At 56.6% G+C, this 68014-nt stretch overlaps 4 protein-coding genes across 9 annotated transcripts in view; 1 reads left to right on the top strand and 3 right to left on the bottom strand.

The window, feature by feature from the left end:
- Positions 1 to 20531: 20531 nt before the first annotated feature.
- RPS19BP1 (ribosomal protein S19 binding protein 1) lies at positions 20532 to 26529 on the top strand. Of its 3 annotated transcripts, none has more exons than XR_006886126.1 (6): positions 20532 to 20655; positions 20818 to 20946; positions 23005 to 23102; positions 23464 to 23877; positions 25230 to 25293; positions 26201 to 26529. XR_006886126.1 is itself a non-coding variant. In XM_046646083.1 (4 exons), exons 1-4 carry the CDS (start codon positions 20604 to 20606, stop codon positions 23596 to 23598), a joined length of 414 nt encoding a protein of 137 aa, XP_046502039.1. In that variant the 5' UTR covers positions 20532 to 20603; the 3' UTR covers positions 23599 to 23985. The 3 variants fall into 3 exon arrangements, 1 of the variants encoding a protein (XP_046502039.1); XR_006886127.1 differs by having other exon boundaries at positions 26204 to 26529; XM_046646083.1 differs by lacking the exons at positions 25230 to 25293; positions 26201 to 26529 and having other exon boundaries at positions 23464 to 23985.
- A 3225-nt stretch (positions 26530 to 29754) lies between these two features.
- On the bottom strand, positions 29755 to 31558 carry ATF4 (activating transcription factor 4). The gene is made up of 3 exons (XM_046646082.1): positions 31372 to 31558; positions 30667 to 30984; positions 29755 to 30574 (listed from the first exon to the last, which is right to left on the bottom strand). The coding sequence occupies exons 2-3, from the start codon at positions 30890 to 30892 to the stop codon at positions 29796 to 29798; spliced, it is 1005 nt and encodes a 334-aa protein (XP_046502038.1). The 5' UTR covers positions 30893 to 30984; positions 31372 to 31558; the 3' UTR covers positions 29755 to 29795.
- A 5009-nt stretch (positions 31559 to 36567) lies between these two features.
- MIEF1 (mitochondrial elongation factor 1) lies at positions 36568 to 46158 on the bottom strand. 3 transcript variants are annotated; one of them, XM_046646080.1, is made up of 5 exons: positions 46021 to 46156; positions 40861 to 41011; positions 39746 to 39923; positions 39278 to 39540; positions 36568 to 38747 (listed from the first exon to the last, which is right to left on the bottom strand). In XM_046646080.1, exons 2-5 carry the CDS (start codon positions 41002 to 41004, stop codon positions 37941 to 37943), a joined length of 1392 nt encoding a protein of 463 aa, XP_046502036.1. In that variant the 5' UTR covers positions 41005 to 41011; positions 46021 to 46156; the 3' UTR covers positions 36568 to 37940. The 3 variants fall into 3 exon arrangements, with proteins under 3 accessions (XP_046502036.1, XP_046502035.1, XP_046502037.1); XM_046646079.1 differs by lacking the exon at positions 46021 to 46156 and adding an exon at positions 43285 to 44095; XM_046646081.1 differs by lacking the exon at positions 40861 to 41011 and having other exon boundaries at positions 46021 to 46158.
- Positions 46159 to 64404: 18246 nt separating this feature from the next.
- The window catches only part of MGAT3 (beta-1,4-mannosyl-glycoprotein 4-beta-N-acetylglucosaminyltransferase), a 31606-nt gene continuing 27996 nt past the window's right edge, over positions 64405 to 68014 (bottom strand). For both annotated transcript variants that reach the window (XM_046646039.1, XM_046646040.1), the window contains exon 2: positions 64405 to 68014. This exon is cut by the window's right edge and continues 735 nt beyond it. In XM_046646039.1, coding sequence (XP_046501995.1) covers positions 67141 to 68014 — 874 coding nt within the window. In that variant the 3' untranslated portion in view covers positions 64405 to 67140.

Below are 68014 nucleotides of genomic sequence, written 5' to 3' on the forward strand. Positions count from 1 at the left end.
CTTTGCAGAGAACAGTCTAAAAAGAGCCTAGCACCATCCCTGGCACATAGTAGGTGTTCAACCAACATTCATCCCTTCCCCCTTTGAGTCTGTGCAGGGAGACACGGCAAACCTCCCTCACCAGACCGCAGTGCAAGGTCGGGGAAGCACATGAGGCCAGGAGGTGACTCACAGGTGTGGCTTAAGCAGGCCAGAAGGCGTCCACGGGTGGGATGGGTTTATTCAGAGCAGAGGGGCCTCAGATCAGGAGTCTCGGGGAAGACTTCCTCAAAGGCCAGAGGCCTGCTCTGGGCCTCCAAGGCTCCCACAGGATTGAGATAAGAGGAGAGGGGGTGGGTGGAGAAATGGCATCGAGGAGGCGGAAAGGACATATGCAAAGGCATGGAAGTAGAATAAGCTGGCGCGGGCAGGCGCTCCACGCCCTGGCCGGCTGAGTGCCCAGCTGGACAGCCCCAGGCCTGGGAGAGTGAGAGAAATTAGGCAGCAGGGCAGGGAGAAGATGCCAGCCATGGCTCTCTTCCTTTTCATTCTCCTCTGGCAACATTTTCATAAGTTCAAAAGGCTGGGCAAGACCTTGAGAAGCCACCAGATGGTGAGTTCTCAGGACTAGGTCCTTTCAGTTCCAGCTTCCAGAAGTAACTGCCCAGACCCTGCTTGCATACCTGGCGTGACGGAGATCTCATCACCTCTTGGGGCAGCCCCTTTGCTCTCCAGGCATCTCTGCTCATTCAAAGTTCTTTTTTATGTTTAAGGAGAAATTTGCCCCCCCCCCCCCACAATCCTAGTTCCTCCCCTGTCCTGGCAGGACTAACATGCCCTCTCCAGCCTCCTTCAAGCATCCAGAGTGGCAGGAAGTCCTGCTTTATGTCCAACCTAAATGCTTTCTGCTTCAACTGAAGCCTTATTTGTCCAATCCTTCACTCTTCTGCCCACCCCACCCCACCCGTCAGCCTAGGGGTGGGCTCTGCGGACGTGGAGGGTGCAGATAGACTAAAGGTCACCGAAGAAGTGGGGATGAGGGACGACCCTCAACCTGCTGGGGGATGGGATTGCAACTCCAGGTCTCGGCAAGAAGCCAGGCTGCAGCGTCCCTCCCAGAGGCCCTTGCTGGCTGCGGGAGCTTCATTTATTCATTATTGCTATTTATATTGTGCCTGGTATTTGCAGAAGGCTGGAGCAGCCGCACACACTCATTAGGCCCCGCCATGCCCCAGGAGCAGGCCTCTGCCAGGAGGTAGGTGAGCTGGACCCCGGCCTGGAGTCCCCTAGTCCATCCACCTGGCAGCTAGGCCAGGATCCCTGTGCCCTCCCCCAGGGACAAGGCCCAACCAGGCGCCCACTCTCTATCCAGCAGCTGCTGGGCAGAGCAGCCCAGGCTCACCCCGCCATCTCCCAGGAGAACTTGCTAGCAATTGTAGTACCTGGAAGGGTAGGGAGCATCTATCAATGGGGATAAGGAAGCTGGGACTGAAGGAAGCTGGGGTCGGATTCCTGCCCCAGACATGAGAGGAGGTCCCTTACAGACCCGAAGGTCCTAAGAGCGGAGACAAAGCTTCCAGCATCCTCAAAATCCACGCTGATTTATTTCTCCAGCACTTACAGAGCACTTATCTGCGCCAGGCCCTGGTCTCAGCCCTTGATAAATATTAATGCATTTAATCCTTTGCACAATCTTGTAAATCATTGCTACCGTTTTACAGATGAGAAGCCATTGGCACAGAGAAGGTAAGTAACATACTCAAAGTCACACAGCTAATTAATGGCAGAGCTGGTGTTTGAATTCTGGGGACCTGGTTCCAGAGTTTGTGCTCTTAACTAAGATTCTGGACTCTAAGATTCAAAAACACTGAGTCAAGTTTTCCAGGATTGCAAACTGGCAGAGTGACCCCCCTACTAGAGTGGGAAGGGGCCTGGCCTGAGACACCCTCTCACAGGCCTGTATCCCATAGGAGCACATTCCCATGGGGCATGGAGAGCCACCCTCAGCCCCAAGAAGCACACTGAACACCTCAGAACCGAGCCCTGAGCACGGCCACCGTGATAGGAGCTAGGGGCAGGAGAAGCCAATGACAGAGCATGAGCTTCAACATCCCCAAAGATTTTATTAAGCATGTACTGGGTACCAGGCCTGTGCCAGGGCTGGAGAACATTCTGAAATGGAAAAGTCCAGAAATGGTGATGGGTGAAGCAGGCGGGGGATTTGGAGTCAGACGCAGAGGGAGCGTGGGCGCCCTCCCTGCAATGGGGCAGGCCCTCGATGGGTTCAGAGAGGCCAGGGTGGCCCAGAGCCCAGGCTGGAGGGTCGTGAGAGAAGAAGCAGAAGTTTCAGAGAGAAAAGAGCGGAGAATGAAGGGAGAGGAGAGAAAGACTGCGAGATGGAGGAGTCGGGGTCACGGGGAGGGGCTCCCTGGGGAGAGACCGCCAGAGAGGGTGGGGGACTCCGTGGGAGTCTTTGCATGGCTGCCGTGCCAACTTCCCCCCCACCAAGCCCCCAGGAAAGTCAGCGAGACACACAGAGACCCGTGCGAGTGAGTTTTTCCGTGTGGGCTTGTCACGAAAGGAAATGAACTCCCCCTCAGAGCTGACATGGATGAGACCAGCCCTGGCAGGCCAGCCAGTCCATCCCCCAACTGGACTAAGCTGGCGGAAGCAAAGGTCAGAGCTAGAGGGACCCAGGAGGACACTGGCATCCCACCAGGGTGGCTGTGGCCACAGGAACCCACCCAGACAGGAAGGGTGGGGGCGCGACGTCTCACCTGCTAGGGAGCAGGGAGCCCCTCCCGGCGGACAGGTAGCCCTTTGCTCCATTAGTCCACTTAACCCGGCAACAGTCCTAGGTGAGCCGTATCACGAAGCTCGTGTTACAGATGGGAGAAGCAGAATCCAGAGAAATTAAGGAAATTGCCCAGGGTCACACAGCTAATGAGCGGCAGAAACAGGATTCCATGCTAGAGTGAGTGAGCCAGAGAGCCAGAGAGAGCCTCTCCCATGGCCCAGGAAGGAGGCTGGAGATGGCAGAGGGAGACAGAGACAGAGCTCAGGAGCCCCAAGTTCCTGCCGGGGGGGAGGCTCCTGACTCTCAGCTGAAAGAGGCTGTGGATGCCCTAGAAGCTTCCCAGACGGGGCTTGAAGAATCCAGTCTGAGCGCAGCTGAAAAGGCCACTTGATGCCCCAACAGTCTGCAACTGGCAAGGGGGAGAGGGGGCGGTAGTGGGTCTTCCCAGCGTGAATGTCAGGGAAGAGAACCTCCAGGGGCACTGCCCACACCACCCCCCAGCCCCTCTCACATCTGATGGGTGCTTGACCGTTGGTGCCTCATGCCCTTTGCACCTCACAACATCCAGCATGCACGACCCGGCATGCAGTAAGTGCTAGATATTTGCTCAGTGTGTTTCTTGAATGCCAGCCCTCTGAGCAGTCACTTCCAGCTCCATTTTACTGATGAGGAAGTTGAGGTCAGGAGAGGTGATGTGACTTGCCAATGCTCACTCCAGGGGGTGACCTTTATTGACCACCTACTATGTGCCATGTGTCGGATATACAGAGGTGAATGAAACCCAGCCCAGCGGGGAGACAGGCATGTTTAGACAACCCGGGTTTAGCGCAGAGGAAGACAAGTGGGGGCGCCCAAAAGGAAACCGTCTTTTCTGGCGGGGGACAGACAAAGAAGCCTTCACACACACACTGACCTTGTGAAAACTTGGAGGGAAGGTGGGCCGGGGACCAGTGGGAGCTTTCCCGGCAGGGCATTGGAGGAACGGCATCCCGGGTCGGGTGACAGCAGAAGCAAAGGCCTGAGAGTGTGAAAGAGCAAAGCTTGTTGTGGGAACAGTGGAAGTCCCGTGCAGCTGGACCACGGCTTTGAACGCCAGGCCACGGAGGCGGAGGTGGGGAGCGAAGGTCAGGTTTGTTGTAGAGGACCTGTCTGTCTGCCGTGTGAGGGCCAGTGGGAGGGCGAGATGAGGCGGGCGGCCTGGACCAGCCTAGGCTGTATTGCTGGCGGGACAGATGGAGGCAGACTCCAGGGATGTTGAAGAGTCAGAGAAACAGGACTTGGAAACTTAAGGAGGGAGGGGGGGAGGGGAAGAGCAGGGAGGGCCTGGGTTTCTGGTCCTTCCCCGGGCATGGGTGGGGGAGGGTGGTAGTACCTGATGTCTCCCCCAGCAGAGCCCCCAGGGCCCCTCCCAGCCTGGCTCCCAGAACCTCCCCAGCCTGGGAAGGCAGAAGCTGTGATGGGGGAGAGACAGGCACAGTGAGGGAGAGACGTCGGATCAGAGAGAGGGGAAAGTATGAGATAAAGAAGGACATGGGAAGAGAGAGGTGGCGGCAGAGATGAGGAGAGACCAGCTCAGGCGTGATGGAGTCAGAGGGGAGAGGGAAGGGAGGAAGGGAGAGAAACCAACACAGTTGGGGGGCACCCTCTGCCCTCTGCTTTCTTCTCTCTGCCTCTGTCTCTCCATCTCTGGGTGTCTTTGTCCTTTTTCCTGTTCCTTGTGCCCATCTCCCTTCCTCCTTGGTGGTTTCTGTGTCTTCTCCTTTCTCTGACTTTCTCCATCTTTCTTCCTGCATCCCCCTCTGTCTCTCTCCACCTCTACCTCTCTGCGTCCCCGTAGCTCCCAGCTTGGTGTGTGCGGCTCGCTCTCCTGTCTTCCCGCTCCGGTGTGTGAGTCTCTCACGCACGCACGTGCACTCTAGCCTCACTCCTTTCTTCTCTCTGCCGCTCCCGCTGCTCAGAGAAAGAATAATAGAGCGGCCCTCTTCCTTTTATCCTCGGCTGGACAGAGGCTGGCGCCCCGGCAGCCAGGCCTCCAGGAAGCCTCCGTCAATGTCGCCATCAAGGAGAGATGGTTGGGGAGGGGGGTGGGGGGACACTGGACAGGCTGGCCCAGGCCCCTGCCATGTGGCCTTCTGACCCCTGGTGACTCAGGATGGGCATTTTAGGGAGCAGGCTGGCTTTGCCCAGAGGCAAGGTGGGCAGCTCCTCAACTTCCCAGAGTGGATCATGGAGCCCAGTGCCCCAGCCCTGGGGCCAGCTCCCTGCCTGTGCCGACTCCGGGTTTTGGAGAACAACCGCCAGCCTTGCCCTCTGTTTGGCCGTGGTCTTGGGGAGGCGGATTGGGGGGAGAAAAGGCCGTAATCAGACGTCTTCTCCTGGAGAGTACCTTGCAGCCTCAAGCCGAGCTCCAGGATCCCTCCAGGCTGAGTCAGGGGTCCCTCACTCCACTCCTGCCCTGTCTTGATGGTCCACCTGTCTGTCCTGCCCCTGCCACACTGGGAGCCCTGCAGAGGAGAGCAGCACTGGATATTGAGCAGGGGCCAGAGGTTTGCTGAGTGAACGCATGAGTGAGTGAATGATTATCACACAGAAGAGCATGATGGGACAGCTTTGTCTCTTCGCAGCTCCTCCCTGAGCCCTGACTGTGTGCCAGGCACAGTTCTAGGCCCTGGGGTTCCAGCAGTGAACAAAATGGGGTCCTTGTCTTCATGGAGCTTATATTGTAGTGGGTGAGTCAGAAAATATGTAAGATAAATGAGTAAAATATATAGTACATCAGCTGATGATCAGCATGTAGAGAAAAACTAAGCAGGGGAGGCGGTGGAGAGTGAGGGTGGCGGGGTCATTTTCGGTGGTCAGGGATGTGGTCTGATTCAGATCCTACAGATCACCCTGGCCGCTGTGTAGAGAAGTGGCTGGGAGGGGTGCTGTTCCTCAGTCTCCGCCCACTCTAGAGCCAGAGGACTGAGGCTTGCTCTGCAGGCTCCTTGAGCCATGATGCAAATGGCCCTGACAGCTGGGCCCACCTACCCCCTGAGGGCCCAGACACCTCTCCTTCTGGGTGGGCAGAGCCTGGGGCTCCGACTGCCCCACCAGCGTCTCAGCCCCTATCTCAGCCCCTCCCGCCCCGTCTCTCATCTTGCACTCTCTTGCGCCGCCGTCCCCAGGGCGGGCATGTGTTCACACACAGACACAGGTTCCCTTTCGTAAAACCTTTCCAGGAATCCCTTCATGGAGGGCAGAGACACAGACTGCGGCGGGGGTTAGAGAAGCCCACAGGGAGGGAGAAGGCAGGTGCACACCCTCAACAGAGATTTGGGGGGGCTTCCTGCAGAGAGCAGCTTTCAAGATGTGCCTTGAAGGTGGGGTGGCCATCCACGGATTAAGGTGGGGGAACACTTCCACTTGGGGGGTCTGGCCTCCAATGCTGTTTGAATGTTGGTATAAATTATAAATACACAGATGGGGAAGCAGCATGAGCCAAGCCACTGAGGCAGAAAAGCACACACGTGACAGACCTCGGGTGTCCCAGTTACCAGCAAGGCCTCACCACTGTCCACCTGTACCTCCACATCCAGGAATTCCCTCGCCCAGTGCCCTCGACTTGGCCAGATGAGCAGGATCATCTTCATTCCTCTGGCAGATGCAGAAGCAAGGATCAGAGAGGCCAAGAGACTGGCCCAAGGTCACACAGCAGAAAGTGGCAGGACTCAAAAGCCAAGTCTGGGTCCACTCTCTAAATAGCCTGGAGCCTGCGGCCACCCTGCTCCCAATCTGCAGAGGCCTGGGGATCCCTCTGCACCGCAAACCTCCAGAAAAACCTGGAAGAGGGGTTCTTCACTGCTTAACCCAGAGCATTTACTTCCGGGGTACAGAGTTGCCCTCCCCACAAAGGAGAAGAAACACAGAGATACTGACACACACCCCTCGCAGTCGTGTGTGTACACACACACAGACCCACAAACACCACAGACACCCTCACACGTACATCCAAACAGAGATCATTTCTATTAAATACACCCTCACACCAAGACACACATTCACGGATACATTCACACTCCGTCTCAAGTACACACAGACACACACACGATATTATTATTAAGTTCACACAAATACAGGTGCAAGTGCAAATATACGCTTTCCCAAATGCACTCAGGGAGGGAGGAAGACGTATTGAGAGTTAGGGAGATGGAGGGAAAGGAAAGAGAAGGCGGGAAAGGAAAGAGAAGGAAGGCGGAAAAAATCAAAGGGGAGAGGGAGGGGCTGGGCAGGTCAGGGAGGGAGTGAGTTTAGAGCATCTAAGAGGAGAGAGATTTAGGGAGAAAGATAGGAGAGGAGAGGGGAAAGATGGGGAGAAAAAGATAAGGAGATAAGGAGGTAGTGAGGGGACAGAGACTGAGGAAGAGAAGAGGGGAGGGGCAGCCTGTGACTGGAGCCTAACTTTAGCTGCAGAAGCACTGATGACTCACGCGTCGGGGGGAGCGCTGAGTCTGCTCCAGGTTTCTGTTTATATACCTCGATGAGCTAAATATACGGCGAAGGGGTTCTTCTGTTCTGGTCCAGCAGCTCCTCTGCGTTCTTCCCCCCACCCTCGCCTCCCCTCCCCAACACACACACAAACACACACGATGCCCCTGCCTGCCTCTCCCTCTCCCAAGCCCACAGGGCCATGCCTGCGCCCTCCCGCAGCCGACAGCACACGTCTGCCCTTGCCTGCAGCTCTCCCCACTAGGGTATTGGCTGCCAGGAGCTGACCATGGGAGTTGGCTCCAAGCTCAGAAATAACATGGTCCAACCACCCCTTCCTGATGCCAGGTGGTTGGGTGGGGCGAGGGGAAGGTGATGCTTGCCCAAGGTCACACAGCATGCAAGTAGATGAGCCACACCAGAGCCTCCCGTGACTGCCAGGCCAGAAAGGCCCCCAGGAGACGGAGGTGAGGGCCTGGGGCAGTGGGACTAAGTGCCCAGGATAGGCAGGCTGGGGCTGGAGAAGGGACAGTAGAGCCCCGGGTCAGAGAGAGCACTAGTCAAGACCTGCAGAGCAAGGAAGAAATGGAATTTGTGTGTGTGATCTTGGGAACAAAGGAGAGAAAGAATTCCATTGGCAAAATCATCTCTGGACCCACAGGGAGCTCCTTCTACATCATCAGCCTCCCGACCTACCCTGCATGCCGACCTCCTGGGTCGACCACCCAAGCCGCCCGCGGGGCCGCCTCCCGTCTCGCCTGGGACGTGTCGCTGTCCGTGGTGCTGAACCTGCTCAGCGCCTCTCCCCGGCCTGGACAGAGTCCATTCCCACCCAGACCTCTCCCAGCAGGTCAGTAGGGCTGAGGGAAGAGGTGGCAAGAGGAAGGAAGGCGAAAAAGAAGACAAAGGACAGGGAGTGTGAGGGAGGTGGCCCAGCCAGAGATTTTCAGGGAGACAGCGCGATTTCTTCTTTGGCATGGTTTTCAAATAACCACAGTGACCAAGAAGAACGCCACAAGCAAAGATGGCTGACGAATGGAGGAACCGAGGCAGATCCAGATGTCTGAGAGCTGAGTGAGTGTTGACACGCACAAACGAAGCCAGGCTGGAGCGCGGACACGGGGCAGGCTGGGCGTAACGTCCTCGGCAGAGATGAGCCAAAGCACTTCTAGTTTTCCTGTGTTTTTATTACCCATCCTGATGAGAGGTTGTGAGTTTTCACACTGTCACAGAACAAACAGAGCCGTGACTTCCGTTTCCCAGGGTCCGTGGCTGTTTCATGTACTCCTGACAGCTCCATCACATTTCTGACACTTTGGAAAATTTTGTTTTCCTCTGGGAACGTAGAAGGGTGCTAACCCTCCCTTTCCCGTCACATCCCAGGCTCAGGGGCCTCATTCCCTGCGCACACCTGCCCCCCAATGCTCCAGTTACACTGCCCCATCCCTGCACTGTCTCCTGCCTCCAGGCTTTTGCACATGCTAATTCCCTTACCTGGAGTGCCTTCCTTCCCCCTCTTTCTCCTTCTAGGCCCAGCTCCTCTGTCTCCCCCACTGGACACTGCAGGGCAGCGGGTACCACACTCATCTCAGTATCCCCAGCAGCTAGCACAGGGCCTGTCATACCCTTTCACTTAGTTTCTTTTCCTTCTATGTGAGTGAGCTGAGCCAAAGAAATGCTTGGCTAAATATCCTAGGATTGAAGGGGAGAGGTGAAAATTTACTCCTTGAGCAAGGAGGGCATTGCAAATGTTCAAAGGGAGGAGTCTCCAGGTTCTTAGATAAATCTTAAAGACAGTTTAATAGACTCTTGCCTCCAGCTTCATCTCATCTGCAGATGAGAAAACCGAGGCTGAGAAAAGAAGGGCCTTGTGCAAGATTGTCCAGCGAGATCCTGGGCATCCCGAAGCTGCCCGGGACTGTGAGGGGAGTCCTTCTGAGTGAGGGCAGGTGGGGAGGGGGTCTGCTCTTTTTCCTGGGCCCCTGGGTCCGGATTTGGCCACACACACCCTCCTCAGGAGAGAATCTGTGGGCCCTGGCAGAAAGATGGCCACTCCCCACTCCTCCACCACCCCACCTGCCCAAGGATCCCAGCCTTTGAATAATGAGCGATTCCTAATTTAATTCCATCTTTAATTCATTTAGGTCTCCCAGGAGCTTTGAGCTGGAGTCTGAGGAAATGCTCATTCGTTCCCAGAGGGTGGGAGGGTTTCCTTTCCTGGTTCAGAGAAGGGAGACGGAGAGGCCAGGGTCCCATTTTCCTCTGGGACTTTGTGTGCCCCCTACTTTCTCCACAGGGAATCCCTCCATCGGACTTGGGCTGTGGGACAAGCAGGGTGCTGGGTAGAGGGTCGGGAAGGCAGCTGGGAAAGGAAGCAAGGGGCAGAGGGCAAAGCCCCCTGCCTGGCATTTTCAAAGACACAGTGCTCATGGGTGCAGCGAGGAATCGGTTGTGGATTCCGTGTCCTGGAGCATCATAAGCATTGTGATCAGTTCTCAAGGGTCTGGTCTTATAAGGCACTTTATCTAACTCCGACTCAACTTTAACCTCACAGAGTTACCATCTGCGTTTCGCAAAAGAGGAAAGTGAGGCTCAAAGGAGAGAAAGTGACTTGCCCAAGGCCACATGGCAGGTAAGAGGCATAACCAGGACTTGAAGGTGCTCTTTCCGCCTTGAAGCCCTGCCCACAAGCCCCACCTCCCCAGGGGTCTCGGAACACACACACCCCATCTCTGACAAGGAATCCCAGGGGATGTCTTCTCCAAGGATGCTGACCCTCCAGGGATGAGCCTCCTGCAGGTGTTTGGGAAATCTTGTGCATATGTGTAAATTTCATCAACAAATAATAATATTAATAATCTAACAATAGCAAACACTTATACAGTTTTCATTTGTGCTAGACACTATCCTAAGCACTTTCACATATTAACTCAACCTTCACCACAGCCCTATGAGAGGGGTGCTGGCATTATCAGCCCCGTTTTATAGATGAGGAGACTGAAGCACTGGGTGGTAAGTAGCCTAGCTACAGGCCACACAGCGAGGAAGTGGTGGGTTCTCAGGATCCTGCAAAGTAAAGCTTATCATCCTGATTCGAAAGATCAGGAAGCAGGCTCTGAAAGGGTAGGGCCTCCCTCAAGGATGTACAGGAAATGACCGAGCTTGAACACACTCCCGGGTCTGACCCCCAAATCCCAGCCTCTCTATTGCATTCAGTAGATGAGGACCTCAGTTTCCACCTTTGTCAAATGGGTCTGACACCTGTGTCACAGATTAAGTGTGAGAACCAGATGTGAAGTGGGCAAGTACTCCATAAATGGTGGGGCACCAAAAACGTGAGAGCTACATTCATAAAGCACTTAGAGCGTGGTCATTTAGTTCCCACAACAAACTACGGGGCTGATGTTATTGTTAAGCACAATTTATGTTAAGGAAACTAAGGCACAGAGAGTTTAAGTAATTTGCCTGAGGTCACACAGCCCACAAATGGTAGAGCCAGGATTTGAACCTCACAGAGTCTTGCCTTTCACCACTTGCTCTGCTCCCTCCCCCCAGGGAGTAACAGGGAAGGTGGGGAGGGGATAGAGCTGGCAGCCAGGCCTGAGGGGACACAGGAGGAGGTCATCTGGCAGACAAAAGGGAAGGCAGAGGCAGGAGAGGGGGCAATTCTGGGGCCAGACCTGGGGGAGGGACACAGACCAGCCTCCTGCCCCCAGGACCCAGGGGTCTTGTGAGCTGGTCTGTGCTAAAGCTGAAGCAGGGGGCCCCGGGTACAAATGGTTTGTATGGAGGGAGGAGGGTGTTGCCAACCCAGAGGCAGGCAGATGATACAGCAGAAGCCCCGAAGGCCACATGGGCTGCCACTGGACAGGCAAAAGCTGCCCACCCCAACGGGGCCTCCCAGCTACCCCTGCCCCGGGGATGCATCTGAAGTGGGCAAGCCTGGGGGCAGTCCGGAGGCAGGAGGCAGGTCCGGAGGGGCTGACGACTTGGGCTGGGGGTGGAGGGGTGGGGAGAGTCTGAGGGTGATTTGGAAGGTTGAATGGTCAGGACAGGTAACTCCTCTCTTGTGGGGTCAACGAGAAAGGGAGAGTGGCACCTCGGTTTCTGGTTGGGGTGAGACGGGGGGGGGGGGGGGGAGGGGAGGAAGAGCAGATTTGGGGGAGGAGAGCAAGTCCCATTTGGGACAAGTTGAGGCTGAGAGGTCTGTGGGACACGTGGGAGCAGACGGACACACCCAGGAGGCTGTGGAGATGTGACCGTGGGGGCCCAGGGAGAGGGCTGAGCACTCACAGAAGCCATGCAGGCTCGGGCGGCTTAGCCAAGGGCCGCTGGGCTCACCAGCCCTCCTTGTACCCGTTTCTCAAGAGAGGAGTCTCAGGGGACCCTCTGGGGACATCTCCTGCCGGTATCCACCATGTCAGGACCCCAGCAAGGGGAGGCCGCCCCAGGACTGCCTGCTGGAGTGAGGCTGCAAGGTGCACTGTTCACAGACCAGGCTTCGCCTCCCCTCTGGGCAATTGCAGGGCCATAACCTCAAGTGCAGGAGGTCGCAGACACTGGGTGGCCGGGGCTGACTTGACCCCAGCTCCAGGGAGAACTTCCCAAGTCTGCAGGCCAGCCTTCCAGGGAACAGGCAGCCCGCTAAGGAGTGAGCTCCCCGTGACAGGTTACAGCCACACACGAATGAAGGCTGCCTCCTCCCAGCCGACCCTTCCCGCCAGTCCATCTCCCTGTCCTTGCATCTGTGGACACGATCTGCACCCCACCCACCGCTCCCAGTTTTGCCATCTCTCATCCTCACTGTCACTCTACTCCTCTCCTCCTGCCTCAAACCTCACTCACTCTGAATTCCCAAATGGTCCCTGGCACATAGTAGGTGCTCAATACATATTTTTTACCTAAAAAATGGCTTCGCACTCATTTGTTCATTCAACAAACATCAGTCATCCACCCACTATGTGCCAGGCACCATTCAAGGTTCTGGGGCTACAGGCAAGAACAAGATACAAGAAGCCCTGTGGTCCTTACATTGTGATTGGAAAGAAAGACAACGAAAAAGAAGAAGGAAATATATGGTAGTCAGAAAATGTGAAGTGTTATTCTTTTCATTTTGCAGATGAGGAAACTGAGGCACAGGCAGGTAGGTCTCGGCCCCTGGTCTCAGGCGGGATCTGCACCAGGCCGCCTGTCTTCTGTGCTGGAGGCCACCATGTAGACTGGGGTGCGATGGGGATGGCTCAGAAAATGCTCAAGCTGAAAACCCTTCCCGGCCCCCCATGCCCTCAGGCAGGGAGAGGTGGCTGGGGATTGACATGTGCGGTCACCCAGGGCCCCCACCCTCCACCCCTCCGGGCTCAGAAGGGCCTCCTGCTTGGTTTAATGCTCTGCTCTGACCAGCTTAAAGATTTTGGAGCGAGAGGCGGCACATCTTTCCCTTGTGCTGGGCTCTGCACACGCGTAGTCTGTCCTGCCCTCAGGGTAGCGAGGCCTCCAGCAGGGGCCCTCCTCCCTCCCCTCCTCTCTGTCTCCTGCCTGCCCGCCCTCATCACCCCAAGTCAAGGGCCTGTCGCCTATCTCCCCCACCCCAGACTCTCGAGAGTGTTGGGGACAGAGCAATTCTTCTCTGTCTCCAAAGCACGGGGCAGCACGGAGCAGAGACTCCAGGAGCACTGGCTGGGCTGGGCCAGCTGCGGGGGAGGGAGTGAACCGGCCCCTCTTGGGTCTTTGGTGGAGCTGGTGGTACAGTTCCTAACTCTGCTTTGCCATCGGAGATCTGGCATTCCCCTCTGGCTGCATCTGACTCGTGGTCCAGGGCTCCTCACGCGGATGCAGCCTCCCAGGGTGTACCCAGTTAGGAGCTCTTGGGTCCAGGGACGTCTCCACCACCCCCCCAGCCCTGTCCTCTGCACCCTCAGCGCCACCTCTGTGCTCTGAGAGATTCAGACATTTCACGCCTTCTCTTTGCCCGGGTTGGCAAAGGAGGCCCAAAGGGGGCTGGCTCTCCTGGGCTGCCAGCAAGGGCCTGCAGGGCCGGATGAAAGCGACAGCCTCTGACCCTTGTTCCTCTCTAAGTGCCACCTCTGAGCCATCTCAGGACCCTGAGGTTTCCTCCTCTGTGGCTGAGGAAGCTCCAGGGGCATGGCCGAAGGCTCAGCACACCCACAGGCCTCAAGCCCCAGCTCCTGGCCAGGGAGGCAGAGGGGCTGAGGCCCAGGCTTCTTGGTCCTCTGCACTCCTCCTTGTTCTGCCTCTGCGCATGCTCCTTGCGTGACACAGGTCATCCCAGAGCCGCAGCCTGACCCCCTGGGGGCTCCTGGGGGACTGTCAGGAGGGAAAATGAGAGGTGTATTAGTCAGGATATGACTGGCTGTGCTGCTGCGGTAACAGACCCCGAAATCTCAGAGTTTTAACACAATAGTTTATTGCTTGTATGTGTCACATCCAACTGGACAGCCCCCTGTGGTCCACGACACACTGTACCAAGGTCACAGTAGCAAGGAAAACGGGCTGGAGATTGCGGGGGATGCTTTCAAGATGCTTTCCGGGCTGGGCCCAGGGTGGCGTCATCCCCTCCACCACATCCCACGGCCAGAACGTGGCTCCTGCAAAGGAAGCTGCAGCAGAGGTGGGGAGGTGGTGTGAACGCCACGCACTGTCCTGTCGCGGGTCGTCACGGGGCGAATGCACATTCCCAGGCCTCTTCTGGGAACTGAGCCCCCCTCTGGTTCTATAACCAGCGCGTTCAAGAGCAGCCCAGAAAGCCCCACCCTTGTTCCTGCTGAGATGCACTCTCACCAGCTTAGCATTAAGAACTCAAACTCAATCATCAGTCACCCCACCAACCCCAGCCCTCCCTCTCAGCACTTAGCCTCAGGCCACAGTCGTTCAGAAGTTTAGGGGCTGAAAGGTTTGCACAGAGCAGCCTATGCTCATTCTTCCTCTCTCTGTCATAATTGTTAATTTATAATTTATACTCTCAGCTGTTTCTAAAAAGGATTTCTTAAAAAGTAAAATAAAAGATCAGAAATCATTTAGGGAACAGGAGTGAGGTGGATGTTCTAGAAAGTTGAAATGAACATTTATTATAGTTGAATAACATAGTAATGAAATACAATAATGTAACAAATTACATTTATTACTGTAATATAGTAATACTAGTCAATCTGAGCTTCCTAGCAGCAGAGGCAAAAAGGGAAACGTCTTCCTCTATATATTCATCCCTTCCTGCTTCTTTTGCCAGCTCTTTTCCCTTCATAAAGTTTCTTCTCTTTATCCTCCCTTGTTTTCAGATCCACTGGGGGCAGAAAGATCATCCTGCCTCCACTTTTTAGACATCCATATCCCCCTTGCAAGGAAGAACAGCATAAAGTCAAATGGCTTCAGGATTAGTGTAAGGGAACCTTCAGCCTGAAGAATTGAGCCTGCACAAGACTTGAAGGTCCCTCCCGCGCCGTCTTTTGGCTCCTTGTCCAGAGTCAGAGCAGAGGTTAGAACTCGGTGGGGCTAGAGACGTGTTGACCCCATACAGGGAGGGGTTCAAGACATGGCTTCATTAGGCATCCCGGAAATGCATCTGGAGTGCAGACCCCATTCCCTGATGTCCTATATATTAATTCACTGGATCCCCAGGACGACCCTGCAAGAGAGGCCTATGACATTATCCCTGTTTCGAAGATGGGGAAACTGAGGCCAAGAAGGGGAAATGACTTCCACAAGGTTACGCAGCTCCCTTCCCCTGAAGACCCAGCGTTGGGGCAGGAGACCCCCAAGCTGTGGGTGAGATGCCCAGAGCTCTGAGAGGGGGAGGAGGGGAGCTTCCAGGCAGGCCCCAGCTTGGTCTGGGAGGATCAGGAGATGCAGACAGGCTCCCCCTCCCCACCCCCAGACTCCAGTTGCCTTGACAACAGGCCCTCTATTCCAGGCATTTGTTGGAAATTTGCATTTTAATGGAGATGTAATTAGAATTAAAAAGCTGAGGTTGGAAGGGACAGAACCCTCCCCCGCCCCCTGGGAGCCAGAAGCCCCCTCCCCTACCAGAGCCCTCCTGTGACACTTTCTCTACCACCAAACTCCTAGTGTCTGTCCCCACTGCCAAGATGGGGACTCTGAGGCCCTGAGCAAAGAAGGGACTCGTTCAAGGTCTCACAGTGAGGCCAAGTGCCCAGAGTCTGGGCTCCATCCACTCTGCCTAAGGACACCCTAACGCCCTTCCTACCAGGAGGTCTCCGTACAGGGTGGCAGTGGGGAGGGGCGTTGGCTTGCTGAGGGCGCCCAAGTCCTCCCCGAGTCTTCCAAGCTCCCCTCTTTCTCCCTGTAACCTCTGGACATCTCAGTGGCCTTAGGGGCCTGGCGGAGCCGGGGGACCCCTCCCGTCCTGCCCCAGAGGGAACTGAGGCCCTAGAAGGAAGGGATGTGCACACAGCGACTCAGTGGCAGAGCTGGGTCTTTGGCTGGTCAGGGTTGAGTCATTAAAAGGACTCCACCTTTGACGCCCACCCAGAGTCATCGTCCGACCCCAGATCCCCAGGAAGAATTTCCAGCAGCTTCTTCCTGTGTCTTTACTAAGTTCTTAAATCAGTCCTGCCAACAATTTTATCTTTTCAAACTGTTGAAAAGAAGCCACCCTTCTCTGCCTGGCCCTCCCAGATGGTCCTTCCTGAGGCCTATTTGTGGGGACCACCCTTAACCCCGCAAACCCTGGGGTCACAAACACAGGCCGTCAGGGGGCAGCAGAGGCTCACTCTTGCTGAGAGTGTAACACAAATGTGTAAGCACCACCAGGCCCAGACAGAGGCCCTCGTTCACTCAAATCTGCTTTCCTGCATGCAGCCTGTCTCCTAGTGTGTGCCCAGCAGATGTCTGTTGAGTGAATATATGATTAAGGGCCAGGCCAAGTGCTCAGCACATTCCATGCAACCTCTCATTGCACCTTCCAACAGACCTGTGAGGGAGACACTGCCAGCCCCCACTAAACCCTCCACGAAGCTCAGAGAGGTGATATAACCTCCTCAGGTCACACAGCTGGTAAGTGGCAAAGGCTTCATTTAAATGTACACCTGCTGACTCCAGGCTCTTGAGCATCATTCTCTGTGGCCTCAAACTCCCCGTGTGCTGATCACAAGAGCATGGAGCTCCAGCGGCTACATACATGGCAGGTCACGCACACAGATGTGGGCACAGGTCCCACGGGCACACAGCTGGGCCACATGGCAATCATTTATTTACGAACATTCAGTGCTTACTCTGTGCACAGTGTGCTTTTCCAAGTGCTTTGCAGTCAATCCTCACAGCAACCCTAGGAGGTGGGGACTATTATTATAATCAACTCACAGATGAGGAAATCAGGCAAGAGAGGTTACGTGACTTACCCAAGGTCACACAGCTAGTGAATGAAAAAGCCAGAATTTGAACCTGCACAGAACCCATGCTCCCTCTAGACGTTGGGACCCAGGAGCCAGGGGCTCTGGGCACCCCTCCCCCCCCAGCCTTGGGAGGAGGGCTGGACAATATTTCTCAAAGCCCAGTTCACAGAGGAGGAAACAGGCCCAGAGAAGGAAGGCGGCTTGCTTTTGGGCACACAGCTGTGCAAGCCCAGTCTGTCGAACCCAGAGCCTCTGTGTGAGCCCCAGACCCCTGGGGATGCCCCCAGCCTGCCCATCTCCCATCTCCCATCTCCCACCGCCTTACAATCCCCTCCTCCATGCAGGAGGATGCTGGCCCAGGAAACTGAGGAGTGATTGCCTGGTGACAGTGTGGTCAGAAGGAAACAGACACGAAACACAGCATCACCTTTTAGAACAGAAAGCTGGAGAGACCCTGAGCAGGTTGGAGGAGAGGAGATGAGAGGGTGAGAGGAGCCCACTCCCCCATCAATAGTCAATTTAGAACCGGATGGTGCAGAAACGGATTTTCTCTTGAGCTTTCATATAAATGCACTTCAAAGCCACTGATGGCGGAGTCGGAGGTGAGCAGGAGAGAGGGAGAGAGGACTGAGCAGTAATGCAGAGCAGGGCGCAGAGAAGGGAGAGGTGCGGACACACGCAGACTCGCAACCCACAGTCGGAAAAGGCAACTGGAAATTCCATTTGGGTTTTCACTTTGAAGGTGGAGAGAGGCCAGGAGCTTAGGGGGCAGGGGCTGACTGAGGAAGAGATGGAAAGAGAGAGGACAGAAACACAGGAAGACAAGAGTCAGAGGTGGGGATAAGGAGATAAAGAGACCCAGAAAGAAAGGTGGAGAAAAGCAAAAATGACAAGATCCCAGGTGTTCCCCAAACGCACGAGTCAAAAAGGCCACACACACCCCCCCAGGCACACTCACACCCACACTTGCACATACTCGTGCGCATTCTTGCTCAGGACTCCAAGACCTGGCTTCTAGTCCCGACTCTGCTCTTGAAATGCTGTGGGACCTTGCAGAAGACCCTGCCTCCCTCTGAGCCCTGGGTGCCCCTGAGGCCTAGTGAGGTTGAGCTGGGGCCAGGAAGGCCAGGAAGGAGACAGGGATGAGGCATGCGGGCGACCAGGACTAGGACGGCAGAACCCTCACTGTGGTGTGGCTCCTGTATGGCCCAGGGCCCCAGCTAGCAGGCACCGAGGGCCCCCAGGAAGGGCTGCAGGCAGGCAGGGCCCCAGGCTGCACATCCACACGAGGAAACAGCTCAGAGCAGGAAGGCAGCTCTTCCCACGTCTTACAACCAGGACAGGAACCCACCTGTGAGGCTTGCTGACCGCCCTTCCCTAGGGAGAGGGGCAGAGCAGGAGGGCGCTGCCTCCCGGGCCTGAGCCATCGGGGCTCCAGGACAGGCCTGGCACCTCGTTCACCCAGAGTGGCAGTGGCCGTGTCTGTACCACGGGCCCTGAACAGTCGTGGACGCTGACCCACCCAGCCCTTGTGCTGGGTGCTTCTCTGGATCAAGCTCCTGCCGCCTCACAGCCACCTTATCAGGACGTTACTACAAAGCCCCATTTAACAGATGAGGAAACTGAGGCACTCTCTGTTAAGGCATTGGCTAAGGTCATACAGCCACCTGCAGCCTCCCCAGCAGTGAGTGTCCAGCTGTCATTTGCACACCCTTCCGGAAGGAGACCTCATCTCCCCGGGGGCAGCCCTGCCTGGTGCCTCTGCCTCAGTTTCCCCACCCACTCCTCCAGGCCAGGCCCATGAGGGGTGTCTAGCCCGGTCTTCGAAAGTCGCAGGGCAGGGACAGCAGGAAGCTGTGGCCGGCCCGCAGTGCTGGCTGGAAAGGGCCAGCTGAGGTCGAGGGGCAGCCCGACCCCACACTCCTGCCGAGACAGGCCACCCTGGACGGCGGCGCGAGAACCCTGTCCTGCGGCGCCACCTCGTGGCCAAAGAGGCCGCCCGGCCCTTGCAGAGTCCGGCTGAGCGCAGGGCTGAGCTGGGGGCACGGCAGGAAGCCACCGGCCCCAGGAGCCCCTGTTCGCTGGGACACCGGAAAACGATGAGTTCTCCACTCCCGGGCCCCAGTGCTGACCACCCCAGCTCGGGAGGAATGAGGGGGGCGGTAGAGCTTGGTCCTGTGCCCTCCTGAGGGGCAGACTCACACATCTGGCGACCTCCTGGACATCTCTGCCCCACTCTTCACAGGCGTCCCAAACTCAACCGTTCATCCATCTAATTCGTGCATTTATGGAGCCCTTACTATATGCCGAGCCCTCACTGTTCCAGGTGCTACAGATGTAACAATGAACAAAACAAAGATCTCCGCCCTTGTGGAGCTTACAGTGGGACGTGCGGGGACAGACAATAAACAATAAACATAAGAAATAAGAAAACAATCTGGCTATTTTAGAAGCAGGAAAAAAGAGCATGTCTGACAACTCTCCGGGGCCCCCACAGCTCTTGGGGTAAGCTGGAGGAGTCTGACATCAACTAGACCATCCTGCCCTCAGGGATCCTCTGGGTAACTCCTGTCCCAGGGGACATGCCCTCACTATGGGGTCCTCCTGCCTAGGACTCTCCCCTCCCACGTGGTCAGCTCCTCTTCTCCTCCAGAAGCCTCCTGACTCCCACAGCTGGACAGGCCCCACTCAGTGCCACAGCACTGCTCTCCTGGGTGGATGGTGCAGGAGTGCAGCCCACCAACGCTCAGGGCAGGCTGTCCGCCTTGATTCCCGGCTCTGACACCACCTGTGTGACCTGGGCAGGTTCCTCGGCCTCTCTGTGCCTGTTTCCTCATCTGTAAAATGGGGAAAACAGTGGTTCCTGCCTCAGAGTGTGGGGGGGTGGGAGGGGAGAGTAGTTAACAAATGCAAAACATGTAGAACAGTGCCTTCACATAGTGTCTGTTATTATTAGCATCTATTTAAGTGTTTCTCTCCCTCCTGGAGTAGCCGATTGAGGCGAGACAGTGAGGTTCCTCCAGGAAGGACCAGCTGAGTCATCTCCGTGTCACACTCACAGAGTCAGGTATAGAAAAGGCCCCCAGAACCTGTTTGCTCGGTGACTCAGGGCTTCCTCCTCACCCACTGCTCATTTATTGAGCATCTCTGTGCCACGGACGCGGCCAGGAGCTGCAGATGGGGCAGTGTACAGGGCAGTGTTCCTCCCGCTACAAGAAGGGTCATTTCTGGGCCGGAAGCTCTCAAACTTTTTGGTCTAAGAACCTCTTTACACTCTTTAAAAAATTCCGGAGCCCAAAGGGTTTTGTACATGTAAATATTTAATTGATATTTACATTAGAAACTAAAACTGAGAAATTTTTAAAATATTTATTAATGCATTTAAAATAATAACAAACCCATTGCATGTTAACATAACACATTTTTATGAAAATAGTTGTATCTTCCAAAAGAAAAAACAAAATAGTGGGAAACCATTGACATTGTTTTGTATTTTTGCAAATGTCTTTAACGTCTGGCTTAACGGAAAACAGCTGGATCTCATGCCGCACTCGATCTGTTGCTTTGGTTGAAGTATACGAAAAGAGATCAGACTCTACATTTTCCTCGCTCGTAAAAAGTGAGAAAGGTAACACTCGGCCCCTCCCCCGGCCCCGCCCCCGGCCCCGCCCACTACGGAGCGGCCAGTCCCGAGAGGCTGGACCAACCAGGCTGGGCCAGTAGTGGACGGCTTCCGGGAGAAGGCGTGGCCTTGCCCGCTAGCGGTTGGGATTGGACAACAAGTGCGTCCTTCTGTGCGTTTGCCCCGCCTCCAGATCCAGCCCCTTTTTCCTCACATTAGCCGACCGAAAAGCCTAACGCATGCGTCTTGAAGAAGGTGGGCACTTCCGCCCGCCCACTCCGGAACCTTCTGTTCCGGCTAGTGTTTCCGCGGAGACGACGCGGGAGGCCAAGGCGGAAGTAGCTTGGGCGTGTGGGCGGAGCTAAGCGCAGCCATGTCGGCGGCCCTGCTGCGGCGGGGCCTGGAGCTTCTGGGGGCGCCCGAGGGTGAGGAGGCCTGCCGGGGACGCCCAGCGCAGCCGGGAGGGCGGCGGGGATGGGGGCCGGGGCCCCAAGGGTGCGGGACGATCGCGGCCGGCCTCAGCCCGGGTGGGATGGGAGCCCCGAGCGCCCTCCGACCCCGGCCCGGTCCTCTCTCTTCCCCCGCAGCCCCCGGCGCCGCGCCCGGCCAGACCAAGCCCACTGGGCCTCCGGGCAAGCGGTCCCGGAAGGCGAAGGCGACCCAGGCCCAGAAACTGCGGAACTCAGCCAAGGGAAAGGTGCCCAAGTCCGCGCTGGGTGAGCCCGGGGAGGAGCTGGGCGTGCGGCTCCGGGGTGGTGGGCGTCCTGGAGGAGGGGGCGCGGGAGGCCGGGCTGAAGCGGCCCCGGGCATTTCTGGAACGCCTCCGTGCGCCGGGCGCGGAGCGGGGCCTGGGAGAACGGGAGTGGCGGAGACACGCCGACCCTGATCCTCATCTGCCCTCCTGGAGTGGGGAGGAGCGTCGGAGTTTCCACATGAGCGTGTGGTTGCTGAGCGCGACGGGGCCGGGAAGGTAGACCGGTGCTCTGAGACGGCTGAGAGTGAAGGGCCCCATCGGACTTCTCTGAGGGCGCCACGTTGAAGCCCAGACCGCAGGACCTGTAGGGGCGAGCCAGGGGCAGGTACTCCAGAGAGACGACCCATGCAGAGTCGGAAAGAAGTTGTGGCCTTTGGAAATTTGAAAGAGAAGCCGGTACAGGTGACATAGCGAGCAAGGGTCAGAGATGGAGCATTTAACAGACAGTTCACACTCTGCGTGCCCGGGGCTGTTCCAAGCCCTGTACAAATGTTCGCTCATTTAACTCTTCAGAGTATGCCCGCGAGGGCGGTACTGTCATCACCCCCATTTTACAGATGTAGAAACAGGCACCTGCCCCGCCGGTGCAGGTAGAAGCCAGGCAGTGTGTCTCAGAACCCTGCTCTTACCTGCTCCGTGCAGGTGGGAGGTGTGGTGGCCTGGGCGGAGGCCACGGTGCAGAGTTAGCAAGAGAATGTGCCGGGGAAGATGCAGTGAGAGGGAGAGTTGACTGTGAGGATGGAGGAGGAGGGAAATACCAGAATGGAGCCCCTTTTCTAGTAGAGCATCTTGGGGGTGAGGTGCCACTTAAGGAGGGGGGCAGGTGTGGACAGGATGGTGGGGTGTTTTGACATGTGGTAGGAGTTGGTGAGCTCCCAGTATGTCTTTGAGTCCCCAGGGCCAGGGGCATAAAATGCGTTCCAGTATCTGTTAAAAGAACTGTGAATTCTGAGAAGGAAACACAGCCTGAACGAAAGCGTGGAGGCAGGAAAGGGAGACACACGTGAGCATCAGTGATGTTGGTGTGAGGCAGGAGCATAGGATGCCAGACGTCGCCCCCATCCATCCCAGCCCTTGCCCCACCGCCCTGTGATGCTACGTAACTAATGAGTGAGGGAACTTGAGTCTGAGTGGCCAGTCTAGACAACACCTCTGGATGCCACCTTGGTCTGAGCTACATCATCTCTTGCCTGGATTATTGCAAAGCGTCCTACCTGGCCTCCCGTCTCCCACTCCCCCCACCCAGTAATCTCACCCCCACTACAGCAGGCGAAGCAATCTTGTAAAATCATAAGTTGGCCCCGGCTCTCCTCTGCCCTGCGATCTCCAGTGCCTCCCATCGGAGTCAGTGAAACCCCAGTTCCTACAGTGCCTGGTGGTCTGCCCCTGTCAGCTTCAATCCCGACTGCTCTCCCCTCCCCACTCACTTTCTGTTCTTCAAACTTGTTAGTCACACTTCTGCTTCAGGACCTTTGCACTGGCTATTTCCTCTACCTAGAGTGCTCTTCCCCCAGATGTCCGTGTTCTCCCTCGAGTCTGCTCAAACATCGTTTTACTGAGGACTTCTCTGACCCTCCTACTTAGAATTGCAACCGTCTACTGCCGGCGTTCCCCATTTCTGTGTACTGTTCTGTTTTTCTCCATAGAATGTATTGCCCTCTAACATACGGTTAACCTTGTCTACCATCTCTCTCCCCCTGGAATCCAAGCTCCCCGTCTTTGCCTGCCTATTTCCTGCTGTGTGCTCCACACCCAGCACAGGGCCTGACACACAGGCAGCACTCAGAAGGATTTGTCCAGTAAGGCACTTGAGCACCTGGGAGCCGAGGGGGCTTTCAGCGGGATCTGTGTGGAGGGTGGATTTGACAGACAGGAGCCCTGCTGTCGCAGTAATCCAGAGACGGGATGACGGGCCTTTGGCGGGGCCGCGGGGTGCGGGTGGAGTAGGGAGGTGGAGGAGGGGACCCAGCAGGCTTCCAGGGAGGGAGCGAAATGATGCCACCCTGCCTGTCGTCCACAGCCGAGTTCCAGAAGCGAGAGCGTCGAGGCTACCTGGGGGTGAACCTGAAGTTTATGACCAGTGCCAGAAGTGCCGTGGCGGAGTCCGTCACCCAGCAGGTTTGTCGGCGCTGGGAACTGGGGCTGCTCCTGGGATCCATGAGGGTCCGAGCCCTGAGACTTAGCGTGGAGGTTGAGCCACCACCAGGCTCCTCAGAGCTGGACCACATTGCTGTGCTGGGAGGGCTGAGAGCCAAGCAGGGAAGGTGGGAGGCTGGACCTGGCCTGGTCCCCTGTGACCCTCGTGGGCCTCATGTTGCCCCTCTGTACATGGAGACAATGTGCCCTGCCCCCAGGAGGGTGTGAGGGCCAGGTGGGAGGGCAGCACTGGGTCAGCTGTGCCAGGCTGTGCGGCTCCAAGAGGAAGTCCCTCATCTGCCCGGAGTTACCACCCGGGATCCTGACTCTGCTACACCCCCAGATTGTGCGTCAGAACCGGGGCCGAAAAGCCTGTGACCGGCCTGTGGCCAAGACGAAGAAGAAGAAGAAGGCCGAGGGCCCCGTGTTCACCGAGGAAGACTTCCAGAAGTTCCAGCAGGAGTACTTCGGCAGCTAGGCTCCTGGGGGGCGGCGCAGTGGGCGAGGCGCTCACGCCCAGCCGCCGCCTCTGACCTCACAGCCTCTGCCGGCCCCAGGCCCCCACTGTGGACGGTGCAGCCAGCAGACAGCAACCCACGGCCAGCCCAGCTCAAGGAAGCCCCAGAGCTGGAGCCAGGCGGGGCTGCAGTGGAGCTGGAAGCCTGGGGAGGGTTTACATTCAGACTGGAGCTCACATCTGCAGGCTGGGGAGGAGGCCCTGCCAGAAAGGAACATTTCTGACTCTGCTTTGGCCCAGGTAAGGCCTCCAGGCTGTGTGCTATGGAAAGGCCAGTTACTGGGCGCTCCAGGAGTAGGAGGAGGGTCCTGGATAGGCCAACAGGTTCTAATAAATGCACCAGAGAGAGAGGCTGATGTGACGTATGGGGTGTCTCCCATCTCCTCTGGCACCAGGAGCCCGCCCTCCTTTCCCCCCGTCTCCCTGTGGCTCCTGGTCGGACATCCTCCAGTCCAGCCCCAGTGCAGGTGGCCCGAAGAGCAGTTCACACAGCATCTGCCAACGTACTCCGGACGGGCCTCCTGCCCTGGAGGGGGCAGCCACTGCTGAGGAAGTAGCCCTTGAGGCAAAAATAGCTGCTGGGGGCTTCGTCCTGGGAAGGTGGCACCAGGGTCTGGGGAGGGGGAGGGCTTTGGCCTCAAAGCCAGCGGTCAAGGCCACCTTTCTTTTTCTTTTATCTCTGTCACGTGAGGTGGGGAAGTAGAGGAAGTGATCTCAAGAACAGGATTTCACACTCAGGTCTGTGCTGGAGGAGCAGGGTGGGGCTGGGGCCAGGGCCACCCTCTGTGAGGGCAGAGGCTGGGCCACCTCCAGCAGCGCAGTGCCAGGGCCACGGTGGAAGGCACGAGCGGGTGATGGTTTAGACCAGCCCAGCCTTCGGTGTGGAGGAGACCAGGAGTCCTAGGGAATCTAGAGGCTCCGGAGTGCCTTCTGTGGGGCGGGGCTGGGGGCGGGCATCACGGGGAAAAGGCCCTGGACACCTTCAGGCAGCTCCATGTGTCTCCTGAGCCCCTCGCTTTCCCTCCCCCCATCTAAGGGGCTCCTTAGGTGGTGGCATTTTCTGGTGGAGGACTTCTTGAGGGTCCCCTGTGGCTGGGCAGCTGGGGAGTGAGAATCTGCCAGACCCACGATGGGTTCGCCTGCAGCCCCAGCTGCCCAGGGGTCTGCTGCCGGTTATTAACAGCTTTCCTCCCCACGTGGGGACTGAGGCCGAGCTGGAGGCGGCTGTCTGCAGGTGGCCTCCACCTGAGCCGCAGGAAGCAGCCCGTCCGTCCAGGTGGTCAGGCTTGGGCGGAGAGGAGGGGCTGTGGCTCCAAACGGTCCTGACCCGCCTTCCTCAAGGGGGGGAACGGTGGAGGCTGGTCCTCCTCAGAGTCTCCACACTCCTCCTCACCTACCACGCTTTAACGACCCCAGTGGGGAGGACTCGATATCCTTGGAGACTCACGCCCTTCTTTCAGCAGCTTAGCAAGCAGCTGGCTCAGCCGCTCCCTCGGAGTTTGCTTCTGAGAACAGCCTGACCAGCCACTGAGCTCCAGAGCCCCTTTCCAGCAAGTTCCACAGTCACCTTCATGTTCCCTGCCTCCTCCCAGGTGTCGAGTGACAAGGTGGCCTCCCAAGGAGGATGAGAGCAGGGCCTCTGCTGCTTCTCTGCTTGTGAGTTTTAAAGTCAATCTTAGGTTACATTCATGCCACGGAGCACTAGTGGGGCACGTCCATGGCACCTTGGTGTGACTCACGTTTGTGTTCACCCCTGAGAGTCTGGGCCAGGAGGCTGGGGTGGGGCTCAGGCTCTGTATGAACAGTCACCCTGGACGGTTCCCATGCGGGTGGTTAGAGGGCGGCAGGGCCCAGGGGAGGCTGCTGCAGGCCCTGCAGGAGGGAGCTGTGTGACCATGGGCGGACATGCAGAAGTTGGGGGTCGGGGGTGCTCACCATGATGACCATGAGCCCCAGGATCTGTGACTGACAGATGTTCTGGGAAAGGAAGGGACAGGGCCCAAATATGAGGACACTGAGTTGCCAGAATCACACCGTGGCTAAAGACGCGGAAGGAGGCGGCTGTCCGCGGCTGAGACAGGAGTGGGTGTAAAGCGCCTGGAAGCGGTTGTCTCGGTGGTTTTGGGTGGCTGACAGGTTGGGGGCAGGCAGGCTGAGTATGTCAGAGGAACCCACACGGTGACCACAGGAGGGCCCCGGCCTCAGCTTCCTGTGGCTCCACAGTGACGGGCTGTCGAGCCATCCCCACTCCCTGTCCTCTGACTGGAAGGGTTGGACAAGGAGCTGGGCAGGAGTGTGCCAGGACTGCCACATGGGACCTCACTGGGCCCAGCTACAGGCCCCCACCAGGCCCGCCCAGAGCTCAAGTGTCCACAGGAGCTGGGTGGACGGGCAGGTCCCCAGCCTCCAGCAGAGCTGGGGTCGGAGCCGTCACGGCGTGTGCCCATCCACTCCCACCTCCCAGTGTGCCTGGGCTGGCTGGCTTGGGCTGCTCTCCCCATCCTCTCCATGTCCACAACTTTCCCCACCCTCCAAAGCTCAGCTCAGGTGCCCTTTCCTCCAGCAGCCTGCTGTGACCCCCCTCCACGGTGGATGCCTAGCCTCGGACAGTCCTGACTCCTGGAGCTCTCGCTTTCCCCTTGGTCTGAGCTCTACCTGCTGTGCCTCCAGTGGACTGTGAGCGCCCTCCTCGCCCCATGTGGTCCCTGACGCGGGTGCTGGCACTCGAGTGCCTCTGCAGGGACTTTCAGCTGGACCCTCTCCTGGTTCCCGGTCTCTGTGTCCACTGCCTTCTCGCCATCCCCCCTGCGTGTCTAAGAGACACCTCCAACCCCCCCGTGATGACTGAGCCCACCCTCTGCCAGCATCAAAACACTTAAATAAAACCCTGCTCCTCCCCTGGTTTCCCACCTCAGGAAACAGAAACTACGTCCTGCCACTCGCTAGGGCATCATTTCTGTCGCCTCTCATCTGGGCCTGACTTGCTTGACCTTGGAATACATCCAGGCCTTGCCCAGCTCCCCTCCCTGCCCGCACCGACCCCAGCCCAGTCCACGCCTGGAGGACTGCGGAGGCCCCTGCCATTCACAGGCTGCCAGAGGGATCCTCCTCAAATGGAAACCAGTGTCGCTCTTGCTCCAGGGGCTCCCCGGCTCTGGGAGGAGACTCAAGCCTTATCAGGGCTGCAAGGCCCTGGGTGCTCGTTCCTTGCCCCTAACTCTCCTCCCCCTGGCTGGGCTCCTTCCCTCACTTCCTGCCCCCCTTATCTGGGGGAGGGGGGCTCCCTAAATCCCCACCTTAAGGAGGAAATCCTCCATCCCAGCCCTCTGCATGCCGTTCCCGCTGCTCCCTCATGTCGGATGTCGTCTTTTTCTTGCCAGTCTCCCTTGCCAGATTGAGGGCAGAGACTCCTGTGTTTTGCTCACCGCTGAATCCCCAGCCCCCAGAAGAGTGTCTAGCACACAGTGGGTGCCCATGAATAGTTGTAGAGGAACGGGAAGGCCATTTCCTCAGCTCCAGGACCTGCAGCCTCATCCTAGAGACAAAACAGGCGGGAAATGCCAGGAGCTGGGCAGCCCCAGCCTCCAGGTGCAGGCAGCGGAGGGCTTGGCTCTGAACGGGAGCCCCCCACCCCAGCTGGAGTGGAGCCCAGTCCTGCCTCTGCGTTCATCGGCTGGGGCTGGGGCTAGTTGAGGCCTTGCAGAGGCCACCAACGGCCACGTGCAGAGGGGCTGGCCCTCGGCCTCCCTCCCCACCCATCACCACTCACTCTGTGCTGGGCATGGCCTGTGTGGAGGCAGCTGTCATTGCTCTGCCAGCCGCCCCGAGCCAGCACTCACCCCCAGACTTGCATCAGTGAAGAGGAGACTCCTCGGCTCCTCACAGCTCCTCTGAGGCTCTGAGCGACACCTGGTACGCACTCAGAGCTGTGCCTCAGACCTCAGTAAATGGGAGCTAGAAGTACTATCATTTGTCAGGCACTGCTGCAGGTCCTGGCAATGTGGGAAGGAACAAGCCGTCACAGGGCTTGCTTCATTGTAGTTGGGGAAGGGGAAATGGATAAATGTGTACAAGTCAGTCAACTAGAGAAAAAGTTATGGGAAAAAATAAAACAGGGTAAAGCAGAGGGGCTGGGATATTAGCAGAGTCATCTTGGAAGGCCTCCGGGGTGACATTAGAGACCTGTGTGAAGAGAGGGAGGCAGCTGTGGGAAATCTCACAGGCAGAGGGAACAGCAAGTGCAAAGGCCCTGAGGCAGGAATGAGGTTGGCAGAGAAGTGCAGGAAGGCCATTATGGCTGGAGCACAGTGGGAGGAGAGCGGAAGCCAAATGTGGTCTGTGGTCTGAGCCTACAGGCTCTGCTGGGACCTGTGCCCCATGTCCCCTCCCTGCCTTTGCATCTGGGGAGGCCTTAGCTGCAGGGCCTGCAAAGGGGCACAGCCCAGTATCCTGGCTTCAGGCCCCGGGCCTGCACTGCCCCCTAGGCACCCAGAGAAGAGGTTTTCCATCTGCCAAATGGAGGAGTGGGCCACTGTCTCCAAGGGCCGCCCACACGGGTGCTGATGACTGCTGGGGACCTCATCAAGGTGATGGGTCACTGCCAGGGCTGCTGTCTCTCGCTTTTCAGCAGAGTCCCCCTCTTGCCGCTACTGCACATGCCCCAGGCTCAGGCAGCTGCCGCATTGAGCAAAGCAGATGACACTGGCTGGGGGACAGACGGAAGCAGCATGTCTGGTCGTTTTTACTTCGTATCTCGAAAACAGATCTAGTGACAAACCCAAGTGGGGCACAGAGCAGGGATCACAGATGGCGGCTGTGCTCACGAGGGGGCCTTTGGCCGTGGCCTGACTCCCCGCCCTCCTCCAGCCCCTCACCACACCCACCAGTCCTGATCCGTGAGCACGGATATTCTCTCGAGGAAACGTCCACACTCTGGTGACCTGCCACACACCAGCCGAGCACCCGCGCTGCCTTCTCTGGACCCCCTCCAGCCGCGCCCGTGAATTCCGGGGCCACACGCACTCAGCGTGCGTCCGAGTCAGCCGGGCGGGGCTCCAATCTGCCACCTGCCAGCCGGACAAGTCACTCCAGGCCTCCGAGCCCGCCTGCTCCGTAAAGCAGGGAGACGATCCCTGTAAGAACGTTTAGACTAGAACTTACTCTTCATGCTATCAACGCACGTGGCTAAGGTGATGCTGTTTTTTCACCCCGTACTTAGCTGACCGCAGTCAAGCCGCTCAGATGGGGGCCAGGGTGAGCGCCCGCCTTCCCTCAGAGAAGGTGCGGAGAGAGGCCCACGGCCCTGTGGGGAATCCTAGTCTCAAGGCAGGAAAGAGCCCCGGACACCAGGTCCCCTCCGGCGCCTCGGGGCAGTGCTCCCGGGGGTCCCCGCTGGCTGTCCCGACAGGGCTGGCTCTGCAGCGTCATTCCACGCCGGGCATCGGGGAGCAAGTCAGGAACACGCGGCCCACCTTGCAGCCCTCGCAGCCCGCCTGTTTCCCAGGATCTCCGGAGGCGAAGCGGACCAGCGCCCAGACTCTGGAGGCACAGCCTTGGGTTCACAGCGGCCCCCCGCGTGCCCTTCTGGAAGACGAGCTGAGCACACGGCCCGGCGCGTCAGGGCCCGTCGTCCCAGCGTGGCTGGGGCGGCCACCTCTCCGTTCCCCGACGACTGGACAGCAGACGGGCGGGAACCGGGGACCTGCCCTGGCTCCGCTCGCTTCGTTGACACCCGGAAAAGAAGGCGGCCCCAGCCCGCAGAGAAGCCGAGTCAGGCGGCAGGGAGCCGGGACCTTGCGCTGCCCGAGCCTCGCGGTGTCGGAGCGGGAGGTGGAGCCCCCGTCTCGGCAAAGGCCCCACAGCACGGTCCACACCCGGGGAGCTAATCTGCGCGCGGAGGTCGGGGCTGCGCGGCCTTATCTGAGGAGCCCGGCGCGCGGGCACGGCGCCACGAGGGGAGCGCCGACCCCCACCCCGCCCCGGGCTCTAATCTCGTCCCCGCTGGTCCCGACCGCCGCCCCGAGAGCTGGGAAACCCCACCCTGCGCTCTGATTACTTGTCGAGCGCCCCCTGCGTCCCCAGCCCCGCCGAGCGCGCACACAGCCAACCACACCACGCTCCCTACAAAATAATTTATTCCCCGCCAGCGCCCGCGGCCCCTATGGGGCCCTCCGGCGGCCCCGCGCCCGGCGGACCTCCTCGATCAGATCCTTCAGGTACTGGATCTCCTTGGCCAGCGCGTCCGCGCGCTCCTTCAGCGCCTCGTTCTTCTGCTCCAGCTCCTTGCACTCGCCGGTGAGCGCCTCCTGCTCCGCCCTCTTCTTCTGCCGGTACCTGGTGGCGGCCGTCTTGTTCTGCTCCATTTTCTTCAGCTTCTTATCCAGCTTCTCGCCCTTGACCTTCGCGGCCACCGCCTTCTCCGCGGGGGGGTCGTAGGGCTTGGGGCGGGCGGAGGCGCGGCCGGCGCCCGGGGAGCCCGAGGCGGAGGGGCTGCGCTGGGGGGAGCCCGGGGAGGAGCCGGGGCTCATGCAGACGCCGCTGTCGCTGTCCGAGGAGTCGTCCTCCTCCTTCACGCTCGCGGCGGGGCAGGCCGCCGGCTCCGCCCTCCGGTCCCCCTCGATGTCCACTTCGCTGCCCAGCTCCAGGCTGAAGGAATGCTCCTGGGCGAAGGGCACGGCCCCCGGGGAGAGAGCGAGGGGCTGCAGGAAGGTCAGGGGGGCCACCGGCTCGACCCCAGGGACGCTCTCCGGGAGGGGGCCAATCGGGCTCGCGGCCGGAGGGGGGTCCTGATCCGACTCCTGGACGAGGGAGTCGAAAGGATCGCACGTGCCGTCCAGCGTGGCCAAGAACTCGTCATCGAAACCCAGCAGAGCGTCCAGGTCGAACTCCTTCAGGTCCACCTTCTCCACCATCCAGTCGGTCCCGGAGAAAGCATCCTCTGCAAGACCAAGCGCGGGCGGCCCCACCGAGTCAGCGCCCCGCGGCGCCGCAGCCCCACCCCCGCCGGCCCCGCGCGCGGGCCCCACTCACCCCGGCCGACGTCGGGCGCGCCCACCAGCCCGTCCACCAGCAGCCACTCGGAGGAGCCCGCCTTCGCCTTGTCGCCGGGGAACCCATGAGGTTCGGAATGCCTGGCCACCTCCAGGTAGTCGTCGAGGAGGCCGAAACCTTCTTCAGCCCCCAAAGCCGACGGGTCGAAGAGGGACATCCAGTCCCCCCCGAACGCCGCGCTGCTCAGGAAGCTCGTGTCGGCCATGTTTCGGGGCTTCGCAAGAATCGAGGAACGAGCGGGACTCGAAAGTGTCTCTATCGCTTACAGCAACGCTGCTGCTGGAGGCCGTGAAGGACCTGCGCGGGAGCCGGGGCCCGTCACAGCCCGGCCGCCCACCCGGGACGCGGCAGGGCCACATCGCGTCCCCCCGGCCCGGCCTCACAACATGGACGCCTCGGAGGCTCGGCCGCTGCCCGCCGGCCGCCAGGGGAGGGTGTGGCCCCCGGGCCCCGCCCGCCCGTGACTCACGCCGCCGCCATCTTGGCTCCCGCCACGTTAGCCGGGCGCGGGCGGGACCCGAGCGGGATCGGGGCCGCCCGCCCAGAGCCTCCCCCAGCGGCGCCGGGCCACCCCAACAGGGCCACGCGTCCCGGGCGCTCATAAAACCGCCGCCCTCCGCGACGCCGCCCGGCCACGGGCCGCGCCCAAGCCGCCGGAAGGCCCCTCCGCCCCGGGGGACTTACGCCATGGCTGAAGCCGTTGGGGTGCCGCTGCAGCCTGGTGCTGCTGCCGCCGTTGCAAAGGCCAATGCTGCCGCAGGCACTGCTGCCTCTAATACGCCATGGCGGCCGCGGACGCGCGGGAGCGGAGGAGGGAAACGCCGCGCTCGCAGGAAGTTCTACATCTGCTGGCGGGAGAAAGAGAAATGGCGGCGGCTGGCCGCCTGCGGGCCCTTTATAGACTCGCTCTTCGCGAGCTTGCATGGCAGAGTGTATCCTTCCGCGTGATCACGTGACCTCGCCTCCCACCCACTCCTTTTCATCTACCGAAGCCCCCACTGTTTCCAGCCCTCGACTTTTATGATCATGGCATGGCTGTGAAGAGAAAGTGAGCTCTTCTCAAGCTTTCAAGAAAGGAAAAAACGCACTACTTTACAAGCCTTCTAAGATCAAAGCGTCTCCCTTCCCCCTGCCGCCGCGGCGCGCGGAGGGATCCTGCAGACGCGTCTCGTTTCCGGTTTAGCTCCGGGGGCGGGCGGACGGAGGGGGAAATGGCTTTCCTCCCAAAGAAGGTTTTTATTGTGAAGTCTGAGGCCTCCTGGTTATCGCGCGAGATGCTGGCGGAGAGCGCGCGTCGAGCTGATTGGTCAGGCGTGGTGAGTCATATATACCTCGAGTCCCTATTGGCTCAGGCTCCGAGGTGGGCGGGCTGCTCGGTGAGAGGCCGGGGTCTGAGCAGCCAGAGGCGGAGCAGCTGGTGTGGTGCCCGCTGCCAGGGTCTGTGGTCTGCCGGCAGTTCTCGGTCACTCCTTTCTGCAGTGGCCTCTTTGGCTCGGCCCCCCCCAACCCGTACTCAGCCATGATTGCGCCGGCTCTTGCCCCGGGCATTTCTTGCCCAGTGCGTCCGAAACAGCGGCGCCAAGCCTCGGTCCTTGCGATCCCTTCCCGTCGCCCCCGTTGAGCTCCGAACTTAAGACCAGGTTCAGGCCCGAAGGGGAAACTGGGCAAAAAAGGCCATTTCGTGTGTGTTTTCACCACCGGCAAGCCCTTCAGTCGCTGAAAGCGGGGACTGCGGGCCTCGTCAGGAGGCCGCGAACGTGCCGGCCCGGGTCAGAGGCGCGCCCTGCCTCGTCACCCCGACTCGGGCGAGTGGAAGACCCCTGAGCCTGCAGCCCGGCCTGCAGTATCTGTACACATCCCTCCTGATCCAGTGCGAGCCTGCCGGCCTGTTAAAGTGTCGTTAGAAAGAGACGGCGGCCCAAGATGGCGCCGCCCGTGCCCAGCCCACGTCACCGAGCCGAGGCTGACGCTTGACCCAATTGCATTTTCCGCCTCTCCCGGGAACGTGACCCTCCGACCCCCCCCCCGCCGCCCGTCGGGAAGTTCCCTCGGCGATGGTCCACCTGGGAGACCTCGGCCGCCCCCCGAGGAAGTGACCTTTCTGAAACTAGAACCCTGTGCTGGTACCGTGCTTGTCCCGCCGCCCTGGGCTCTCGTGACTCCTTTCTGTCTGGCAGATGGGATGCTGCCCAGTTCATGCGTCGTTCGATAGTCATTCAGATCTTTAAATTTACTCGGTGAAACTTTGTTTTTTATCAGTAGGCAACGTGTCACAGGAAATTGTTTTGGTTTATGTAGATTCAGTTCCCCTAAGGACCTGGGGAGAGTTTCTCAACTGGTTTCTCTCTAGGGTAGTTTCCGTGAACGTCCGAGTCTGACCCAGCACAGCCGCTTCCCGGCACGCCCTCCTCAGCGCCCCGTGAGCAGCTCGAGGACCCGCGCCCAACCCCAGGGGTGCGTGTTTGGAGCCGGACTCCGGGTCGGGGCCAGCACCTTGCTCTCCCTGCTGGGGATCTGTTCAGAGCACCGAGAAAGCTCTTCACCATCCTCCAGTCTCCTCCAGTCAGGCCCTGTAGGGGCAGAAACCTGGAGTTTCTGCCTTCTTTTCAGTGGGCCATACAAATATTATTTCCATGAGGACTGTGATGTTGAAAAATTTGGAAGGCACCATTCTAGGTAACAATAGGCCATTCCTTGGCTTGATTCAGTCTAGCGCAGCAATATCTTTACAATGGTAAACCGAGGACTAATGGGATGAGGTGTCTTGCCCAAAATCACATAGCTCCCCGTGAAGAGAGTATGGGGTAGGGGTTAGAAGACAGATTTTAGGAGCAAACCCAAAAGAATCCTGGCTCTTACATTTATTAGCTGAGACATTTTAGTTAAGTGACTTATGTTCGCTGAGCCTCAGTTTCCTCATCTGTAAAATGAGGCTGATGATGAGTATCCTTATCCTTAAAAAGAGGTAAGATCATATATGTAAAGCACTGAGCAAAAAGGGCATGGTACCTGATGAGTGCTCAATAAATGGTTGCTATTATTACTATTATTAAAACTCAGGTCTTCTGACCCTGACCTCCCTATCTCCACTATATCCTGCTTCCTCAGAAGACTCCTATTATTTACTGAGATGAAACCAACTATAAATAACTGGTATATGCAAAGCACAGTGGGTGCCGAGACAAGAGTGGTTTTTCTTTCCCCTTGGGGGAATCACAAGTGTGGAGATATACAGAAGTTCTCTCGTCTTTCAGACCACAGGTAGTAAATAAGAATCCCTGAGCCACTAAAGTCATCTTCCAAAGGCCTAAGGACCCAGGGGCATGTCCTCCTTTTGCTGTATCGAGAGACTTGTCAGGAGGCACTGGATGACCATACAGATAGTTGAGAAGTAACACTGCCCCAGTTTTGAGCCTGCAGAGGTCACGAAGGACTGACTCCAGTGGCAGCCCGTGCCATCCATTCTATCATGGACCCAGATCAAGCACTTCAAAGGTGTTCCTAGCTGAGGATGGGGAACCAGTCCCACCAGAAACATGTGGATACATCTCATACCACATGCACAAGTCGAAGCTGCTGGAAGGGAGACTTATCTTCTTCTTCCCGTGCTGCGGGAGGACATCATGTTCCCCACTTTATTTCGTCTCAAGGAGAAAAAGGATAGCAATTCTCTGGGTCTCAGGGCTGAGCTGCTTCTCTCTGGACTAGCCAAGACAGGACAAGAAGTCTGGTGAGGGATTCCAAATCTACCAGCAACACATCGACTGCTACTGACGGGCAGGCAAGTGACTGGAAGTAAGTGGTGGACTTGGCTTCAGGCACCAAGAGTTTAAAGGCTATGAGGTGATCAGAATGAAAAGGTGGACGACGCGCTGTATGCCCTCAACCCCAGAACCCGCATCTGGGGTATTCTGGCCACTGAGGATCGGCAGTGTCCGAAAGGGCTGCAGCCTCACAGCTCTAGGCCTGTCTCTCCCCATCCTCCTTGGCCTTGAGCTTCAGCAGGAAGGGCAGAGTTCTGACGGATCCTGTGAGAGCAGAGGTTCTCAGCCAGGGTCATGGTCTCGAGTCCACACGAAGGGATCCCTACTTACAGAACCCCTTGGGGCCTCTCCAGGGCCTTTGGATCCTGAAGCTGATTCCTCGTCAAAACCATTTGCGCTCTCACCCTGAGTGGAGTACCAGGGAGTGAGATCAGCTCAGCTGGAGTGGGAACAGGTGGACTGCCAGGGCCAGACCCAGGAGGAAAGACTAGGCCTCAACACAGCTTTTCCAAACATGAGCTTCAGTTATTTCTTTATTTGGAAAAAAAAGTCACAACCAAGCGTATACAGGAAAATACTGTTGTCCTGAACTCATGTTTTAGGAAGGGGAACAGGGAAAACCAGAATACACTTTGGAATTGATTAGGTCTTCAAGATGACGAGTCCATTTTTTAAGCATTAGGCTAACTATGTGATTTGCTAACCTAGATGGTGCAAAAAAACTTCCAGATGGACAAGTCAGAGCAGATGCTAGTACTCCAGGCAAAGGTGGGAGTTACTGAGTGGAAAGGCAGATGGCAGGGAGAGGCACTACATCCTTCCCCAAAGATTAAAAAAGAGGCGGAGGGGACAAAACGTTGCCCTCTTCCATCCAACAATCGCAAAGCACTTGACTGTCTTCCGCGTTTTACGATGAGGCTCGCCAGCAAACCCACCGGGACCAGGGCCGAGGATTCCCACTGCTTCTAGTACTGAGGACTTCTAAGAGGTTCTTGCTCGTGAAATGGCAAAGTTACGGTTTTTGGTTTTGTGAAACATAGTTAAGAGAGATGCCCTTAGAAAGATGCTCTTTAAGAGAGGAGATAAACTCAAATCACAGTTACACTTGACTTTGATAATTTGAGACTTGGTCTTTTTTTTAAGATTGGCCCTGAGCTAACATCTGCTGCCAATCTTTTTCTTTTCCTTCTCCCCAAAGCCCCCCAGTACATAGTTGTAGGTCCTTCTGGTTCTGCTTTGTGGGACGCTGCCTCAGCATGGCCTGATGAGCGGTGCTAGGTCTGCGCCCTGGGCCACCAGAGCGGAGCATGAGAACTTAACTGCTCGGCCACAGGGCCAGCCCCTGGGACTTGGTCTTTAAAATATTTTCTTTTTTGAGCTCTCCTTCCATGTTTTATATGGAATGTAGTCAGAGATGCCCGCTTGGGAAAACTGTAGGTTGTATAATGCTCACTTTGGGAAAACTGAATCCTTTCTCTCAACAAAGAATAACCCATGCTTTTGCAACACTTCATCAGCCTTCCCCTCTCTCTTCCCTCTAATGGACACCAGATGGGGGCATGGGCACCATCAATGCCAGGTTCCGCCCCTTACCCTCTATACCAGCCGCCCAGGGCAACAGGCAGGCACGTGGATTTTTAAACTCCAGCTGGATTCTGATGAACAGCCAGGGTGGAACGTCTCTCTCAGGGTTCTGGGCTTCCTGTTTTCATTCTCTCTCAATACCTTCACACAAATGAGACAACGGAACCACTTTAAGGAACCCTTGCATGTATATGACAGAGGAGGCAGGAAGAGTCTCCACATAGAGCCAAGGTTAACCCGAGTTCTCAACCTGTTCATCCATGACAAAAAGGGGACAGGAATCCCTACCCTAAGTTCAAAGGGCAGCTGAGGTTTCAATGCTATTTAAAGAGTCATTGCATGTCGCTGTCATTGGGAAGGAATGAGACAGCTGCAGAGCGCGTCACCAGAACCTTACTGTGGAGAGGTAGTAAGAATAGAAAAACTAGTAAGACTTGATGGGAGGAGAACAAAATGCTGGATGGGCAGAGGAGAAACAGTATCATCAGCAGGCTCTTGCCAAAAACAGGAAAAAAGACACAAAACGAGAAGATGCACTGACATTGTGTATTCAATGCTCCTCCCCACCCGCAGGATACTTTTTACATTGCAGTAAATAGTGCAGTCTTAGCAGCGGCAGACAAAGGACGCGGGAAGTGCCCACCTCCCTCTCACGTGTGCTAGCCATGTGCTCTCTTCTTAGGCGGCACCTGGCTCCCCAGGTGCTGGCTGAGAGGCAGGATGGGGCAGAGGTGTGTGCACATGTGCTTGCCCTTTGGCCTCAGAGGTGCCTGGAGAGTTCGGCAAACACCCCCCCCAAACACCTACGGCAAACACTGGGGAAGGAAGGGCTGGCTGTGGGCCTGTTCTTGCTCTGAGGCAACATCCTAGAAAGGCAGGGCCTGACGGGGGAGGAACATGGTCACCGAGCCCCAACTGGAGACTGGATTTTCCAGCTGACGTTCAACCTCTACCACTAAGGCTGCGTCCTTGAAGGCCTTGTCCTAATTGGCACTAAGGCAAGGACGGGGTGAACGGCAGCAGTCGTGCAGAGGAGCTGCCTGGCAGCCCCTTCCCTCCGTCCTTGTCTGACTCCTGCACACAGCGATGCGGATAAGGCGCACACCAGGCACCAGACCTCTCCCAGGCTGTCTTCACCACCTCCGGTTTCCCCACTCTGCACTGACAGCCACTAAGAAAGACGATCTCCAAATGACTTTGCATCCAGTTTGTCTTGAGCCCTCACTCCTATGTGGTCAATAAGTGTTCCCATGAGAGACCTTCTCAGTACTTATGGGTACGACTTGGTCAGGAGGTGGGGAGAATGGGCTGCTTTTCCAGGAACCTGGGTCAAAGGCCAGCTCTTCGCCCAGCTTTACCCCCAGAAACCCTAAATACTGTCTGAGCACTCTCTGCAGAGTTCAGCTTGGAAACATGCAATCATAACTTCAGTGACATTCAACTAAAAGGCAACATCTCAAATAGGCAGATGTGCTCTGGGGAAAAGAGCAAATCAGAAGGCGCGAACAAGAGGAAAAGACAGAAGACACTGAAAAAAAAAACAGGTCAAAGGGCAGGGCCGGGCAGACAGGAGCAGAAAACCCAGGCCAAAATGCAAAACGCCAAGTGGTCTCAAGAGCTCAGGCCAGTGCTCCACCTTCTCAATTCATACCAGAAAAATTAAGCCTGGAGCAAGCGGGAGGGGAGGAGGGGGCAGCACAGTGTTTGGTAACAAAAAGAGAAAGGGATGGGTGAGAAAATAGGAGGCCAGAGATGTCATTCTAATCAGCATGAAGTGACCAGGGCAATGACCAGCGAGACAGGAGGCACCCAGGGACCCTGTGAGGCACGAACTATGTAGCCAAGTGTTTCTAACGAAGAATCCAGGGCCTGCCCACCCGACACCCACTTTGGCCTTCACCTGCCCTACGTCTGCAGCAGCACCTCCGGCTCGGACAATGAGCAATAGAGAGTGTATCCCAGTTCGTCTATTTCTTCAGGGGTGAGCTCTGCAAATAAGTTCACCTTGGGGTTCAGGGCGCTGGGCAGGACTCCGGCCTCTAAGTAGCTGATGAGTCCCCTCAAGGCCTGCAGAAATCGGTCGGCCAGCATATCTGGAGACCAGTCAGCCTCCTCCTGGGCCAAGTGGAGGATGACGTTGGTGAGCTGGCTGGCAGTGAGGTGGCCCAGAGCCGGAATGGACTTGCAGATGGCCTTGAGGATCTTGAGGCACAGAGACCGGCAGCCCGAGTCGGCCTGGTCCAAAGCCCGCAAGCGTGCGGTCTCGGCAGGACGCAGGCTCAGCCGCCACAAGTTGTCATACTGGGCTAGCCGGTGTGGTCTGGCCACCAAGACAGTGTCACCAAGGGTCACTGATGGCAGGAAGTCAATGACGAGATGCTTGTCACGCTCATACTGCACTTCCAGAGTCAGGGCCTCTGGGAGTGGTGCTGGTCGGATCACATAGTCCAGGAGGGACCCTATGGCCGGCCAATTGATGGAGCCAGCCACTACCTTCTCAAACGTGTCTGCCACTGTCTTTGGGGAGAGGTAGCCCCCTACTACACAACGGTCCCAGTAACTGCTACCACGAGGAAAGTACTCTGGGTTCTCACGACGAACCAGGAAGAAGCCAGGAACGTTCATGATGGTGTCCTCGCCAGGGACACACGACCACAGGTTCTGCTCCAGCACGAGGGGCACAATGAGTTGGATGTGGTCGGCTGTCACCACCTGTCAGAGCAGAATTAAAAAGGTTTTAAGGGATTTAATTTGCTCAACAGACAAGTTTCCCCAAACACAGGTCCCACCACCTTGTACTCCCCACAAAATAAAGGCAACTAAGACGTCTTTCATGTCACCCTATCAGTTCAGAAAATGTGAGGATTTAAACCCAGGTGTGTCGGACACCAGAGTCTGTGCTCAATCCATATGCCACATCGTCTCTGGACGCAGAAGAACACGTGACATCCCTCATGCCCTGAAGACTCAAGAGAGAAAACTAGCAAGGAGAGACAGGGACAAGAATAAAGGAAGGAAGCCTCTTCCAGCTTCCCAGAAGTTGTGAGTATGACTGGAAAACGCGAGAGGGTTACAGAAGGCTCAAGGCAGCGATCTGCAGAGGCTCCCACAATGCAGAATCCAGAAGCAGGAAGACTTATCTTTCCGGCAAGCCTGGGACACTGAGCTTCGCACCAAAAGCACTACCAAGAAGCATCTTGGTCAGTACCCGACCTTCCCCTTCATGAGAACCACCCTGTTACCTGCAGGTCATCATAGAGGCTGCCACTCAGGTACATGTCCCGAAGTGGCATGTCAGGCAACTTGGCCCGCAGGAAGCTCCGGAGCTCAGCACATATGTCCACAGCAGCTTGCTTGGCCCGAGCCTGCTCGCCAGCAGGGATGGCTGCCCGGTTCCGGTAGTAAGTAAGAAGTTTCTCCTGCAGGGACATGCGGAGCCGTGACTTCTTCAAGTCTACCTGGCCCCTCCTGGCCAATGGCTTGGGCCGGGGTGGGCAGAATGTATCTGCCAAGGCAAGAGAGAGAGGCACGTGAGCTCTTCCCATGCTTGCTCAGTCCACGGCTGCCTCAGCACCAGAAAGAGGGCCTGGCACAAAAGGCAAATGCTAGCACAGTCCCCGGCACAAATGTGCACAAGAAATGTTTGCTGAATGCAGGAGAAGTACTGAGAGCCCAGAGCTAAGTCCCAGAAGGGGTAACAGCCTTCTCACCTGTGTCAAAGGCCGAGGAGTCTGTGGGAAGGGTCTGCAGGGACCGGCTCAGGCCTGTCTTCATGTCCTTGTTCAGCAACCGGGGGGAGCCCATCCAGTTTGGCTCTTCCCAGCTCCTTTTCCCTGAATGGCTCAGGCGGGTGGGGCTGGTAGGGGCACTGATCGCCCTGTCGTACATCTGAAATGGCAGAGAGGCCCCAGCACATGCACCTGCCTTCCTCTGCTTCCCTCTTCCCAGCAGCTTTGCCCTAGTGAGTTCAACTACTATTTTTTAATAACTTTGTTTTATTCTATATTATGGAATACTTTGCTCCATGCAGAAAATCTCAGGAAATACTAAACGATACAAATAAGAAACAATGTATCCATAATGTCACAACCCAGAGATAACTGTTAATATTTTGGTGTATTTCTTTCTGGAAATATATATTTATATAATTAGGATCCTACTCTCTACATACTTTTGAAACCTGATTTTTTTCGCATCATTTTTATCATTTCCCCACAATACTAAAAATAAATCAGTGTCAACATTATGGTATGCTTTCTGACCATACAACATTGTACCTTATGAATGTACCACAATGTTGAACACTTATTCATTTCTTTAACAAATACTTATTGAGTGGCTCCTATGTGCTAGGCAATGTCCTAGGTGCCGAGAATAAGGCAGTAAACCAAAGAGACCCAATCCCTGCCCTGCTGGAGTTGTCTGACTAGTAGGAGGATACAGGCAATACATCACAAACAAGTTAAACAGAAAGTTTGCAGACAGAGAGAAATGTCAGGAAAAACACAGTAGGAAAGGGAACAAGGAAGTGTATGTGTGATGAGGGCACTGCTATTTTAAGTAAGGTAGCCAAGGAAGGATATTTTGGTTATTTGCAATTTTTTCCTCGCTGGGATAAACGTCTTTATTTCTATCTCCAATGACTTCTTTAGGGCAGGGTCCTAGAAGTGGACTTACTGAATTCTCTTAAGGCCTCGTCTACTAATACCACATTACCAAGTTTCACACCCATTAGCAGCATCAAAGTCTTCTTCCAGGTCAGCCCCCCTTTGCAGAGGCAGTGTCACCACCTTGCCCATCCCTGGCCCTGGCTGCAGGCACTTACCCGCTTAACTGCCAGTGTAGCGATGCCCAGCATGGCCGCGCCACCCACCCCCAGCACCAGCCGGGCGTTGGAGAGCACAAAATCAATGGCCGTGCCGATGCCATTGTCGTCTTTCTTGCCTTTGCGCTCACCAGAGCCTGCCATTGCTCACCTGAGGATGAAGGCAGAACACGGCCATCACCACCTGGGACCTCAAGATCCATCCCTCCTGCCTCCCCAAACAGGCCAGTCCCCAACAAGTTTGGGGTACTCTGAGTTCTAGCAACCCAAATCCTCCTGCCTGTAGCACTGCATGGCCTCGAGTCCAGAGGGAGGTATTCTGTCCCATGATGTATCTGGATGCAAGAGGGAGGAACTGATCAAGCTAACTGTGGGGAAACCTCTCCACCAAACTATTAAGACTACAGAAAGCATTAAGCTGGTTGTCAGTCCTTCCTGCAATATAACCCCTCTTCCTACCCCTTCCCAGTATTATAATGCAGATCCTGTTTTGATCCTTCAGGTATCATTTCGTGGAAGGTTAGCTCTGAGAAAGTCTGTGTAACAGAGTGGATTAAAGGAGGCTCATCTAATCCCATCGCATCACTTCACACATGAGGTGACTTGCCAGAGGCCCCAGAGAGGGAATGGCAGAGCCACCTCCAGAACTCGGGGCTCCCACTCCCAGTATGATGCTCTCTCTACTCTATCATGTCTACCCTTGCCCAAATCCACCTGTGCCTATTCTGTCTCCTTTCTGCAAAACAACCAACCAACCAACCAACCACAAAATAACAGAGACCAAACACTGTGCACACGGAGCCACAGCTGCGAGTCCGTATGTGAGAAAGGTCCAGAGACAAAACTAACTCTCTGGGGACACTCCCACAAAACAAATTCTTTGTTTCTTGGGGAAAGTGTGCAGGAGGACGACAAGAAGCTCAGGTGAGGCTGGCACTGTGAGACTGAGAATAAACACAACAGCGGCTGTAGACGTGGCTGTTCAATGGAAAACAAAAAAAATCCATGTGCTCAAATGCACTTGGAAAGTGAAATAAAAATGCGGTCACCTGGAAGGAGCTCAGGGGCACAATGCAGAAGAGGCTGGCCCCCCATACAGTGCTCCAGCAAGGCAGGCACACTTGCTCTCTGGCGACAATGGAGTCATCCTGACTGAAGTTCTCCTAGTCCCCAAATAAGCCCATTTCCCAAGGAATTAGAACCCTGGGCTTGACCCAGATAGAAGGTGGCAAAGCGCTCCCCTGCACAGCGCTCCTAGCACTGCTGCTCTCCTCCACCCGCTCCTGCACGCCAGGAAGACACAGGGAGAAACAGCTGTATACCATTCGGGTCCCAAAAGACCCAGAGTGGGAGGAGAGACAGGGACAGGATCTCTGGGAGCATCTTCCAGTGCAAAGGAACATTCTTTCTCATACCATTACACCTGGGTGTTGCTAGTTTCGCGTCTCATGCCCCCACCGAGAAAGAAAGAAAGATTTCAGACTCTACTTGTTCCAGCATTGAGTTAACTAAGAGTCACCGTCAAGTCCAAAAATATTTTTTCCCTAACTAGAGTCACAACCTTGGGACTTTTCTTTCTTTCACCTTTTACAGTCACTAGAAGCTTCAGGTTTAGGGACGTAATGAGACTACTTGGCTACTGAAATATACTCCCACTTCAAACGCACAGAGCAAGCAAGGCCAGCGGGAAGAGCTAAACTCAGTATTTACAGGTGGGGTCAGGCAAGCCAGCGAGGCACCCTCCCTTCAGTGGCCACTGAGACAGGGATGGGACACATCCAACTCAGCTGAGCAGACTAATCCAACCAGGACACAGTAGAATGTTACATGGTTCCCCACACATGACAAGGACCACTGTTTTAGTTTTTTAAAACAAAACAAAAGAACCTTTCCTGATGGATTTACAGTAGGAGAACCACTGATGCAGGCACCCTCTCCATGATCCTGGGATGTGCTGTGGCAGGACCAGAAGGGCACCTCCTCTCTCTGAGCAGAAGCCAGAGGGAGGCTCCCTGGGCCATTTAGTCCTTGGTGCACCTGACGCCTGCTAAGAGTGAGGTGGTGACGTGGCAGAGCAGAAAGGAGCCGGGGCTTTAGAGTCGGCAATGCTGACACTGAGTACTTGCCTTTGAGCCCTGGCTTATTAGCTGGGTGACTCAAGCTCTCAGCTATGCAAAGGGGAGAATGATGCCTGCGTGGCCTAACTCGGAGGGTTGTAGGGAGGAAAAGACGGCTACTCAAACACTGGAAGAGAACACTTTGTAAACTGTAAAAGGACTCCACAAATGTGGGCTATCATTAAGTCTTTTAAGATTCCACCCACAGGACAAAAGGTCAACTTCCAGAAGGCAGCCAGCAACCCAGACTGTCCTGAGTTACATTTCACCTTCTGAGATGGAGCTAAGAATGGCCTCTAACACTCACAGTGATGCTGTCCTGGGCTGGAGACCCAAACTATTCAGTTGAGCAGACTTGTGAACAGGCTTTCCTACTATAGTGCAGTATGCTCCCGCGCATAGGACCAGGTGATGTCAAAGACCTGGTGACCTGGAAGAGGAGAGAGCATCCACAAGCTCCAACAAGAAGATGCAAGTACTTCTTCTAAAACCTAACTTGTTCCAGTTGAAACTGCTTATCCACTGTCCATCCTCCACTCAGGTTCCGCTGCACTAGCTTAGAGCCTACTAGGCGACAGGAGCTCCACCTGGCAAGGAGAGAGCCATTGGGCTCCTCAGTGCGATCAAGGAGCCCTGGGTACACAGTTTCAATTTTGCAAGATGAAAAAGTTCTGGAGATCTGTTACACAACAATGTGAATATTCTTGATGCCCCTGAACTATACAGTTAAATATGGTTAATATATATCTATATTTTTTAAAGAAGAAGGAATAATGACCGGGTAGGCGGGGATGGGGATGGAGAATCTGAGCTCTGCCAACATTTCAGTCAAGGTATTTCACTTGTCTCCCTAGATACAGAAATGGAGGTAGAAATACTCATCACCCCAATATAGTGTGGATGGTGAGCAATGGAGGCCCTGTAGCTTCCTAGGATGACAGCACAAAGCTAGGAAAATTCCAACATATTTCACTTGAAAAAGTAGTATGACTTAAACATTCTGGCTTGAGTACACATGAGGCTAGCTGACAGACAGTGAGCATGTACCATGTGCTGGGCATCTTACATATATTAATTCCCTTGATCCCCACAATAAGAATCCCATGAGGTCAGTCATACTATTATTTCTAATTTACAGATAAAGAAACTGAGGCAGAGGTTAAGTAAGTGGCCCAAGGTCACCATGTAAGTTGTGCAGCCAAGATTTGAACCTAGACCCCATGCTGCTGGGGAGCAGTTTAAAGGGGTCCCAAGTAGCCTGCGACCCCACCTTGTTCACATCTGCTCTCTATTAACCACTGGACCATACGCTTCTTGGGGGCGTTTGGGCTCATTCACTGCTGTGTCCTCAGGGCCAGCAGTGTTTGATACACAATTACACAACACCTATTTGTTGCAGGAATGAGCTATTAACCCTATGGCTTTTTTTTTTATTGCAGTAACAGTGGTTTATAACTTTTTTTTTGAGGAGGCCGTGGTGGCAACCTGTAACCTAACCCACAGTCAAATAGATTAGGACACAGAGGCTCAGTGACTCGCTACTTCCCCAGCCCGGCTACCCTTCCCTGTGCAGGTAGGCTCCCAGAACATCCGCCCAGCCCTGGTCCTGCACTGCCCAACGGGGGCTACCAATCAACCCAAGGGCTGTGAGAACCAAAAGCCATTACATAAGGCTCCTCCTCCTGCCTTCACTCCCTCAGCACCCCCCACCCAGCTGGCAGGGCTTGCACCTCACAGTTATCTTCCATTCTGCTTTCTCCTCCTCCTGCCTCAGCCAACTGGTCACCAAGTCACTGTTGCACACGCTGTATTTACGTGTGGCCACCGCACCGCGTCAGTCCTTCCATCTCCTGTGGCCAGATTCGCTACCGCTAGGATCTCTCACTACTTTATTCTTCATGCCACGATCTCCCGTCCACATCATGCCCCTGCTTACAAAGCTGTGACAGTCCCCTACTGTGCAATATCACAATCTCCTCAACAGAGGACTTAATGTCCTTCCAGACCCGGCCCAGCCTCAACTGCGGCCACCTGCCTTACAGGTGCGACATTCTAGCCATGCCAGACTCAAGTTTCCAGACTACAAAATGCAGTTTCCACCTCCACATTTGCTTATTCTTACCCATCTGCCCAGCAAGCTTCTATTTCTCATTTGAGGCAGACCTCAAATGTCCTCTTTTCTACAGCCACCTGCGATCCCTGCCACCACCCTACCCAAGGCAGAGCTATGTCCTCAGCCCTGTCTCCAAGCTCTTTACACGACCCTCTAGTGCCGAGCTGCTCACACTGGAATTGCTGCCCAGGGATCTCTGCATCAGACCGAGTCCCATGATGGCCCATGTCATTCACCTCTATCGCAGAGCCTACCAGAATGCCGGGGCCATAGAAGGCCCTCAGGGAAAGCTGCGGAATTAAATATAGTCACTAGGCTACAGGGGGACTTCTTGATAATGCTGGTATCAGGAGTAAATAGAGCTAATATGCCACTTGCCAAGTACCATTCCAAGAGCTCATTTAATTCTCATAAGAACCTGAAGAGGCAGATGTTATCATCTCCATTTTACAAATGAGGAAATAGAGGCCTGGAAAGGGTTAGTGATTTGCCCCAAATCCCACCACTACTAATAGCAGGGCCAGGAGTTGAACCCGGGGGCCATCCTCTGAAGCCTGGACACACTCTATAGACTGAGGTAACAGAATGCAGTTATGTTTTGGGGAATGTGATCTGACCCACAAGATAACTGAATCCACTGAATGAGCCAGCTTGGAATTGAGTGCTAATAGGTTTAACCAACGTCTTTTCTAACATTTTCATACGTAAAACGTTCTATGAAATAAAATGGTGATAAGAATTCTGTTCTGGTGGGATTTGAAACTCAGGGCCTATTTTTTTCAATAAGGGAACATACTCTCTTAATACGCCTGCATTCCCCCCATCGATTTCCAGTGACTAAAGGACTTTGGTCACTAAAAGGAAAGGGTCTCCCTCCCCTGGTCCCCTGCAGCAGAAAAAATGAAACCTATGGGAAAAGGGTGGACCTACCTGAGGCTTCTCACTGCATCTGTGAGGGGTGGGGAGAGAGCAGGAGTGTCTACGGAAGGCACCTTCGTCCTCTTTCCCTCGGAATCAGGAAGGGAGGGAAAGGAGAGGTCCTAAATAATCCCCCCGAGTTTGCTGTGGAGGAAGACCAGGCCTTTTTCCAGCTGCCTCTCCCGGGCCTCAGGATCCTCTAGCTTCTGATTTTTCCTGAACTCACGGCGGATGGACGCCAGGTAGAAGTCTCGGTCAGTGTAGCGAAGCTCTCGGCCCTGGCGCAGCAGAGCCCGGTAGAGGCTCAGCACCGCCTCGCGGCTCCATGGGGCCATGGGGGACTGGCAGGGGCTGGGCGGCACGCTATAAACAGAAGGGGAAAAAAGAGAAGCCTAGAATCAGAATTAAATGTGAGAAGGGCCTAGAGAGACTCTCTAAAGTTCAGGTTCTTAATCTAGGTCTCAGGGACCCCCAAGGGCACACTCTGACTTAGTGGCAGGGCTAGGATAGACCCCAGCCCCTTGCTTCCCTCTCCTGCACAAGTACAGGAGATGCTGATGGGCTAGGGCTTGAATCCTGGCTCTGCCAATTAACTTGCCAGATCCTGGGCAAACTGCTTCACCCCTCTGAGCATCAGCTTCCTCCTGTGTAAAATGGAGATGACGATACTATGTCAGCAGGACCCACCACACAGGGTTATTTTGAGGACTGGGCGAGAGGACACATGTAAAGCACCTGTAAGAGAACTTCACCACAAGAGATGGACTTTCAGCCATACCTGAATCCTGGCACCACCACTGATGAGCTGATTTCCTCGGGCAAGTTTCTTAACCTCTCTGTGCTTCCCTCAGTTCCTCATCAGTAAAATGAGGATTAAAACTGTATTCTGCCCATATGGTTGGTACGAGGACTAAATGAGTTAATACACACAAACAGGTCTAGATCAGCGCTAGGCACAAACTAAACACTCTACCAAGCACAGCCATTACCAGTAGCACCCAGCTTGGTTTGCAAGTGCTTAATAAATGTTGGACTTAGTTATACATAAACTGCCACCACCTTCCTTCAGTAACAATAAACCCTCCCTCAAGTACAGAGGGTTATCACTTGGAAAGTGCTGTGTCACCCATTTTCACATTTAAATTAAGGAACCTAGGAGGTGGTCGGGGCTCAGAAGAGAAACATCAGAACACCTACTGTGTGCACCCCACCATGCACGTTCCGGGCGCGGCCACGGAACAACTCATCTCATTCTATCTCATTCTATCAACAATCCCAGTGTCGTCGTTATCCCCATTTTAAGTGGAGGAAACCGAAGCTCCCAGAGGGCAGCACCGGCCCACAGCACACAGCTGTCACGGGGCTGCGGCCTGTGAGGACAGTCACCGTTCGCTGGGGCCTTCCCGCGTGTACAGCACTCCTGGGCGCCCTACAAACTTTCCCAGCCCAGCGCCCGGCACACCACGGGCTCAAGAAATAAGCAGAATGAAGAGGGAATCCTCACGACGCCCCCAAGTGGAGGGAGTGACCCCCCTGTTTCAGAAATAAAGAGCAGAGACCGAGTGCGGGAAGTACGTGACCGGGAGACAGAGCGGGACTCTGGGGGCAAAGTCAGCGAGCCATGGCCTCCGGCCCTGCCAACTTCCTGCGCCAGCCTGAGCCGCTGTCCCTGTCCCCTTCTCCTCAACCGCAGGAGGGCCCCCCTCGGCCCAAGGGCCTCCCGCGGCGGGAGACAAGAGCCCAGAACACCAACAGGACAAGTGCTTTCGGAGGAGGAAGGCCACCGCCGCGCGACGGCTGTTACGACAAGGTCGCCCGGCGAGCGGGCGGCTGAGCCCGGCCGGTCCCCACCTCCTCCCCAACCGGGGGGCTAGGCCGAGCCGGGGGCGGGCGGGCGGTGACCCCGGGGCTGGGGCAGGCCGGCTCGGGACCCGGGAGGCCTCCGGAGGCTGGGGCCCGGGTCGGATCGGGGGCAAGGGACGCGGCCCTGACAGGAGGCTCGGCGGGCCCCCGGCCCCGGCCCCGGCCCCGCTCCTCCCCTCACTCACCCGCGGGCCGCGCGCGCTACCACTCCTCGAGATTCGCCTCTCGCCCGGTACCTCTCCCGGGGTCACCCAGCAACATGGCCCCTTCACTTCCGGGACACGACCTGCCCACGGGGCCGAGGGGCGGGGCGGAAAGGAGCACGAAGGCGGGAGGAGGCGGGAGGACTTCCGTTCTTCCCCGCCGCGGCCCCTCTCGGGGCGGAGCCAGGAGCCTCGTTGGGCCCCGCCCCTCGTGCGGGCCCCGCCCCACCAACCTGAGCCCCGCCTTCGTGGTGACGTCACTGAGGACCGGGCCCGCTGAGGCCATTCGGGCCCCGCCCACCGGCGAGCGGCGGTGCGGAGGGCGAGGGGGCTGGGGGCCGGAGCCGGCAGCGGGTTGGAGGGGGCAGCGGGTCGGAGCGGGCAGGGGGCCGGAGCGGGCAGGGGGCCGGAGCGGGCTGGGCGCGGCGCCGCCCTCCTACGAGGCCGCTGCGTCGGGTCGGCGCCAGCCTGCTGCCAGCGCGCGGCGTGTCAGGGATGGAGCCGCATCCCCGCACCGTCTGCTGATCTCGGGCTGGGCGGGGCCCTCCCTGGGGGGTTCTAACACTAATAATATTCCCTGCCATGGCTTTCAGAGCTCTTCCAAGTCCATTTTCTCAGATCGACTTCTTTTCATGCCTCCGTGCTGAGCCCGCTGCCGGGCGCCTTGGCTCCCAGCAAACTCCTACCCTTCAGGGTCCACTTGAAATTGTTAGCAACTTCACCTCGCTGCCCTGGGGCTCCGACCCACACTCCGAGGAGCTCCGAGGAGGGGCCCCCGGGGGCCCCGTACACACAATTCGTCCCTTCCGCCAAGGGCTCTTTCCCGTTCGGTATCGAGGATTTGGAAGGAAACCGAAGCTGGGTGTTCACCGGCGCGAGCTTTATTCAATGGCCAAGAATGGAGAAGCGGGAGCCAAGTCCACGAATGCGCTCCTCAGTTCTGATTAAGCAGCTGCTATGGGTTCAGGGTAATGAAGGGGAGGAATATTCACGCTTGCTCAGGGAGCTGGGCGGGCTTTTCGGGGACGAGGGCGCCGCCTCTCTCCTTGCGGGGTGTGGTGAACTGCCTGGCTGTGGGCGTGTCCCGGGCTAAGGAAACCTATTACAAAGAGCGTGCAACGAGCTGCGGTCTCGTCAGGTCGTCAGCCTGCAGGTTGCCTTCAACTGGGTTTAACTGGTTTCGACTCTGTCTCAGCCATCTCCTCCTTCCTCTCTTCCTGGTTTACTGTGAGCCATAGACGACAGTTAGGCTAGTTCTGAGCAGGGTTGTGGCTAATGTCTTATGGGGTCGGTGGACCGGGTAACCAAAAGTCCCCTCCGCAAATCTTTTCCAGCCCCTTCCTCGCCCCTGGCCCAACAAACTTGGATGCCTTCTTCGGGCCCCACAGAAACGTCTGCACACACCGTAAGGGCTCTTAACCGGTTCGACAACAAAACGTATTTGTTGGTGCCTTTTTGCCAGGCCCGTTTTTAAATGTATCCATTTGCGTCTCTGTCTCACCAGATTTGAGGGCAAGAGCCGTGTTTGACGGAATCTGCAAGCCCCCTCCCCCGGTGCCTCCCACGCGCCCAGCTCAGAGGGAAGCCAGGAAGGTTAGTCCCTCCGGAAGCGAGCCCACAGGCTTTGGAGTCAGGCCCAGCTGGCTCGCAGTTCTGCTCCACCACAGAAGGACAGCTGCTCTCTGGCAGGATCCTAACCTCCCTCAGCCTGGGGCTCTTGCGAGGATTAGAAGGTGTCTAGCAGGAGAGGCCGGCCCTTACGAAGTAGTTGTCCATCCATTCATTCATTCACTCATTCATGCAACAAATCCTGGCCGAGGGTCTTGAATGTGCCAAGCACACCACAGGCATTGCAAGAACAGAGAGACCAAGTCCTGTCTTCTAGTGGGGCTGATAGAGGAGGTGATAAGAGCTGGGAGGAAGATGCTGGGTGACAGGATGGAGTGAAGGGGGTTACTTTTTTACGTGGAGTGGTGTCTGATAAGGGATGTGGCATGGAACCTGTGGGAAGAGCGTTCCAGGCGTTGGTCCTCCGGTGGCCCTTCGGCTGGGAGTGTTCCAGGAGCAGCAGGGAAGAGGCCGGTGAGCAGGAGCTGGGGACGAGGCAGGAGACGAGGTCCTTATCGGGGGAAGGGGACGGGAGACCTTGTGTGGCACAGGAGCCCCTGGAGGGTTTGGAGCAAAGAAGTGATGGGACCTGACTTCCATTTGTTTGTTTCCTTCTTTATGGTGAATCCAATTTTGTTGGCAGCATCCAAAGCATCATAGTTGGAAGCCAGTCAAACAGATGCCTCCTTCTCTCATCAGACCCCATCAGGGTGTTGGCCTTGGCCACGAGACGTCCTAGAGCGTCTTCCCAGCCTGTCTGGTCTGGTGTGGATGGCCTTGACATCCACAATGAACGCGAGTGTGTTGCTGTCCTCTGTCTCCTTCGTGGCGGACTTGGTGGACGCGGAACTTGATGATGGCAGAGTGGTCAAGCTTGCTTCTCCTGGGGGCGCTCTTCCAAGGAGGATTGGGCCGCCTTCAGAGCCACAGTGTCTTGGTCCTCGGGAAGGTGGGTGACGTGTAGATCTTTTTTGTGTGTGGCCGTGGACGCCTTTCAGCGCCACCTTCTTGGCCTTCAAAGTCTTTGCTTTGGCTTCAGCTTTGGGAGAGGCAGCGGCTTCCTTCGCCGCTTTTGGCGCCATCTTTGTGAAATGACTTCCATTTTCACAGGACCAGTCTGGCTGGAGCATAACTGAAGGGAACAAGGGCTAAAGCAGGGCGACTAGTCAAGAGGCCGTTGCAAAACCCCAGCGGGGAGAGAGATGAGGGCTCAGACCCAGGAGGCGGCAGTGAGCGGGGCCGGGGAGTCAGATCCTGGAAGTGTTGGGAGGATGGCCACAGGATTAGCTGATGTGGGGGTGAGAGGGAGGGTCAGCCACAGCTTTGGCTTCGGGCCTCGGCCCCAGCAATTGTCCTGCTGCCTCCCTGCTCCAGCCTGGTTAGGCGCGTGTTCCAGGTTTTCCAAGCTGCTAAAAGAAGGCAGCTTTCCAGGGCCCTAAGGTCTCTGCTCAGTTAAGGGAAGACTTCCCCTTGGCATAGGGAGGAGCCCCAGCAGCACTGGGGAGCCAGTGGGCCTCTGAAAGGGGGGGGGGGCCCCAGCTGGGGGCCTGGAGGAAGGAGGCTAAACACTCAAGAGCAGCACTAGGTGTGGAGTCTGGGATCTTAGGACCATTCGCCGGGCCTGGCTTGGCGCCAGGGAAACAAGGAGGAAGTTCATCAGCTCTCTCCCTCTCACACTCATACTGAGGCAGCACCAGCACCTAGAGCTGCCTTTATTAAGCACCTATTGTGTGCCCAACATTGGACTGAGTACTTTGCAAACATCATGTTATGTCTAATCCCAATGCCCCTGTGTGATAGGCTTCATGATCCCGATTTTGCAGATGAGAAAACCAAGACCAAGAGACATTGGCTAATTTCTCCAAGACACTGAGCCAGACAGCGGAGAAGCTCGCCCACGTGTCTTCCTCTGGAATGTGTGTTCTTTCCTCTCTTCCAGGCTGTCCTACTTTGCTCTTTAAAGAGTAATTTTGTGACCCAAATAAATCTAATTGGTGACATTTCCAGCTGGAAGACGAGGTGACCTTTCCTATCCCTGCTGACCCTGCTGTTCCCTAGGATGTTATTTTTGGGAGGAAGGAAGGGAGGGCCCTCGGGGGTCTGTCCTTCAGATCGGCTCCCCAGATCTCTGGCTCTTCAGGGTCTTCTCTGTACTTCCAGACTCACAGGGCTCCTCCTCGCTCCCGCAGCTTCCAAGGCAATGGCTGGGGTGGGAGGGGTGTGAGGCAGTCATCTGGCCCCCATGTATCCACGGTGACTTTGTGGGCTGGAGACCCCTGGCAAGGGGCACTGACCCAACTCTCAGGACTCTGCCTGGCTTGACGGGACAAGGGGCCCTCTGGGATCTCTCTGATTGATACTGCAGTTTTGAATAATTGCTGGTCTCACCTCTGAATGATGGCAACGCCTCTTCTGGGACCATGGCTGGAGAGCGAGAGGGAAGCGCTTGTTCCCCAGAACAGTGACTCACACATAGCTAGGCATTTAATTGTGGAATGAATGAATGAATGAACACTTTCCAGAAACATGGAAGGCCTGGGAGAGATGGACAATTTCCTCTGAGTCAGGCCGGTCACGTCCAGTCTTATTTGAAAGGGGCATGTAGGGGGGTGGGAAGCACTTGGCAAGTGACCTAAGCCTTGCATGCCTTGGTTTCCTCATCTGTGAACCGAAGAAGGAGAGGAAAGAACTACCTCATTGGGCTGTTGAGGGTCAAATGGGAGGGGGCATGTAAGGGGCTACTGGCGTTGTCAGGGAGCCTGCCATACGGCGAGCACACAGTAAGCCGTGACTTGTATTATTATGAGATGTCGTTCTCTCTCGTGCATGGGTGGGTACATGGGAATGTTAGCTCACAAACAGACTTTGGAAGCCCAGGACACCAGTTCCACGGCAGGAGCTCAGGGGAGTCTCAGGCTGTGGTCTCCTAGCCCTGGAAAACTCAGTGGTCAAGGGTCTGGGCCCCAGAGGGCTAAGGCAGGATGCTGGGGCAAAAATGAACAAAACATTTTTGCTGAATGGCCCATGAGAACCAGCACTGTTGTTCCTAATGTATTAGCCAAGTTAGTTACTTGCTCACCATTTAGTGAGCATCTAGTATGTGCCAGGACTAGAGGCGGGAATGCAGAAATAAGACACGTCCTAGAAAGGCCAGGGTCGAGGGAGGAGACAGACAAGGACACAGACAGGTGCAAGGAGAGAAGCCTTCGCAGGTGCTGTGGGGACCAGAAGAGCCTGTGACCCAATGCAGAAGCAGGGGGTGGGCACCACCCAGCCGGAGCACGGGTCGGGAGGCGAGGGGGTGAGACACGAGGCTGGACAGGTGAGCATCCTGCGGGTGCCCAGGGAGGAAGTGATGGCCTGCAATGTGTACTTTGGGCTGCTGCACCAGCACCAGTAGTCTGGAGTCAGTCGTGGGTTTGAATTTCAGCTCTGCCTCCTGATGGCTGGGCAACCTTCAACAAGGTTCTCAGCCTCTCTGGGCCATAGTTTCTATACTCACAAATGGGGATTAATTAAAGTACCTAAGCAATCAGACCCTGAAACTGACTCATGGGAACTAAGAGGGAGGGAGAGAGAAGCAGGTCAAGTGGATTTCCGCCAGGAGAATTAGAAATATGGCCGAGGCCTTAGGGAGTTCAGCAGGTGATGGAACAGGAGCAGGAGTGGTCCAGGCAGAGGAGGGGGCCGTGGCCCACTGGAGAGCTCAAAGGACCAGAGCCAGAGAATTCAGGAAAGAGACACCCCAGACAAGACTGGAGAGGAAGGCAGGCCCAGCGGGCCGCAGCGGGGAATTTGGCCCTGAGCCAGCAGCAGTGGGCAGTCCGTGCCCTGATCAGACTAGCACCTTGGAAAGAGCAGCCTGGCCACTTTCTGGGGACTAAACTGGTGGGCTGAGACCCGCAGGAGATCAGTCCCCAGGCCACCACAGTATCCAAGAGGGTCATCAGGGGACAGGAGGAGTGAGCGCTGACTGAGCTCTTCCCGCGTGCCAGCACCTGCACGCATCATCCCCGGTACTCCTCACGGACTGGAGAGGACAAGGCCCCTCACCGTGCCAGTTACACCCAAGGAGCTGGGGTCTGGAAGAGCCACAAGCAGCAGGACTGGGATCTGAACTCAGCTCTGGAGCTCTGAACCATCCATGGGAGAGATGAAGTCACTCGAACGAGGGTGGAGGAAGAGGACAAGGAGGGGGCCCTGGGGACACTGACATCTAAGGCCAAGGAAGCAAAGGACACTGGAGAGGACTGGTCAGAAGACAGGGGTGTCTCGGAGGCTTGGGGAGAGGAGAGCGTGGTCACAAAGGCCAAATGCCTTCCTTCCCCAATTAGGAGCTGGTCTCTGGCTGACTGGTTCAGGGAGGTGGGACAGTGGCCAGGGGCTGAAGAGTAAAGAGGAGATGGAAAGGGACCCAGTGGTTTTGCTGGGAAGGGAAAGGGCAAGAGGAGAGGACAGTTGGGAGGGAGACGGGATTGGGCTGGGTTAGGGGTTGGCTCGCACTTGTTCTCCCTCGAAGGTGGAGGGAAGGACCCAGTAGAGGGAGAGAAGTGAAAAGGCCAGAGGAAGGGAGCCCTCAATGGAGAGATGTCACTACTGAGAGGAGGGGAAGGAGGAAGCAGGCAGGTGCCCCTTTACCTGCGGGGCGGGGCAGGGCGGCGGCACAGAAGGCAGAGAGGGCGCGGACCTTGAGGCGGGGGTCTTACTAGTCTTATCCCCTCTACTTTACCCAGCAGGGTGCCTTATGAAATTGGAGCCCTCCATAAATGCTTGTCACCCTAGTTGAAGGGAAATTGCTCCGGGATGACGAGGCAGAATGCTCTGTCCAGCCCAGCCCAGCCCCTCCTGCCCCACCTCCCCACTGGAGTGAAGGTGTAACACTCCTAGTACCTGGGCTGGTGGAGGACGGCCGCTGTAACCGGATCAGCGAAGCTCCGGGGTTGTGAGCGGCCAGGAGCCAGGAAATCGCTCCCAGAGAGAGCCGCCCCGCCTAATGGGGTTTGCTGCCATCAGATGTGTGGATCCTGTGCTCCCCAGGGTGAAACCTGATATCCCTGGGCAGGAGTGAGGGTCCCATCACCTGTGAAATGTTTGCCGCCCACATCGTGCCAGGTGGTGTGGAAAGGGCGAAGGGCGCGCGAGCTCATTCACCGAACACCCTCCCTTTGCCAGGCAGCAGGAGTTGGGGGGCTGGGGGCTGGCAGATGCAGGGCCTCGACCCCAGATCCCAGCTCCTCCACTTCCCAGCTGACTTAGGAGAAGGGTGGGAAGACTGAGTAGGTACCCGGGCCAGGGCAGTGGCTCAGTGAACATTCGCTGGTCTCCCTTCACGTCCTTTGTCGCTGTTGATCCCCACTACAGTCCTGTGCAGGCTGGTATCAGTGTGTCCATTTTACAGACGAGGCAGCACCACGCAGGCTGATTATAGCTTCCACCTCCTCGAGGGCAAACTGGAGGCCCACAGGTTAGACTGGACCAGGAAGTGTTCTCCTTGCTCCACAAAGAGCTTTGTAAGACCCAGACAATTCTAAAGGACAGCTTCCCAGGTTTGCTTCAATATTTAGAAGATCTGGCAGCACTGGGCTCCCCATGGACAGAGGAGCAGCCACCACCTTTGGACAGAGTCCGAGCTCCCCAGCTCACCCCAATCCCCACCACTCCCTATTGTCTCATCCATGAGTGTCCACTCACTTACATTACCTGTTGGGCTCCTGTCGTCTGCTGAGTCTGCCAAGGCCTGGTGAGTGTTTCTCATCCTACATGGGGAGGAAATGGAGCCAGAGAGAAAGTTGACATATGTTCCCAGCTCCAGTCACAAAGCACTGAACCTTGGCATATAGAAAGAGAAGCCAAAATACAGAAAGAGAGCGAGCATAGCTGCGCTCGAGTCCACGGTAAATGCCTCCACAGCCCAGGAAGCAACTGAAGCAGGAGCCCTTGGTGCCCTGGGGCTGGACGCCTGGGGGGTCCTGGGCCCTGGAGGACCCCACACCCACTGGCTGGCAGTCCCAGAAGAGAGCAGAGGGTGGCGAAGCAGCTGGAGATGAAGAGCCGAGAGCTGAGAATATTCCAGTCAATGAGGAAGCCTTCCAGGAGGAGGTGGGTGTGGTGGGCTTAGGGTGGCCGGGCTTAGGCTGGGGGCGAAAGGAACGGCAGCTGTCCCACTGTCGGAGACCCTAGAGTGTATCCAGCTTCCAGCTCAACCCCCAAGGCAGACCCCAACCCACACACACACACTCACTCAACTGTACAGCCACCCAGAGAGAGAAAAGACTGGCTAGATTGTACCTTCCAAAAATTTAAGGGCTGGCTCAGTGGCGCAGGGGTTAAGTTTGCATGTTCCACTTTGACTGCCCAGGGTTCGCCGGTTCAGATCCCAGGTGTGGACCTACGTACTGCTTATCGAGCCATGCTGTGGCAGGCGTCCCACATACAAAGTAGAGGAAGATGGGCATGGATGTTAGCTCAGGGCCAGTCTTCCTCAGCAAAAAGAGGAGGATTGGCAGCAGTTAGCTCAGGGCTAATCTTCCTCAAAAAAAAAAAAATAATAATTAATTAATGTAAAAATTTTATATCTTTGGTGTATTCAACAGGCATTCACTTTGGTGTAAGGAGTGAGGGAGGGACTGTGATTGGTCTTTTTTCTAAATGGCTGTCCGATATTTATGAAACGGTCCTTCTCCCGCCCACGCCGTAAGATGCCCCCTTTGCCGTGTGAATTCCTCTGTGTATTTGAGGACCCCATCTTCAGGTTTTCAGAGTGTAGTGAGTGCGTCAGATTGGCTGACTCCTGGGTCAGTGTGGCCCCCCCAGGTCACAGCTCTGAGAGGGCCTCTTTGAGTGCACGGCCAGGCGCCCTCAGGCCAGCGCAGGTGGGCTTTGTCCTCAGGATCCGCGGGAACCAGGCCCGGGAGGCTGATCTTTCGGGGCTTTTCTCTGCGCCTGCTCCGTTCACCCCCTTTCCAACCAGCTTCCTCCGACGGCCCAGCTCACCTCTTCAGACCAGGCCGTGTCCTGGGCAGTGCTGCCCAGCCTGCAGGGGGATCAGCTGCCTTTGAGACAAGTGTCTACTCCAGTCCAAGGGGATGGGACAAGACTCCCTGGAGCTACATCGGGAACCTGGACTTGGCCCTGTAGGTGACGGGGAGCCATAGACTATTTTAAGTTGGGAGGGGGTGGTGACAGGATCAGATCTACATAGAGGCAGGGCTGCTGAGTGTGGTTGTTCATGTTACACACTGCACAAGGACACCACATCCAAGGGACACCTTTCACGTCATAGACCTTGTGGAGTTGTGTGTTTCTTAAGACATTTCTTTGGCAGAAAGCAGTGGATTGTCTCGTTCTAATGATATCAGCACATTACGACAATTTTCCCATAGATGGAAATAACATATCTTGAGGGAGTGATGCCCTTCCCAATTGGCATGGTAGCCTGCCTGGGCTGGCAGTGGCCCTGCCTGGAGAATGGATTGGTTGGGGGAGACTGGCAGAGGGAGAAGAAAGAGCGAGGGATGAGTTCCGCATTTCCAGGTCAGGGTCTGGGGTGTACGCAAGACCAGAATTAAGACAAGCTGTGTTCCGAGGATGGACAGAGCTGGGGAAGACCTGAGGGTGGTGTAAATGGTGAGTTGTGATGCTTGTTCTTGGTCCTTTGAGTCTGAGAACTTGACCCACCGACGCCCCTGTGCTGGCAGAGCAGCCTTTCCTTCCGGGTTGTCTTGGCAATCCCGCAGGCCTGGCGCAGCCCGGAGAACGGGAGGCACCCTCTCCGGATCCGCTCGCAATGGGAAAGCCGTTCTCATGACCTTCTCTCATCAGATGGCCGGAGGAGGAGCGGCTACACCGCAGGAGGCAGGCCGGAGCCCCTCCTGTCGGATCAGCGAGGCCAACCCGGGACCTGCCCCTGGAGTGTGCTCAGTAACTGCTAAGGGTGCTGACAATGTTGCCCTGCAGGGCCGCCCACTGATGCCCAGGGCAATTCAGCGAGGGTTTAGTGAGGCCGCGGTGGGGCAGGGGGCCGGGGACACACAGGTGAGGACGCCGTGCCCAGCCCCGCCATGGAGACAAGACAGGTGCTCCGGAGGGGTCTCCATTACTGTTCATCCTCAAAGCTCTGCCACCTCCTGTGCAAGTTCCGGAACCTTCTGCTCCTCATCAGTAAAAGGGGAGAGGAGGACGTACTGCCTTCCTCCGCACGCCCCCAACACTCGACATTGCCCTGGCCCCGCCTTCATCGTTATTTCCCAGGCTTGGTTTTCTTTATCTTTAAAATTTTCCATGACTCTAATTTTGATGTTTGCTGTTCCGTTTTGTGGCACGCATTTTCGTAAGTGTCCTCAAATCCCATGTGGCGTCCAGTGAAAAGAGAGAGGAAGGAAAGGAGCCAGGGAAGCCGGGCCGCCGGTGACGGACATGCCCCGCTCGCCCGCTAGGAGGCAGCGCAGCACCGTGGGAAGGCGGCGGCCACCCTGCCCCTGCAACCCGTCAGGGAGCTGTGTGCCTCAAGCAATTTATACCCTCAAGGTCCCTGAATCCCAGGCTCCCCACCTCCGATCTCGCAGGAACCCCCCAGATACCATTCAGATTACGTGAGCTAATGTATGCAAAGTGGCTGGCACGTATACAGTAGATGCTCAATAGTTGCATTCTCCTACTCCATAGTCGTTAACCTGGGTGATTTTGCACCCCAGGGGGACATGTAACTGTGTCTGGAGACGCCTTTGGTGGTCACTCTCAGGGGAGTGGGTTCTACTGGCATCTAACTGTAGAAGCCAGGGATGCTGCTGACACCCTACATGGCACAGGACAGCCCCCAACAAGGAAATGTCCGGCCCAGAATGTCAGTAGTGCTAGGGTCGAGAAACCTGGCCTGCTCCCAATCAATTTTGAGCTGCTAGAGGACGGAAAATGTGTCTCGTCCATCTCTGCATCTTCCTCAGGGCCCGACACGCCGTGGACAGTCAGGGATTGCGTGCGGGATTGAGTTGAAAGGCGAGCAGCGGCACGGATGTGGTGCATAGGACCAGTGGGTGTCGGACCAGAAGGACTAATTGTCCTGGAGCAGGGTCGCCTGCCTCGCTGCATTAGCAGTGGGGCTTCCTGAGAGCTGAACGAGATTTGCAAAAGCAAGGCAGCCTCGGGAGCATCCTAGTCAGATTGCCTTAAATGCTAAAGATCAAGGGGGCTCTTTAAAAGCCTTAGAGAATTGAGTGCCCCGCTTCAGAGCCTTCTGCCCCAGGAAGAGGTCACATGACCCAGAATGGCTGAATCAGCACATCCTCTGCCTCCTACAAACCTCCAGAATGTGTATCTTCTTCCTCCCGCCCCCAACCTGTGCCCCAGGCCTCGGCCCGTGTTGTAGACCCAAATGGTGAAAAGTCTAGAAGTCCCATTCCTGGAAGGACCACGGGCCGACTGGCAGAGCAGATCGGGGAATGGAGACGATTATTTTCGATGACTCGATGGACAGTCATGTAGATGAGGGCCTGGCCTGGTCCCGCGTGACCCTCTAGACGGCAGAGTGCCCTCACGGGGCCTGGATGAGGCGTGCTGGGTCTTTGGCCCGGCGGGACAGGCCGGAGGTTCTGATTAAGTCACGGAGGCTGATCCGGCATGAAATTCGACAGAAGTGGCGAGTCTGGGCCCAGCTGGGCCGATTGCGGAGGGCAGCCAATCGAGTGGGCAAGGCCCTCGGAGGAGGAAGCTTGGCCATTGTATTACCCCCGCCCTCAGGTGGGCAGGCAGATGTATGCGATGGAACCCCAGCCCTCGGGCTGGCAGAGTGGGGCGTTCAAGGAGCAGGGTGTCAGGGAATCAGGGGTACTGGATGGCACTGGAGTTGTTCCTGGGTTCAAATCCCAGTGCCCCCACTTAATAGTGAGGTTCATCTGCTCAGTCAGTCATTCCCCCAAAGAGCTACTGAGCTGTACCCAGAAATGTTTATGAGAGAGAAACCCAAAAGCGGACAATTCTAAGACCCTGGGGAAAGGGTGAGGCTGGAGTGGTTCGGACATAACCCGGGTGTGGGGAGGCAAGGGCAGGGTGTAGAGGACCTGACACCCGAGTGGGGCCTGGGAGAGTAAGCAAGTTAGGTGCAAAAGGGCAGTGGAAGGTTCTGGGCTGAGAGGATAGTATGTCCAGACTCGCAGAGGAAAGTTTTCATCAGATGAGTTAGAATGCTTTTGGTTCTAAGTAGCAGAAAATCCAGCTCGCAGTGGGTTTAACAAAAGAGAATTTATGGGCTCATGTCATTGAGGAATCCTAACAGTGTGGGCTTCAGGTGAGGCTCCATCCAGCAGCCAATGTCATAAGCTGTGTGCTCCACACACCACCCCCCCACACCCCTGTTTTTATTCTGGTGGTGAGGGATTCTTTTTCATCATTCTTGAAGAAAAGAGAAGAACTTCTTTTCTAAGAGTTTCCAGCAATTTCTTCTTTATCACTAGCCTGAATTGGGCCACTTGTCCATCCCTGAAGCAATCACCCTGACCAGGCAGTGACATACTGACTAGCTTAGCTGTTCGGGGTGACCTGGGGAGTTGGGTGTGTGCGTGTGCACATGTGTGCATGTGCGTGTGTGTCAATCCCACCAAAATGCAAGATTAAGAAATTCTGGGAGGAAGAGATGCTGGGAAGGGCAACAGCAAATGCCCACTGCAGCTAGCACTTAGTGAGTGCCTGCTGTGTACGCAGCTCTGCGCTAGCTGCTTTACATGCGCCATTTAATAGCCACGACAACCAGCGCTCTGATGGGTCACATGATGAGCAAGTGGGAATCTGGGACTTGGACCCTGGGTGGTTGTATCATAAGACAGTCCCTGGCACACAGCAGGCGCTCAATAAATGGTAGTTACTATTGGGGAGAATTCGAGCATGACTCCTAGATTTCCAGTGTTTGGGACAGGGCAGGTGAGGTGTCATCAGTGGGATGGAGAGTGCAGAACAGGGAGAACAGCCCTGAGGGGAGCGCAGTTCCATGTGGTCCTTGGTGTCTCAGGTGACCTTGGCACCTCGGGGGCTCATCCCACAGGCAACTGGATCCTTAGGAGAGAGGACTCGCTGGAGAGACTGAGGCAGCCCCACCGTGGTGAGAGTGCAGGCAGAGCAGGACGAAGCCCTGGGGAGCCCCCTCACTGAAGGGGTGCACGGGGTGAAAGGAGCCCAGGAAGGCAGCGTGGAAGGAGTGTCAGCGAGGGAGGAGGAAGAGGCGCGAGGTGAGGGGAAGGAGTGCCGGGAAGGGACGCAGGAGCCAAGCGTCAAATGCACTGCGTGAGGAAACGGAGGGTGAGGACATGTCAGGATGACGATAACTCACATTTAGGACGCTCCCACAGTGCTCCGGGCTCTGTCCCAAGTTCTGACCATCCTCATAACCACTCCAGAGGTCTGTGCTGTGGAGACGCTCGTTTCACAGATGAGGGTCCAGGAGAGAGCTGACCGAGGGCTGGTGAAAGGCCTGACGGAGGCAGCTGAGCTTGTGCCAATAGTGACATCTGTGGCCCAATTTCTTTTGGGCATCTTCCCTCCTTTTTAGCCAATATAGAATGGGCTCCGGTTGATGGAGCTGATCAGTGTATTTTGCCCATCCTCCTTCTAATCTCACTGATTGGTTCAAGGATGATCACATGACCTCATCCAAATTGGTGAGATCCAAGCCCAGGACTTTTAGGGAGAGGAGCTCTATTTCTTCTGTGCTGAGTACATAAGATGAGTTGATGTGAGGCCTGGAGCTGCTGCAGCCATCTTGCAAGCATGAGGGTTAAGCCTATCTGAGAATAGGGACAACACAAGTTGGGAAGCGGAGCTGAACAAGCCAGAGAGAGCTGGACAACAGTGTGACCACAACCTCTGCCTCAAGCTGGACCTGAAACCAATATTACCCCTGAACTTGATAGTTAGCAAGCCAGTAAATTTCTTCTCTTCTTCACTAATTTGGGTTGGCTTTCCCGTCGTTAAGTAAAAGCAAACTGTATCAGTTATCTAGGGCCACAGTCAGGCCGTGTAACAAACCGCCCCATAGCTCAGGGGCTAAAGCAGTCAAGCTCGTGAGACTGGGTGGGCGCTTCGGCTGCACTCAGCTGGGAAGTTCTTCTGGTCTCGGCTGAGCTCACACACATGGTGGCCCACTGAGATGATGGTGACAACAGGCCACACATCCAGGCTGTGGTGGCGATGACTTGTGTCCCTGTGGATGTTTTGTCTCTAGGACTTTCAGCAGTCTGGGATGGGTGCTGGACAGGTGGTCTGATCCTGACGCAAGGTCAGGCTTTTCCCGCAAATCTGCAGAACTGGGTTGCAGGAAATTAGGGGAGCCTAAGAGAGGGCAGTTTTTTTGCAGATTGTCCCTCAATCTCGGTTTGTAAGATGTTCCCTTGGGGTTTTTACATTCAGGCAATGCTTTTTCGGCAGCAGACCTCACAGGTCATGTGGGGTGCTTCTCACAGCTTCCCACACAGTCCACTCGTCTCTGTGGGTCCGTGAGGTGGTGGGGGGGGTCCCACCATTCTGTGGCGATGTCACTCCCTCTTATCTGGTGTGCAATCCAGTCATTCTTTTGTGGCTCATTCTTTTGTGCATTATCCCTTCCTTTGTCAGCAACAACCCAGGTCAGGTCTGAGAAGGTGGGTGCATCCCTGTGCCAGCTGCCCACCCACTGCTGGGCAGAAGAACCGTTCAGCCGAGCCTAGCCCCAATTCTAGAACTGTGCGCAAGTAAACTGTTGTTTAGTCTACTAAATTTCAGGGTGGTTTGGTTGCAGCAATAAATAATCTAGAGTAAACTAAAAATAAAACAATACTTTAATTTAAAGGAGTTAGTTTCCTGGTATAACTGAGTCTCAGGGAATTTACTAGAATGGCAGGTGAGGGGCCAAGGATGCTGGCCAGATGGCTGCCCTGGGCAAGACCTGTCATTCCTTTGACCTTTACGCAGAGGTTTGTGGATGTCCCATGATTTGGGGTGCATGGGTGCGGACTCCTGGTGGGCTCCGGGATGACGGTCCTTCAGGATTTGGGGGTTTTGACTGCCCACAGCTCAAGCCCTAACCTGGGAAGTGACCCTCCGGCGCTTTAATGATTGAGTTGACCACGGTCATCAGTACTGCCCGTGTCTCTCCCATCCTCATGGGCTTTTCAGCTTGCCACACATTTCCGTTATCCTCTGACTCTGTGAGCCTCTCACACCTCCCTGAACATCGAGCTGAGGGTGACAGCTGTGCCTGTTGCTCCCAGAGCACAATGCCCATCCCCGGGCTCTGATGACTTGGCACCAGCCCTCACCTCCCCCACTTACCGTGGTCCTCCTGAGCATAGGGACGTCCTCTCTCAGGGTCCACTGACCGCCCCCCCGCCCCCGCACCTGGTTGGGCTAGGAGCTTGGATGGTGTTTGGCCGTTAGCCCAGGCATCACCACCAGCCCCTCCTCCTCCCCCTTCCTTGCCTCTCCCTCCATCTTCCTCCTCCTCCCTGTGGATGCTGACAGAGGGCGTGCAGGTTGGCGGCTACGAGCTCAGCTTCCGGTATTAGGCAAACCCTGACTCGGCCATTCACGGCCTAATTATTTAATGTGCCCAATCTGTAAAACAGGAACGGCGGGGAGGGAAATCTTTTTGCTTAGAGTTTGGCACAAAATAAGCACTTTAATAATGTCTGTAAATGTTCAGGCTGGTGATGATTCACTCGGCCGTGACTGGAAGGTTGTGAGCCGGATCACAAACGGCCGGTGGCTCCCCATCGCCCTCTTGTGGCTGAGCGGGGCACCTGCATCTCCTCCACTCAGTCCTGCACCCGCAGGGGCGCCTCCCTGGGCTCTGGGAGTGTGGCCGAGGCCAGGCCACAGCTACGCAGGTAAAGTGCTTAGAACCTTTCGGGTGCTGAGGAGACAGTGGCCGTGCTCTGGCCACCAACGCTGTGCCACTCCTCCCCAACTCCAGCCTCGGTCTCCCCTTCTAACATGGAGGCCGCACAGCCACCCCACAGGGGACCAAGGCAGAGTTCAAAGTGTGTCCACTCCCACCGTCTTGGAGACTCTGCTTAGAAAATACCCAGAGGGCCCCCTCCCGAGGACAATGCCAGTATCCACAGGGCCCAGAGGGAGCCTCCAGGAAGCCCCCACATCCCACGGCCCCAGGAACCATCACAGCACAAGTGCAAGGTCAGCTCCACGGGAGAGAGATGACTGATCCTGGAGGCCATCCGCACCTCCCCAGAGGGTGGCAACAGGACCCACGCTGGGAATCCAGGTCTGGCTTGTCCTGCCACCAAGCGGCTGTGTGACCTTGGGACCCCTGACAATGTCTCGATGCTCCGAGAGCACAATTGTGGGAGAATCCCTCTCCTCTCTGCAGAGGCACCAAAGCGTTCACCTAGATCCCCAAAGGGGTCCCCGCCCACCTCGGGAGGGTGGGTGCCGCTGGCTCAGGCTCTCTTCTTCCTTCTGTGGACCTCGGTCCGGCGCCCCCGTCCCCCTGGGAGGGAAGGATGCTCCCTTGGTGTGCAGGGTAACTGCCTCCCTCGATGCAGGCGCTCTGCACACCCCCTTCCCACTGGTTGTCCAGTCCTAGGGAAGGCTCAAGCCCCGCTGATCCAACAGTTGGCAGCGAGGTGTCTTAGCAAGACCAGAGCCACGCCTTGGCATCCCTGCCTGCCCGGAGCACCCCCAAACCAGCCACACGCACACCCTCCAGACTTTGTAGCTGTTTTTATTATTAATATTATCTTCTCCTTTAGGCATCCCTTTAAGGGTGAAATGAAATCCAACCATTTACAGAGAAAATGATTTCAGAATGTACATATTGATTTTCCCTTACAAAAAAAATAATACTATTATTATTATTCGTGTCTTTAAATTATACATTTCCCAGGGCCCTGCATTCTGCTTGGGCAAGTCCTATCTCCCCACCCCAACTGTCACCTTTGCCCCTAAAGCTCTCCCAACGCCTGCCCCAGGAACCAATGTGACCTGTGGGGGCGGTCCTTGAGTCTAGAGGTCACAGGGCCAGTGGTTCCCAGGAAAGAAATCTGGATATGGCGATAGGGCCAGTGGTATGCTGACGTTCACATTGTTTGGCTCCCCTCCATACTGGGGGAGTGGCCCACGGCTCCCCCACCCCCCAAAATTCCCAGTGTATGATGTGATCATTTTGAAACTCCCCAACCCCATGCCTGGCCCCCCACCCTCTGACAGCTGTCTTCTCCACACCATGGCCCTGGGTTGGAGGGTAGGGGGGGCCTGGCAGGTCTGGGCTCCTCCCCTCTCCTTCCCCGGCCCCTAAGCTGGTGAAACGGAGGCCGAGGTGGGAGGGGGCATTCCCACCACAGCTGGGGTTGCCAGGGGCAGGGGGCGAGGAAGCCGTCAAGGAGGGAGGCCCCAGCTGGGGCTCAGGCACGATTCAGTCCCCAAAGACTGCCCATCCAGAGGGCCAGCAGCCGTGGCTGGGAAGAGCAGGCCTTGGCCTGGGCTGACCCACAGCCACAGGGACACCCTGACCTCTTGAGCCACTTCTCAGCCCCAAGAGGGACCAGAGAGGGGGGCTGCTGTAACTCCAAGGGAGGGGTTCCCGGGGGGGGGCAGTAGAGCCCCCTCAGTCTGCTTCATGCCTACCCACCAGAGGCTGCTCCGTTGCCAGCTCCCCAGACCATGCCAGCCCCTGGCACTTCCCCAGACAGAGCCGTGGCACAGAAGACACCCTCCTCTCCTCAGGAAACCCCCAATAAGACACCCAGGGAAAGTCCCAGCTGGAAGCTGGGGGGACAAGGTGGAAAGAATGTGGTTGGGGCCAGGAGGGGCTGGGGAGGTAGTGAGCTCTCAGCATTCCTTGGACTGAAAGACAGACAGACAGACAGACAGACAGACCCCCCCATCAGCCTTGCTTTCCAGGCTCCCTAAGGGCTTTCTGCCTCAGTCATTTTGGGGAGCTGCAGGAGGTGTGGCCACAGGCTCCAGGTCCTGAGGAAGGGTAGCGTGGGCCCTACTCCAAATCCACACACAAGCCTATATGTACAGGGACACCCCAACACAGACACATCACAAGGACACACCAAGCATGCACCCATGCCCATAAATACACACACACGCGCACAGACACATACGGTTCCACAGGCAGGCTCTGTATCTGGGCACCTCTGGGCAGACATCCGAGGGGACCTCAAGGAGGGGGGCACCTCCTCTTCCCACAGCTGCAGGCTCTCCCTGCACCCAGCCCTGGGCTGGCAGCAGGGTCAGGCGCAGGTTGTTCTGAGAGCTCTGAACACAAGAGCAGGATCCTTTGACTTCAACAGTCATTCCGACCCTCTCGCCCCTCCCCCTGTGCCAGGGACGCTCCTCACCCCCCACCCCTCCTCTCCTCCTCCTTTAACGAGAGAACTCCCAGGCTGAGGCTGGGTACACGGCCGCCCAGCTGAAGACTACCTTTCCCAGCTTCCCTTGCAGCTACTGTGGCCACGTGACTAAGTCCTGGCCAGTGAGATGCGATCAGAAGTGACTGTGCCATCTCTTAACAGGAAACGGTGTGCACTTCCCTTGCCTTTCTCTGCCTCCCCGGGCTTGGATGCACATGTGATGGTGGGAGCTGGAGCAACCCCTCCATCCCAAATTGGATGGTGTGTATGAAGGGAAGCAGTGTGTCCCACCAGCCCTGGACCTCTCCCTCTGGACAGTTCTTGGAAACAAGCTCATCTTGCTTAAACCACTGTGTTCCGGGGTCTCTTAATTACAGCAGCTTAGAATCTACTCAACGAATACACCCCCCGCCTCCAGGAGGCACACTAAGGGCAATGAGATGACATATAACTGGCTTTAACATCCCTCTTAGGCCAGCCTCGTGACCCCTTTCTGGTTCCCCGCCAGCCCCAAGGAAGGGCACGAGGGTGACTCCCCCTGAGATGGTGGAGAGTCTCCCCCGACTCCTCACCCCTGACCTTAGGTCCGACCTGCTGGCTCCCAGCCCACCCCGAGACCTGGACTCCAGGCCTGGCAAGGACTGAGTGGGCAGCCCACAAGACAGCAACAGAGAAAGGGAGAAGGAACGTCAAGACTTCCTGGAGTCCCCCTTGCCCAGTGCAGTTCTGAAGCCCCAGGAGGTCAAACAGGTGGGCTTCTCCCGGGTGGGGGCGGCAGCTCTGACCCGGCTGCCCTGGGGAGCTCCTGCAGGCTCCCTCCCCCCGCCCGCCCTCCCCTGCTACCCTGTAACCATCATGCACTCTCGCTGGCACCTCCAGCCACAGCGCTCTCGCTGGCCGAAGGACCACACTCCCCTCTCCTGACAGGAAGGATGTTTTGTGAGCTCACAGGCCTGATCCTGAATCATAAGGCCTTACCAGGGAGGACGCCCCCACCCATCCACTCCTGGTCCTCCCAAGAACCAGCCAGATGACAGAGGGAGGCAGGAAGACGACAGGAGGGGCCGCCGCCCACCGCCACCCTCGCCGTGCCGCTGGCCGTGTAAGATCATGCAGCCTTAGCCTTCGACCGTGTCCAATTTGCCCCTAGCAGATGGCCTTCCCTCGGGACCCTTGTTGCGCTGCCCAGCCTCCTCCGCGCTCTTGGGCTTCTGGTAGGGGTTGTCCAGCAGGTAGCGGAACTGGTCGTAGTTCTTGAGCAGGTACTTAGGGGCGTACATGTGCTCGCTGGGGTCGGCGGGGGGGTACTCCTGCTGCGTGCCGTCAAACCAGCCCCCGGTGCGGATCAGACCCCGGATGTAGTTGAGGTCCCGCTTGTCCTCATAGTCTCCCCAGCGGGGGAAGTCGCCGTTCTGGGCGGACACGAGCTTGAAGTAGATGCCCTCGGGCGTGAAGCACCAGGAGCAGTGCCAGCCGGCGAAGTGCAGGGGGCTGCCGAGCGACCACTGCACCAGGATGTGGCCGGTGCGGTTCTCGTACTGCCGGAAGTTGGGCATGGTGTAGTACTGGCGGCGGCGCAGGCGGATGCCGTCCAGCCCGTACACCGTCTGCAGCATGTCCACCGTGCAGCCCGACACCACCTCCAGGGTGCCCGGCTGCTTCCAGAAGAAGCCGTACAGCGACTTGCGCATGTGGAAGGCGAAGGGCTCGGTCCAGCCGTCGTAGAGCTTGAGGAAGAGCACGCCGTCGCGCGCGGGGATCTCGTCGGCGTCGTCGATGATGAAGACGTCGTCGGGCCGCAGGTTGCGCAGCCGGGACACGCCGTCCTGCGTCAGGAAGGTGCGCAGGTAGTCGTCGGCGATCCAGCCGTCCTGCCGCCCGCCCAGCGGGAAGTGGTCCAGGAAGACGTACAGCACCTTGTGCCGGATGTACTCGAAGGTGCCGTTGGTCAGCATCTCCCGGAACTTGAGCGGCCGCGGCTCCCCGTAGGCC

The sequence above is a fragment of the Equus quagga genome, chromosome 19 (assembly GCF_021613505.1).
Source record: "Equus quagga isolate Etosha38 chromosome 19, UCLA_HA_Equagga_1.0, whole genome shotgun sequence".
Taxonomy (NCBI): Eukaryota; Metazoa; Chordata; class Mammalia; order Perissodactyla; family Equidae; genus Equus; species Equus quagga.

Excerpts from the sequence above, each read along its gene's own strand:
- RPS19BP1 (XM_046646083.1), top strand. The coding sequence starts at position 20,604 with ATGTCGGCGGCCCTGCTGCGGCGGGGCCTGGAGCTTCTGGGGGCGCCC. Across the intron at positions 20,656-20,817 it reads GCTTCTGGGGGCGCCCGAGG|CCCCCGGCGCCGCGCCCGGC; the intron begins GTGAGGAGGCCT and ends CTTCCCCCGCAG. Across the intron at positions 23,103-23,463 it reads CGGAGTCCGTCACCCAGCAG|ATTGTGCGTCAGAACCGGGG; the intron begins GTTTGTCGGCGC and ends CTACACCCCCAG.
- ATF4 (XM_046646082.1), bottom strand. The coding sequence starts at position 30,892 with ATGGCCGACACGAGCTTCCTGAGCAGCGCGGCGTTCGGGGGGGACTGG. Across the intron at positions 30,575-30,666 it reads CGCGCCCGACGTCGGCCGGG|AGGATGCTTTCTCCGGGACC; the intron begins GTGAGTGGGGCC and ends TTGGTCTTGCAG.
- MIEF1 (XM_046646080.1), bottom strand. The coding sequence starts at position 41,004 with ATGGCAGGCTCTGGTGAGCGCAAAGGCAAGAAAGACGACAATGGCATC. Across the intron at positions 39,924-40,860 it reads CTACACTGGCAGTTAAGCGG|ATGTACGACAGGGCGATCAG; the intron begins GTAAGTGCCTGC and ends CTGCCATTTCAG. Across the intron at positions 39,541-39,745 it reads CTCCTCGGCCTTTGACACAG|ATACATTCTGCCCACCCCGG; the intron begins GTGAGAAGGCTG and ends TTGCCTTGGCAG.